The sequence below is a fragment of the Zingiber officinale genome, chromosome 2A (assembly GCF_018446385.1).
Source record: "Zingiber officinale cultivar Zhangliang chromosome 2A, Zo_v1.1, whole genome shotgun sequence".
In the NCBI taxonomy this organism is placed as follows: Eukaryota; Viridiplantae; Streptophyta; class Magnoliopsida; order Zingiberales; family Zingiberaceae; genus Zingiber; species Zingiber officinale.
The window spans coordinates 104325911-104397001 of NC_055988.1; the positions used below are offsets into that span (position 1 = coordinate 104325911).

The 71091-nt window shown below is 38.3% G+C and overlaps 4 protein-coding genes across 9 annotated transcripts in view; 1 reads left to right on the plus strand and 3 right to left on the minus strand.

Annotated features, from left to right (window-relative positions):
- Positions 1–9903: 9903 nt before the first annotated feature.
- Positions 9904–18158, minus strand: LOC122041814 (probable LRR receptor-like serine/threonine-protein kinase At1g56140). 3 transcript variants are annotated; one of them, XR_006129085.1, is made up of 26 exons: positions 18011–18158; positions 17525–17708; positions 17284–17358; positions 16838–16909; positions 16695–16766; positions 16514–16585; positions 16339–16410; positions 16176–16247; positions 15919–15990; positions 15716–15787; positions 15563–15634; positions 15403–15474; positions 15239–15304; positions 15051–15116; positions 14786–14830; positions 14629–14693; positions 14166–14545; positions 13637–13835; positions 13396–13566; positions 13197–13315; positions 12849–13059; positions 12381–12612; positions 12124–12274; positions 11621–12060; positions 10344–10431; positions 9904–10135 (listed from the first exon to the last, which is right to left on the minus strand). XR_006129085.1 is itself a non-coding variant. In XM_042601635.1 (24 exons), exons 1-24 carry the CDS (start codon positions 18120–18122, stop codon positions 11680–11682), a joined length of 3105 nt encoding a protein of 1034 aa, XP_042457569.1. In that variant the 5' UTR covers positions 18123–18158; the 3' UTR covers positions 11480–11679. The 3 variants fall into 3 exon arrangements, 1 of the variants encoding a protein (XP_042457569.1); XR_006129084.1 differs by lacking the exon at positions 10344–10431; XM_042601635.1 differs by lacking the exons at positions 9904–10135; positions 10344–10431 and having other exon boundaries at positions 11480–12060.
- Positions 18159–19739: 1581 nt separating this feature from the next.
- Positions 19740–34294, minus strand: LOC122041815 (probable LRR receptor-like serine/threonine-protein kinase At1g56140). 2 transcript variants are annotated; one of them, XM_042601638.1, is made up of 24 exons: positions 34096–34294; positions 33039–33222; positions 31183–31254; positions 30888–30959; positions 30739–30810; positions 30533–30604; positions 30384–30455; positions 30225–30296; positions 27036–27107; positions 26753–26824; positions 26596–26667; positions 26413–26484; positions 26242–26307; positions 26084–26149; positions 25482–25526; positions 25306–25370; positions 24830–25209; positions 24235–24436; positions 23988–24155; positions 23780–23898; positions 23490–23700; positions 20783–21014; positions 20564–20714; positions 19740–20397 (listed from the first exon to the last, which is right to left on the minus strand). In XM_042601638.1, the coding sequence occupies exons 1-24, from the start codon at positions 34136–34138 to the stop codon at positions 20002–20004; spliced, it is 3048 nt and encodes a 1015-aa protein (XP_042457572.1). In that variant the 5' UTR covers positions 34139–34294; the 3' UTR covers positions 19740–20001. The 2 variants fall into 2 exon arrangements, with proteins under 2 accessions (XP_042457572.1, XP_042457570.1); XM_042601636.1 differs by having other exon boundaries at positions 33982–34294.
- Positions 34295–60376: 26082 nt separating this feature from the next.
- LOC122041816 (tubulin beta chain-like) lies at positions 60377–63548 on the plus strand. Its single transcript, XM_042601639.1, has 3 exons — positions 60377–60859; positions 62337–62606; positions 62693–63548. The coding sequence occupies exons 1-3, from the start codon at positions 60466–60468 to the stop codon at positions 63364–63366; spliced, it is 1338 nt and encodes a 445-aa protein (XP_042457573.1). The 5' UTR covers positions 60377–60465; the 3' UTR covers positions 63367–63548.
- Positions 63549–63676: 128 nt separating this feature from the next.
- Positions 63677–71091, minus strand: part of LOC122041817 (thiosulfate/3-mercaptopyruvate sulfurtransferase 1, mitochondrial-like) — a 16859-nt gene continuing 9444 nt past the window's right edge. For 2 of the 3 annotated variants that reach the window (XM_042601640.1, XM_042601641.1), the window contains 7 exons: positions 69599–69761; positions 68531–68590; positions 65808–65866; positions 65147–65228; positions 64605–64668; positions 64016–64083; positions 63677–63957 (listed from right to left, as the gene is read on the minus strand). In XM_042601640.1, the coding sequence (XP_042457574.1) occupies positions 63853–63957; positions 64016–64083; positions 64605–64668; positions 65147–65228; positions 65808–65866; positions 68531–68590; positions 69599–69761 (601 nt within the window). In that variant the 3' untranslated portion in view covers positions 63677–63852. The remainder of the gene's footprint in view (positions 63958–64015; positions 64084–64604; positions 64669–65146; positions 65229–65807; positions 65867–68530; positions 68591–69598; positions 69762–71091) is intronic. The other variant, XM_042601642.1, reaches the window with a different exon arrangement.

Consider the following 71091-nt stretch of genomic DNA (forward strand, 5'->3'; position numbering starts at 1 on the left):
TGATTTGAAAATTGATTATGATTTGAAAATTAATTATTCTTTAAAAATAATTAAGATTTTGAAAATCTAAAAATTAATTATAATTTAAAAATAATTAAGATTTTAAAAATTAAATAATATTTTGAAATTAATTATACTTGTGAAATTAATTAGATTTTAAATGAGTTAGCTTTAATTTAATTAATTTAGGTTTGGTTAACTACTTTAAACCTAGGTCCATCTTACCTTTTTCTAGATTTTTAATTAGGAAACCTTAATAGTTTTGTGAGATGGTTAATTTAATTTTCAATTTAAATTTCAATCTAAGGATTGATCAACATTTGAGTTAGACTATGGTTTAACAGTTAGCTAATTAAATATTCATTTCAATAATTGACTTTCAGGCTGTGGCGAGGCACTAGCCCTTCTTGCGTATGAGATCATCCAACACTTCTAGACAAAGCCTTTTAAAGAAATTAAATATTTAATTTCCTTTCTGAAATCTTAAGTCTAACTAGTCAAGTGTTAATCAAGCCTAAGTCCTTATCTACCCTAATCTTGATTAAGTAATTATTAGTTAATTTTAAGTTATAAGTTATAGTTTTCAAGTTGTGTTTTAAGTTGAAAGTTATTAATTTATGGTTTATTGATTAGTTTTATAATTAAAAGGTACTTGATTATAACTTGGTTTGTAGGGTTTAATTTTTACGTTAGACTTGTAATCCAAGTCTAGGTTTTGTAATTTGGTTAAATTATTAACAATCTTTTCTAATTTATTAATTTTATCTTTTAAAATATTATTCTGTTTTTCTAATTTTATAAGAGTTAATTTCTTATTTTTATTAAATAATTTTGAGTTATTCTTATTTAGATTTGAATCAACTTTATTCATTACATTATTAGCATGCATATCTAATTTTTGAGAAAAATCTATATTAGAGCAAGCAGGATTAGTTAGGGCACATACATGTCTTGCAAAAATTGGATTTTCATGTAATATAAATTTACTTACCTTAATTTTTTCCTAGATTCTTGGGTCTTTTTTCTCGATATTGACTTTTACAGTGACTCATTCGTTTGCACTTGGAGCATTCAATGTGCTTCCTCCCTTTCCGAATCGATTTCTCCTTCTCCTCTGGTTGTGCCAGCCGAATCTTACGAGTAGGGCACTGGTTTTTATAATGCCCTCTCTCCCCACACTTAAAACAAATTATGTGAAATTTATAATTTGAATTTACACTTTTACCTTTTAGATCCATGATAGGATTCTCCCCCTTGCCTGAATTCGGACTCAGATTCAGTTATCTCTTTTTCAACCATCAGTGTTATGATATCGGTCTGATCCGATTCTTCTGAGTTTGGATTAGAGGTTGACTCTGGAGATTCATACTCAGATTCAACTTTGTCTTCTTGCTCTGAAGGAATCTCATGAAACTTGATCAATTTCTCCCAAAGCTCCTTAGCATTGTTGAACTTTCCAACTTGATCATCTCTAAATTTGTTAGTCTGCATAGGAGAGTACATGTTGCTTTTGCATTTGTCTCGATTTTTCTTCTTGTTTGTGCATCCCACTTGTCACAGGCGATGGGCACACCTTCTTCGATGGAGAGTATAAATCTGATCTGGACTATGATTTATATCTCCACTTGGGTCTTTAGTTAGTGCTCCATCTTGTCTTTCCAGTATCCGAAATTCTCGCTGGACAAAAGTGGTAGGCGTGCGGTGTTGTTCCCATCTTGGTGGGTCATTAAAAAAGAATCTCGCACATAAAAAAGCAATAACAAATGTTCCAAGACTTGGTCTTGGATTAGTAGTGCGGGAGAAAAAAAAACTAGTAATTCACTAATTTTGAGAAAAAAATAATAAAATATTAATAAAAAATACTATTACAAATTTTGATAACTGCGATATTTTGCTAATATTGACCAATAGTGAAAAGATGAAAATGAATTTTTTAAAAATAATTTTGGAGAGAAAAAATGGTATATAATTTTATTTTTCTAAGAAGAACCCCCTGCTCGATTGGTGGTTTCACCAAATCAGAGCGGCCAACTCAAAGTAATGCAACGGAATAAAGAACAAGACAAAAGCAATGCTAACACAATTTCTTTTACTTGGTTTGGAGCCTGTGACGACTCTTACTCCAAAGCCCGCGATCGTTAATCGCTTTCGGTGGGCAATCACTAATAGTTCGAATAAAAATTACAAAACTTGAAGTACAATATAACAAAGTTACCAACAACAATAGAATTAGAAGTCTTTCGTCGGTTGTCGTAGCAACGTTGAAGAGAGCGGCAGTTGTTTGTTCTTGATTGTAACGACCCAATTTTCCTCATTAGGAGTTCTAAAAGTTCTTAAAAATATCTAGAAATATTTTAGAAATATTCTAGAGATTTTTAGAAATTTTTAGAGTATTTTTATGTAATTTTTGGAGATCGTTTGGTATTTTTACTAAACGAAGGAAGTTTCGACAAAAAAATGTCCAAGCCGAGAATTAAACCCACGACCTTTGACTCGGTCAAAACCCGGCTGACCAAGTGGGCAAACGGATTTTTCTGTTTAGAAAAGGTAGCGAATTTATTTAAGATAGTTAACAGAATATTGGATTATAAAAGGGATAAGTTGATCTTGGATTTGTCTGTTTAGAAAAGGTAGCGAATTTATTTAAGATAGTTAACAGAATATTATAAAAGGGATAAGTTGATGTTAGATTTATCTGTTTAGAAAAGGTAGCGAATTTATTTAAGATAAGTTAGTAGAATATTGGATTATAAAAGGGATAAGTTGATGTTGGATTTGTCTGTTTAGAAAAGGTAGCGAATTTATTTAAGGAGTTAACAGAAATATTAAGTTATAAAAAGGGATAAGTTGATGCTCTGTTTTCCCGTGACTTAAACCATTCTCTCCTTCTCTTCTGCGTACGATGGCGGAGCTCGGGCAGAAAACGAAAGGGAGTTAGGGCATCATCTCCGGCGGTCGGCCAAGGTCCTAGAAGCCCTTTTTGTTCGATTGTGAGTCCAAGAATCAAGGTAAGTGCTTCTCACCTACAGTAGGAGTAGTTTCGGACCTTTGTTCTTCTTGAATTCGAAGCATAAGAAGCGCTTATAGTGCAGATTTTTAATTAAGCCTATAGTACAGATTTTAATTAAGCTTATAATGCAGATTTTTTATGTAGAGCTTATATTGCAGATTTTAATTAAGCACTTATAGTGCAGATTTTTAATTAAGCCTATAGTGCAGATTTTAATTAAGATTATAATGCAGATTTTTATGTAGAGCTTATATTGCAGATTTTAATTAAGCTTATCGTGCAGATTTTTAATTAAGCCTATAGTGTAGATTTTAATTAAACTTATAATGCAAATTTTTATGTAAGCTTATAGTGCATATTTTAATTAAGCCTATAGTGCAGATTTTAATTAAACTTATAGTGCAGATTTTTAATTAAGCTTATAGTGCAGATTTTAATTAAGTTTATAGGTGCAGATTTTAATTAAGCCTATAGTGCAGATTTCAATCAAGCTTATAGTGCAGATTTTTATTTAAGCTTATAGTGCAGATTTTAATTAAGCTTGTAGTGCAGATTTCTTAGAGCTTAAAATGCAGATTTCTTTAGAGCTTGTAGTGCAGATTTCTTAAGAGCTTATGGTGAAGATTTCTTTAAAGTTTATAGTGCAGATTTTTGGTGGAACTTATAATGTAGTTTTTAAAGAAAAAGATTATAGTACAGTTTGGTTAAGTATTATAGTGCAGAATTTATGTTTACATAGTATGCAGAAATAGTGTAGCATAGAATGCAGAATCTTGATTAGAATAGTATGCAGAATTTTGATTAGCATAGTATGCAAATTTTTGTTTATGCATTTCAAAGTTAGAATTTGTTTAAACATTTCAGTTTTTAAAGAAGCATTCTTTTATTAGAAGTATTAACAAGTATAAGAAAGATAAAGAAAAGAAAGAAAAAGGCAAGGCCTTAAGTAGATCCCAAAGTCAAGACTTTAGGGATTTTGGCACACAAGGTGCTCGTTAAAATGCCGAGGCATTATATATTAGAAGTATTAAAAGATAACAAGTATTTTACTTTTATCAGTGGCACTGTACTGGACTCTCAGTTGTCCTTGGGTTGAGCTCTCATAGTCGTCCTAGGTTTAGATAACCTAGTATGCAGGACTCTCAGTTGTCCTTGGGTTGGGCTCCCATAGTCGTCCCTAGGTTTAGATAACCTAGTAAACCCTCGGTTGTCCTTAGATTTGGGACCAGCTATCTCGGGTCTAGTTAGGGATGCGCGCATATCAAGTACAGTTGTCGGGCCCAAGAAGAAAGTTGATTATTATTTTGAAGTATTAAAGTATAAGTTTTCAAATAAAAGAAATAAGCTTCACATAAGTTTAAAATTCAGCAAGTTTAGCTTTCTTATATACTGACATGTTGTTTAGATTTGCTTACATGTTTAGTATTTCAGTATGCTATGTTTCGTTTGCTATTAGATGAGCATTTAGTTTCTAGATTTCTTTTAGCTTACATGCATACTCGAGTTTTGTGAGTTAGATAGCGCTTACTAAGCAATTTTGCTTATAGATGCATTTCCTCTTACTGCAGATAAAGGAAAGGAAAAGCTATAGTAAAGGAAGGCGACAAGGAGGTGCGGATGGATGTGTGATGCCTGGACTATAGAAGCCTTGAGATTTAGCATAAGAATTTATTAACAAAGAGTTGAGTAAAATGTATTAGATGAGTCATTTAGTCTTCCGCTGCTAGTTAATTGTATGTTTTGAGTTTTTTTAGAGTTTATGTATTGATCTTTACATGTGAACAACTCTAATTAAGTAAAGTTAGTAGTCCAGTAGCGCTCCGCCCTCACAGTCCAGTAGTGAGGAGGGTGGGGCGTTACAAGTTGGTATCAGAGCAGTTCTTATTCTCCAACATCACACATCAGCACCAACCTTGCCGTCTTCAAGTAAGAAAGTACTTAATTTTTAGTATGCTTTTCTTTATTCTTTACAGTAAAGAGAAATCCATAGAAGTATTAGATTATATGTACAGAATAGGGAGATGTTTAGAAGTGCTTATAAAGTTAAGAATTCTGCTTAGTTTCTTTTACATAACAAGATGTGTTCTGGGATGGTGGTATGATCCGAGAACCTAAGCCCGGTGAGCGTGCCAGAATCAAACAAGATGTGTTCTGGGATGGTGGTATGATCCAGGGACCTAAGCCCGGTGAGCGCGCCAGAATCAAACAAGATATGTTCTGGGATGATGGTATGATCTGGGGACCTAAGCCCAGTGAGCGCGCTAGAATCAAACAAGATATGTTCTGGGATGGTGGTATGATCCGAGGACCTAAGCCCGGTGAGCGCGCCAGAATAAAGGGGAACTCCGGTCCTAAGTTCGGACCCCTACCAACCTAACGCTAGGGTAGTTGTCTGATCAACAACTTATGTTACGATACTACTAAGTGCAACTAGGCCACCACAATAGTATGTTTATAAGTATGCATGCAAATATGTTCAAGTCATGTTATATTTATATTCACGTTTATGTTTAGGTCCACATTATGTTCATGTTATGTTCTTGCCTATGCATATGGACATACTTGTGATCGAGTCTATCATTATGTTTAGTTCATCTACCATGCTTACGTTTATGTTGTCATGCTTATGTCACTGCTTATGCTTATGTTCATTGAAAGTAGGTTAGGAGGTCCTAAGATACCTTTGATGTGGTTTTCCTTAGTACATTAGATTATGGACGCTAACTAATGCATGTACAAGGTAGAGAACATGCTATAGAATTATTCTAAATTCGAGGACGAACTTTTTATAAGATATGGGGGATTGTAACGACCCAATTTTCCTCATTAGGAGTTCTAAAAGTTCTTAAAAATATTTAGAAATATTTTAGAAATATTCTAGAGATTTTTAGAAATTTTTAGAGTATTTTTATGTAATTTTTGGAGGTCGTTTGGTATTTTTACTAAACGAAGGAAGTTTCAACAAAAAAATGTCCAAGCCGAGAATTGAACCCACGACCTTTGACTCGGTCAAAACCCGACTGACCAGGTGGGCAAATGGATTTTTCTGTTTAGAAAAGGTAGCAAATTTATTTAAGATAGTTAACAGAATATTGGATTATAAAAGGGATAAGTTGATCTTGGATTTGTCTGTTTAGAAAAGGTAGCGAATTTATTTAAGATAGTTAACAGAATATTATAAAAGGGATAAGTTGATGTTGGATTTGTCTGTTTAGAAAAGGTAGCGAATTTATTTAAGATAAGTTAGCAGAATATTAGATTATAAAAGGGATAAGTTGATGTTGGATTTGTCTGTTTAGAAAAGGTAGCGAATTTATTTAAGGAGTTAACAGAAATATTAAGTTATAAAAAGGGATAAGTTGATGCTCTGTTTTCCCGTGACTTAAACCATTCTCTCCTTCTCTTCTGCGTACGATGGCGGAGCTTGGGCAGAAAACGAAAGGGAGTTAGGGCATCATCTCCGGCGGTCGGCCAAGGTCCTAGAAGCCCTTTTTGTTCGGTTGTGAGTCCAAGAATCAAGGTAAGTGCTTCTCACCTGCAGTAGGAGTAGTTTCGGACATTTGTTCTTCTTGAATTCGAAGCATAAGAAGCGCTTATAGTGCAGATTTTTAATTAAGCCTATAGAACAGATTTTAATTAAGCTTATAATGCAGATTTTTATGTAGAGCTTATATTGCAGATTTTAATTAAGCTTATAATGCAGATTTTTATGTAGAGCTTATATTGCAGATTTTAATTAAGCGCTTATAGTGCAGATTTTTAATTAAGCCTATAGTGCAGATTTTAATTAAGCTTATAATGCAGATTTTTATGTAGAGCTTATATTGCAGATTTTAATTAAACTTATAGTGCAGATTTTTAATTAAGCCTATAGTGTAGATTTTAATTAAACTTATAATGCAGATTTTTATGTAAGTTTATAGTGCATATTTTAATTAAGCCTATAGTGCAGATTTAATTAAACTTATAGTGCAGATTTTTAATTAAGCTTATAGTGCAGATTTTAATTAAGTTTATAGGTGCAGATTTTAATTAAGCCTATAGTGCAGATTTCAATCAAGCTTATAGTGCAAATTTTTATTTAAGCTTATAGTGCAGATTTTAATTAAGCTTGTAGTGCAGATTTCTTAGAGCTTAAAATGCAGATTTCTTTAGAGCTTGTAGTGCAAATTTCTTAAGAGCTTATGGTGCAGATTTCTTTAAAGTTTATAGTGCAGATTTTTGGTGGAACTTATAATGTAGTTTTTAAAGAAAAAGATTATAGTGCAGTTTGGTTAAGTATTATAGTGCAGAATTTATGTTTGCATAGTATGCAGAAATAGTGTTGCATAGAATGCAAATCTTGATTAGAATAGTATGCAGAATTTTGATTAGCATAGTATACAGATTTTTGTTTATGCATTTCAAAGTTAGAATTTGTTTAAACATTTCAGTTTTTAAAGAAGCATTCTTTTATTAGAAGTATTAACAAGTATAAGAAAGATAAAGAAAAGAAAGAAAAAGGCCAAGGCCTTAAGTAGATCCCAAAGTCAAGACTTTAGGGATTTTGGCACACAAGGTGCTCGTTAAAATGCCGAGGCATTATATATTAGAAGTATTAAAAGATAACAAGTATTTTACTTTTATCAGTGGCACTGTACTGGACTCTCAGTTGTCCTTGGGTTGAGCTCCCATAGTCGTCCTAGGTTTAGATAACTTAGTATGCAGGACTCTCAGTTGTCCTTGGGCTGGGCTCCCATAGTCGTCCCTAGGTTTAGATAACCTAGTAAACCCTACTAGATTTGGGACCAGCTATCTCGGGTCTAGTTAGGGATGCGCGCATAGCAAGTACAGTTGTCGGGCCCAAGAAGAAAGTTGATTATTATTTTGAAGTATTAAAGTATAAATTTTCAAACAAAAGAAATAAGCTTCACATAAGTTTAAAATTCAGCAAGTTTAGCATTCTTATATACTGACATGTTGTTTAGATTTGCTTACATGTTTAGTATTTCAGTATGCTATGTTTCGTTTGCTATTAGATGAGCATTTAGTTTCTAGATTTCTTTTAGCTTACATGCATACTCGAGTTTTGTGAGTTAGATAGCGCTTACTAAGCAATTTTGCTTATAGATGCATTTCCTCTTACTGCAAATAAAGGAAAGGAAAAACTATAGTAAAGGAAGGCGACAAGGAGGTGCGGATGGATGTGTGATGCCTGGACTATAGAAGCCTTGGGATTTAGCATAAGAATTTATTAACAAAGAGTTGAGTAGAATATATTAGATGAGTCATTTAGTCTTCCGCTGCTAGTTAATTGTATGTTTTGAGTTTTTTTAGAGTTTATGTATTGATCTTTACATGTGAACAACTCTAATTAAGTAAAGTTAGTAGTCCAGTAGCGCTCCGCCCTCACAGTCCAGTAGTGAGGAGGGTGGGCCGTTACATTGATCTCGGAAATTGTGTTGTTCAAGCAACTGGTCGAGCCCTCCTTAAATAGCCAAGCTAAGCCTGATCCAGATCCACTAATCTCAGGATCAGGTTTGACTCGTCGCTGATCGGTCGACTGATCCCTTGGTTCAGTCGACTTATCCTGCCTGAATCGGTCCGTCTTCGCATCTAGATTCAGCTTCGGATGAGTCCTCGTTCGGTCGACCGATCCCGCCATTCGATCGACCGATCCTGCTATCCTCGCTAGCTTATCTGGTCTGATCCAATCAATCCGGTCTGATTTCAGTCACTGTATATTCACTGTTCGGTCGACCGATCCTTCAGTCGAACCCGCTCATCTGGCTGGGAATCTATATGTTTGCTTTGGAGGTTCGGTCGATCGATCCCCGGTTCGGTCCACAGATCAAGGCTAAGTCCGACCCTGCAAAACTGTTAGTTTCCTACAAAACAGAGTTAGACAATATAGAAAATAATATATAAATCAATAACTTGACAGCCTTCGAACTGTCCAGTTCTGACTTCGAATTTTCTCCGGAAACCCTAGGTCAAACCGACGTCTACTGTTCCCTCAACGGGGAACACGTCCTCACCTACTCCTCTCAGAAGAGATTACCTGTTGTTAAACCGGTCTTCCAGACCGACTGAATTTTCTGCTGGATGTCTGCTCCAAGACCTGTCCAAACTTTCCGCCTAGGGTTACCACCCCCTAGGACCTAGGTTTACCTCCCCCTAGGGTTTTTCATAACTTAAGGTTACCACCCCCTAGGGTTTTCCACCTGCCTAACCGCAGTTAGGACTTTCCATCACCTAGGGTTATCGCCCCCTATGGTTTTCCACCTGCCTAGAATCTACTAGGACTTTTGCCTAAGACAACTTAGGACTTTCCTGAAAATTCAATCAACCTTGTTAGATCACAAGATAACTAACTTTGGACTTTTTGACATAATCAAAATTTAGGTTCAATTGTCTGGTACTCCTTACATTATAAATCTCATAGATTAGGCAACTAATTAGGTTTATAATATTTGATTAATTATTTATTATGATTGGCAAATCGATTCATCTTATCTTGTACTTGTATATATATCTTATCGTTACAAAGAAAAGAGTAAGTCATTGTCCTAAATCTTTAGGCACAATAGGACATATAGGTGGGGCGCTAAGATGAGTAAATATACTATGGAGGCTTCAACTCCTCAAGATTATTTTTTAAAACAAATTTTATCTCAATCTGTTACTCAATTTAATTTTTTCAACAGTTGGCGCCAACATGATGCGATAAAAATCTACCGTCTCACTATAAATTACTAACGAAGCTTCCTCCCATGATGTGGTGATGTATGTGGTTGGACTTGCATGGATCAACACGTGTGAAGAGGAGCTAGGAGTCATCATAAGCACAATTCAGTTCTATTGTAAGACAATTTGATTCATCATTTATTTTCCCAAGTAATTCCTTCTTCTATACAAAAATTCTTAAACATAATAAGCAACACCCAGTCTCTCTAGTGCAAAAACACAAAGCAATACTCTACTTCTGCATTACATCATTTTATTGCATAGTACAGGTTGCAGTAATGGTATGGTGCATTTGGAATGGAATTATGCATTACAACTTTGAAACTCAATATGATTGCTTAATTTGATGAACTTGCACTGTTGTTTCTCAAGGGGAAACATGCTTATGATTTCAGTTGCCTGCATAATGTAGGAAATGAGGTGTTAGATCATTAAGTGTCCTGATAAAAACAATGCCCAACTTATCAAAGTACTTTTATGGTATAGTCTTCAATGACTAAAGTACACATATGCTTATATCTTTCTAATTCTGTGAGGTTCATAGGGTGAAAAATGATAGAGCTACCAAGATAGTGTATATAAAATATGTCTGTGGCATTGTGTTTACCTGGGTTATTATAGCAATTGCTCTAGAAGCTCATTTTCTTTAGATACTTGCCCAATTGGTTTCCTAAAGATCTTAGATTCTCTGCTTTCTAAAGAAGAGCAAGAAAAAAAAGTCAGATGGAAAAAGACAATTAAGATTTATTTGCCTTGATATGTAGTCTTGAATACAAATTTGAATTTTGATTCCCTCACAATAATTTATTTTATCGAAAATTCAATTTGTCATTTGGCTCTATTTTCTTGTATTAATCATACATTTAATGTTCTCTATCAGAATCGAATAGAATTTGCTGAATTTCTCACCCTTTTTTGTCAACTTGAACCAAAATAGTTATTAACAATCATGTTTTAGTTTAAAAAAAAATCTTGTCTTAAAAGATGGTAGCATTTTATGCATATGCACCATGAGAGCAAATCTCCTGATCCATAAAAAAGTGAATCAAACGATGGTCCACTCCTAATTACGACCGGATCATAATTGCGATCCAACCACAATTGGTTGTGATCCCTTCCAGGGTTCACCGTTCCTACCAGATTATAGTTTGGATGGGAGTGAGCGGCCGGAGGCCGCTCCCTGCTCAGCGCCCGGTAACCTGGACACTTATCTACTTTCGGCAGCCTCCGGCCGCTCGCTCTGATCCAAACTATAATCTGATGGGGTCAGTGAACCCAGGGAAGGATCGCAACCAATTGTGGTCGGATTATAGTTACGATCGGACCGTAATTAAGAGTGGACCAGGAGATCTGCTCTCATGCGCCACTAACGAACTCCAATACTCTTTGCTTGGCTTGCATAATAAAAGCAGAGGCCAAGTAAACTATAATGGTCTATTATTGTTCCCATGGGGTGCCTAATTGGTTAAAGGATGACGGATTTATTATAATGAGACTGGGATCAATTCCCAATCAGAACATGCCCTCGGAAAAAAACTCTTTCCACCCCTAATCACTTGGCGGTAGGATATAAGCTGACTCGGTGATTTACCTCCCTTCACCTAATCTGGGGATAGGTCAGGATGAACGTAATCACCTTTTACTATAATATAATGGTCTATTAATAAGCATAGTTAGCTAATAAACCAATTAAGAAATATATTTCTAGATTTACTTTTGGAAGCAGCAACATACACCAAATTGTGTGGAACCTAACACTGAAAACATCTATTTAGCAAACATGATATCACAAACTATCTCTACAAAATTCAGATGTTTCTTAGCAAATATTCAGACACAAACTAACTACTGATGGAAATGGCTAAAAAATCTCATGGCACTCACCTTACCAAACTCTTAGACAGTACATATACTTCCCCGGAAACGAAGAATCATCTTCCCTCCTAAATGCCAGTGTTTGTAGACAATTGTGGGGTTAAAGGCTGGCTTTCGGTGTCAACCGGTGTATTTGCATTAGATGTGAAACTAACTTCACTGTTTTCGGATCTTTGGGTTGAAGGACCAAAGTAGTTGGCAGTGAAGCTGCTGGTTCCATCCATGAATTGCCAATCAGTCAAGTAACTGGGCCTCGAGGTGACATCTACTACTTCAGTATCCCCTACTAGCATGGCCACAACCCTTGACATTGGTGGCCGATGCAAAGGCGACGCTAGGGTGCAAAGAAGAGCTATTCCGATGACCCGATGGAGCTCTATCTCATTGAATGTTGGTAGCTCTGGATCAGCAATGTCTAGTTCCCGCTTATCATCATGTAGATTCCAAGCCTGAGATATTTAAATGAATTAATAGTTTGTAATGATACACTCTAAGAGGGTCTGTCAGCATACCCATCCTAGAAGATAAACCTTGTCCTTCTCAAGGGTTGGGTCAGAGTTAGGCCTTCCGCTGAGTATCTCCAAAGCCAGCACTCCGTACGCAAAGACATCAGCTTTCTCAGTTAGATGCCCTCTCATAGCATACTCTGGTGCTAGATATCCACTGAAATAATAACACAACAACACACAAGTTAGCAAAAAGATGTCTCTAATGAGAACATTTGCTAGAGAAAAACACTCAAAGGAGAAAGGAAAGTGGTAATTCTTACATTGTACCAGCAACCCTTGTGTTAATGTGAGTCATCTTGTCATCATAGAGCTTGGCCAAACCAAAGTCTGAGATTTTCGGGTTGAGATCAGCATCAAGTAGGATATTACTAGCCTTCACATCTCTATGCACGATACGCACTCTTGACTCCTCGTGAAGGTAGGCTAGACCTCTTGCTATACCAAGCAATATATCAAAGCGTTTTGGCCAATCAAGATGCAAACTGCTTTTCCCTGCAAGCCATGAATGGTTAAAGAGATTAAAATTGCGGGTTGTATTAAAATCTGATGCTTTAACATTGAGCTGCAAATTCCATGAGCATTTTCTAATCTTGATTCCCAGGAGTTTAAGAATTGTAAGACTTGTGAATGTTCAATAGTGTTCTAATTCTTAACTAGTTGCTTCATGCAAAGTTTGATAACTGGAGCAATGCACAGTATATTATATGAATGCCTTTTGCTTAATATACCGAAAATTGCTTGGTCTAGACTCTTGTTCTCTGAGTACTCATAAACCAGAATCCTCTTGTCTTCCTCAACACAGCAGCCATACAACTTTATAAGATTTCGATGCTGCACTGCAGATATAGTTGCAATCTCGGTCAAGAACTGCGCCTTTCCTTGATGAGATGTCGCTGCGAGTTGCTTGACAGCAATTGTTCTTCCATCTTGAAGTTCTCCCTACATGATAGAGTATTTGTTCCAATCAAGATAACTTAGCAGAAAGGCCACTGATGAAAAACTAATGTCCCTTACAAATAAAGTAGATATTTTGAATACAGAGGTCAGGTTCCGATAGTAAATCCAAGACAAATAACCTTAAACACCGGGCCGAACCCTCCTTCCCCCAATATGTTAGAGGAACTGAAGTCTTCAGTTGCATTCCTTAGTTCAACATAACTAAAGGTGAAAGGTTTCACATCCAGTCCTGTTAATACTGAAGGCACAAAAGAGTTGGATCAATCAATTAACTAAAACAAGGTGATCCATGGCAGTAGACTTGCGAGCAGCTATTACCTTCTTCTTCTTCTTCTTCTTCACTTAACCTTCTTCCTCTTTGTCTCAACAAAATAATTCCACATATAGCCAACAATACTAAAACCGCAACTCCAACTGAAACACCCACAATCAAACCTGCACGATTTTTCTTTGAACTTGGCAATCTATTTGATACGCTAGGATTGAAGTCTGCATAGTAACACTAACATGTCAGGAGTTTTAAAGAAAAGAAAACTAGCCAAATTGTGCAAGTTACTACCGGGAGATACACTTATAGCTGAAATCAATGGTCCATAATATCCTTGTGTTGGTTGACAGCAGGTGCCCTTGCCAGCCCAAAAGAAATGGATTTCGAGGAAATTATCTGATACTGAAACTGTGAACTCCTTAGATACAGCTACTAAGGATCTTCCACCAGCCAACTTTCTTATATCGAAGTCTCTCTCTTTTAGATCATTCTATAACAGAATATGTAAACAGGAGAAGATTAACTTAGTTCTGCCTCATGCAAATTACAGTGCTTAAATGTTTCTCAGAGTTAATGCACGATAGACAGGAAAGTACAGAATAAACAACTCATTTAAGTAAACTGAAATTTTTATTAAACTGGCAATCTTTCATTTTAGTTAGGAAGTAAGATATGATTAATGTTGCATCAAAAAGGTATGATTTGCACATCACATATCGAGGAGATGTTATTATTGTCTGATGCAGGCATGATATTATTTCTTGTCAATGTTCAGTCCTCCTTTTCTTTCTTTTAGGAGTTGGAATTGTGGTTTGAATACCTGAATATAAATATCAAACACTCTTCTACCCACGCTTTCAAAAGTAGGTGTGTCAGGGAAAGCAGTCTCCGCGAACTGGAGCCTAACAGTGTAGTTTCCATTCTCAAGACCAAGACCATAGTATCTCAGTGAGGATGGAGACAACCTCGCAGTTTGAAACAATTCCGAGTCTAGAGTATTCTCAAATTGAGATTGGCTATTTGTCATATAAGCAGGAGCAGGTGAGTCCATAAAGCGGCCAACGCTGCTAAGCCCCCATCTGGTTGTATCAGTCACAAAGTATGATGCAGTTGTGAGATTTGCATCATCAACCTCATACAAAGTGTTATCAGAAGCACTTATTGCTCTACTGCCACCGCAGTTAATCGCAAAGGATGAATCTGAAGTGAAAGATTATGATTAGGTGAGATATAGAAATATTTAATCAGTTTCTTTGGAACATTAAGATTGAATAACTTCGCACAGATTGGAAAACCACGATAGCATGGAAAAGTGCGCTGGAGACAGTTTAGCCCTGAAGGCAAGTTGCTGCACAACAAGTAATGGCAGAATGCTCAGTGCTAAGAGAAAAAGAATCTTTCAGAGAGAGCTAGAGACATGAAACAAAGTGTCTTTATCACCTGCTGTTGGAGTCATCGAACACAAAATTGTTTGCTACCAAATTCCTGGACAAAAATCAGCATTGAGCTTTAAGGAAACAGGAAGGAAATGGTGCTTTCTAGTTAGTCAATTATCGATTAGGACAGAAATTGTTTAGGTGATAAAGTCCACACCTAGATATTAGACTTAGACTATATAAGTTATGCACAAGATTAATTAGATAATATTTGCTAAAATTAGTGTTGCTATTTTTACTGAACATAACAAATCAATCTTTCAACATACAAGTGCAAGTTTCCTTGGCTAACCCAAGATGGAAATCTTCCTGATAATTGATTGTATGACAAATCTCTGCAAAGAAACAAAGCGGCATACTTTGTCAGTACCATGTAAAAGAATGGAACTCGAATGAATAGTTAAAAGAAATGGAAGAATTAAGCCAATTTGCATAAAAACACATAAAGGCACGATACATGTTCATTAGTTCATTGCTCTTTTGCAGAGGTAAGGAACCAGAGAAGCTATTGTTGCCAAGAAATCTGATAAAAGAAAAATTAAAGTGAGTTAAAACACTTCAAATTTAACCAAATTGGTATCTTGATCTAAATTTTGGAGTTAAAATGAAATTTTTTCTCACAGGAAAGCAAGTGAACTCAAATTGAAGAGGGACTGAGGAACTTGGCCTGTTATGTTGTTAAAGCTCAGATCTCTGTACAAACAAATAATGGAAGAAATATTAAAACATTGCACAGGAATAGATGAACAAAAACGCTGAATGGGTTGACTCAAAATCTTACAATAGTGTCAATGTATTATATTTCTCAAAGTTCAAGGGAATTGAATCAGAAATCTTGCAGTTCCTTAGTACCCTATCAAAGAGAAAAATATTAAACCATAAGATGTTATTTCATAAGACAGAAGAGTAAAGTCAATTGTGTCCAGGATCTTACAAGGTGCTCAGAGATGTCATATTAGCAATGAAATCCAATGAAGAGCTCCCATTTATGATATCTCCTATTCTCCTGCACCAGCAAATTTACTAGTTTGCTAATGAGACAATATATATATAGCTAATAAATCTTCACGAACTTTATCCCTTATTGGTGTAGGGCAAATCCTTTAGTTCTAAATGAACCAGAAAATGAACACTCACAAATCAGTCAATTGAGTTTGGCTAGCAAAGCTTGAAGGAATTGGACCCTGAAACGAGTTCCCTTGGAGCCTCCTGTCATATGAGTAGAAAATTAACATGTAGATGGCTCTAAATAGTTACAATTAACATGGCTTATCATATCTTTAAGACTACCTTGAAGGTTATGCTTGTAGGTATCTTTCCTAAGATACAAATGTCAATGAAAGCAAATGTTTAAGCAGATGAAGAGAATTCTAGAATTATTTACTAAATCTTACAAGCTTGTTAGGTTTGTCCATGTTCCAATGTAATCAGGTATTCTTCCAATGAAATTATTGTCTGTAGCCCACCTGAAATAATAATTGTGTTGCAATTACATTTCTATTTGCAACAGCTATGAATATGTGCAAATATATAAACTGGTCCTTTCAAGAAACTTACATTGTCCTCAAGCTTCTGAGATTGGATAGACTTTGTGGTAGCTCGCCGCTAAGTCCAGAACTACGCAAGTACCTGCCTCTCAGCATTCAGAAGAAAGAACACGTGAGATTGCTGCAGTCTCTTGGCAATGGTGGGTAAAAGAAATAATCAGGTTGAAGGTTTAATCAAATCTAACAGTTGTTGTAAGTTTGTGAGATTCCCCAACTCAGGCGGTACTGAACCACTGAAGTTATTTGTTGCAATACTCCTGCAAGAGACATTTTCCTGTGTTGTCAGATATTCTGAAATAGACCAATCAAGAAATTCCAATTTCTTAAGAACCATCATATTAGGCAAGACTTAAAAGAAATGCTTACAATGAGATGAGTCTCCGAAGGTTGCCAAGTTCTGGTGGTACTTGCCCCGATAAGGCATTGGTGCCGACACTTCTATTGGTTATGGGAGCATATTAAATACAGAGATGATGGAAAACAATGCTTGAGGTGCAAAAGAGTCTTACAAGTATTGCATGTCAGTGAAGTTTCCTATGAATGCAGGCAGAGTTCCTGTCAGGTAGTTTTGTGCTAAATTCCTGCAAAAGTAGAGCTCATCTTGTTACTATCACTCCTTGTGGTGCTCAGTTTCTTCTCATTACTGTAATGTCAGATTCTTGCCCATGATTTCACAAACTATACATGTTATTTTAAAATGTGTCCAAGAAAATAGGAGCATCAAGAGATTTTGTAAATGTATCAGAAACATGGCTTGGCTTCAGTAGCCAAAGCTGAATCCATCTACTCTCTATGCATCTGGCACTATGATAATGAAACTTAAAGGCTCTACGAAGAAATGGCTTAGAATTCATTCAAATTCAGAAACCATTGAATTATTTTTTTTTTTTTTTGAGAGTCTGGAGTGTCTGACGATTAAACTATACAATTTCGAAACAAGAAAATAGTTTCTTACAGATCAAAGAGATAGGGCAGGTTCTGTAGTTCTTGGGGGAAAGGCCCAACCACAGTATGGGTCGCATAAACCTTCCTGCAAAAGCACAAATTTGCAGAGTTTATTTGACTGATTATCCACTTCAACACAAACTTCTCAATCACTTCTATCGGATTGTAAAGGAAGACTGAAACTATGGACAGATGCAGGAAACTAAAAGAACCAAACGAAGACAGTGCCAAGAAAGATTGCAGTGTCGCACAGCTGAGTGATATGGCAGGTGCGGCTGTTGTTGTAAGTGCAGACGCATTTGATTCCTGGGTTGAAATCGCGACTGAGGATGTTGGTCTCATCGATGGCGGCGCCGGTGCATGGGTCGCCACTGAAGTTCCAGGCTGATGATGCTGTTAAACCCCATCTCGCCAGGATCGTGTTCAGTGCCAAAACTACAATCCATTTGCATAAAGTTAATCATCCTCATTAAAAAACAAAAACAAAAACAAAAACAAAATAGTAAAAAACAACAAAGACTGCTATATGATCCACATCACTCGTACGGCGCTGAGCACAATCAAATGAGCCCAATCCCAGATCGATTTCTTCATATTGCAGGTTTCCGAGAAAATATTTTATAAGAAATAAAAAGCACTATTTGGATACGTTATTAAATTTTATTAAACCCAACCGAAACTCGACCGGATGGAAACTGCAACTTGTGCAAAATAAGAACTTTTGCATCTGCACATACCCTCGGCTGGGTCTGTCGTAGTATTTGCCTGTGCTGCAACTCTCCCTTGCAAGAGGAGCAAAGGCAAAGCAAGGATGAAGAAGAACACCAACAAAGATCTCGGCCAAGCCATCAATTACTGGTACAAAGTGTCAGCTCGATAGCAGACATATCTATAAAGTACTAGATTTTAAAAAAAAAAATCCAGTTTTTCTTAAAGACCTTAGAAACTAGCAAAGAAAACATTATCTTTCATATCTATGTGTGTGTGTGTGTGAAGTGAGATTGCGACTTGGAGATGTAACGCAACTGAGGCAGCTTCGTGAAAGATTCGTTGCAATTGTTAATTGAGTTTTCAGCTACGTGCGCATGCATGGTCAAAGCGAGCTGGTGTAGGAAAAAAGAAAATTTCTTCTTCTTATTTTTTAATTGAATGGGATTAATGAATAAAAACCTGCAAGTTCCCATTATAATGCATAAAATGTAGATACCAGATATTTTAAAATTTTGCTTAGTAAAATCAACTTTTTTTCTTTTTTTTTTTTTGTATTATTATATTATTGAAAGTGGTAAGTGTAGGGGCTCCACTGTTAGGTGAACTGTCAAACTATTTCTTTTTAGACATTTCGTTGTCTCTGTGTTGGTGAGGCAAACTTTGGAGCCACCCAAAAGGCATGGGAAAAATATCAAGTATGAAAGGAGTATTTCATGTATTTTGAGTTCAGGCCCCAGCGGGCCTGCAATCAAGTAAGAAAAACACACTTTGCCTAAATTTCAACTCTTAATTTTTTGAATCGTGTGTTATTTATATCTTCCACCTCCTAATTATTTCACGATCGGTTGTAAATTGATCTGTATTTCTCTTCGTATAATTTAGAGACGAATTATGAGAGACACGTAATCACCTGCTATCATAGAAAAAGTCAAATTTGTATATAGTTTCAAGATGTGATGTGACATCACTAAAATTGACTTTGGATTACTCAACGGGCCTGCAATTGAAAAAAAACACGTACGGAAGAAAATAAATGCTGGGCATTAGTTCGCCGTAACATAGCTATCAAGATGAACACAAAGTTTGAATAAATAAAAAATGAGCATTAGTTCTGCTTCTCGTTTGTCTTTGTGGGATCACAATGTGAATGAGGCGAATATGAAAATATCTGAGTTCAAAAAATGGAAAAGAAAATCAATCAAAATTTAAAATTTTATATTTTGGAGGCAACAGTTCTTGTTGAATTTTATGGTTTCATTTTATAATTTTGGATAAGTTTAAATCCATGGAAAGTCGTTTTAGAATCTATTGAGTCATTTTAAGTAAAGAATTATTATTTTTTATTTTAGGCACTTTTAGATTCATGTAAACTAAAATTATTAAAAATGACATTTTTATTATGTTCTTAAAGCTTTTAAAGTCATCATCTGTTTATAATTATGCTATTATAGAACCATCAAGTTCATTTAAATTACCTCAATTGTAAAAAAAAAAAAAAATTAAAAAATAACACATGTATTATCCTCCTTAAATCACCTAGACTAGTATTACACTTTTATTTTTTAATTTTGACTAACTTATATTCATATAATAATTTTAATCAAAACTGTTATAAAGACTCTTACAAGGAGTGCAGCGCATACGGGGATCAATCTATTGAATGTCCTTTATTTTGTAGGTAACTAAGATGGACAATGATCTAACAATCTACAACCAATCTACAAAAGAAACAACCAAACATTTGGAACCTTGCTCTGTACCAAAAGGAATGATGTTGCTCAACATTTATGACTTATCTTATCAGAACTTGAAAATGGAGAAATTTTAGTTACACGGGCAATCCAATAGTGGATATGCATTATCTATAGACAAATACAAGTTTCTGTAAATTTGTTATGAAATCTCCGATAAGGTTATTCAACTTTCATTTGAATAAATGTATGAATCGAAGACTTAGCTGAGTGGTGATGCTGCTGGCCAAATCCTTGTAATGATTTTAAACACTGGTAAGCAAAATTCATCTTCCCTCGGCAGTGATATCGCTTTCAATTGACTGCGAAGAAAATGGTCCAGTTTCCACACTCTCCCCTTTGCTCCAATCACGTGGAGGACTCGGTTGGTTATTTGCTCGCCTTACGATTGAAGCATCAGTAGTGTCATCGAACGCAAAGCTGCTGGTGACATCCCTATATTGCCATAGAAGCAGATAAGTTGGCCTTTCAGGGACATATGGAATTTCCACATCTCCTGCCAACATGCCCACCACCCTTGACATTGTTGGCCGGCAAGATGGTGATGCCTGGGTGCAAAGCAGAGCTACTCCAATAACCCGGTTGACCTCTTCCTCATCAAATGACTCCAGCTTCTCATCCAACATCGCCAATTTGTTATTGTTCTCGAGCAAGTTCCAGACCTAAACAATAAAGGAATTAGTATTAATTTTTCTCTGATAATAATCTTGATTCAACTATATATGGATCAAAAATTTAGAATTTGTTTCAGACTAGCTAGAAATCTGGTTCATCTTTTATTAAAAAAAAAAAAATCTATGATTTTATGAGTAACATAACAAGACATACCCAGTCAAGAAGATAAACTGTCTCGTGACCAAGACTATCATCAGAGTTAGGCCTTCCACTAAGAACCTCCAAAGCCACCACTCCAAATGCAAACACATCAGCTTTCTCTGTTAGATGTCCTCTCAGTGCATACTCCGGTGCCAGGTAGCCACTTGAATGATAAATATTGATCATCAGCAAAAAAAAAAATTGAAATGCTACAGATAAAATAGTTCTTACATTGTACCAGCGACCCTTGTATTCATGTGAGTCATCTTGTCATCATAGAGCTTAGCCAGACCGAAATCTGAGATTTTGGGGTCAAGATCAGCATCAAGTAGAATATTACTAGCTTTGACGTCTCTATGCACAATTCTTAATCTTGACTCCTCGTGTAGATAGGTGAGGCCTTTTGCTACACCTAATAATATGTCAAAACGCTTTGGCCAACCAAGGAGTAAATTCTTCTTCCCTGCACATCAAAGTAGCGACATGAATATACTGTTGGAAAATTGATTCCTCCTTTGTAGTTAGTGTCTCAACAATTTGGACTGACGGTTTACTATTGAACTTATATGCATGTTTATTTAATCAATTTCATGCCCACATGCTTTATGAGAAAGCTTGATTGATGTGCAGAACTGAAAGAGCTTAAAGCTATGTGAAGATTCTATCTCAGTGAAAGATGCCAAACTTGAATATTACAAAAGATTCAAGTTTATAATCATTTTCAACTAGATGAGGCCTTTTTTTCAACTAGATATTTGTAACATAAGTTTAGTACTTGGTAGGGGTTACTATCTAGGGAGCTTAATCTCTATTACTAATTGACTAAATAGTGTCTTTGGATCAAGTTCCATTCATTTGGGCTTGAACAAAAGAAATATCAAGATGAAAGCCAACTTAGAAAGTGTTAGGTAGCTTTATTCCAAGAGCTTAACCCTTGGGATAAAAGTAAGACCTAGGTTTATTAGGTCGACCTATATGTTAGTTTCCAGCAGCCAAACCTCAAATATGGAGATAGGTCAACCTATGCAGTTTGACACCCTAGGTAAGCATATTCTGAAAGTTCCTTCCGAAGGTAGGTTGACTCAAGATTTATAGTAGGCCCTCCTAGAAAACCTTAGGTCAATCTAGACTTTTTATGAGTTGACCTAAGGTGATCAAATATGGGAGAACCAATTTATAAAATGTAAATTATGTCAATCTATCCTTTTGGTAATCAACTTAAAGACTTTTATAAGTCAACTTAGATTTGAATGTTGGCATTCAACGATCAAAATTGTTTAAGTTAAATTAACCTAAGTTTTTGTTAGGTTAACCTATACGACCTACATTTACCTCCCTCTATATCCATGAGACCGACACTAGGGAGTCGTTAAGGTAACAGATCTACCTTTTTTTTAATTGGTTTCAACACCACATCTCTCATGAAATCTGCTCTAAAGTCTCATACAATTGATACGATCCCCAAATAGACATATTCAAATAACCCCTTTAAAATATTATCCTTTAGAATAAGCTATAGATTTGTTATTAATTTCTTCTTTCTAAATATTATAATTTAGATTAGGTCATTAGATTTATTATTATTTACCCTTTCAAAAATATTAGAATCGATTATTAGATTTGTTAATAATTTTTATATTGATTTGACATTTTTGTATGGCTATATAGTCATTATGTAATCATTTAGAGACAAATAATAAAGAAATTAAATTAAATAATCAAATTACTTTGTTATTGGAGGTTAATCTCCTCGAAGTGATCATCTGATCCCCCCTTTCTTTCATCCTTTTCCTTATTTTCCTAGGAGATAGGACACGGGTTCCTATCAATAATCATATTAACTATTAAGTGCCAAGGCCAAACAAAAAACTTAAAGGTGCAAATCTAAATATTAACCTCTCATCAAAAGCTCTTTTTGGTACGTTGTTCTCGCCAATAGTTAGATCTTTATCTATAGGGTGAGACAGAAGAAGTTAGATATTCTTTTGTACTTTATTATATATCATTTGAGAGCCATTTGAGAGGGAGATTGTTTCTAGAGGGTATCTAGAATGGTAGTTCCTTGTATCATTCCTTAGAAGTCTTTAGCGACAATGTTTGCCTAGATCAACCTAGGAAATACCTAGGGTCGAGAACAATTTCAGCTTGACACCCAGTGCTCGGGTTGGTTATGAGGTGCCTAATACCAAAGGTGTTCCCAGATTGACATAGGAGGTGCCTAGGGTTGAGGGCAGATTCGTAGATCAACCTAGAAGGTGCCTAGGATCGAGTGAGGATTGATTGAGCAGCTCAGTGACTAGATTTGCTGCAGCAGAATTCCAGAGAATGTTCTCAGTTTGCCCCATTGCCTCATTTCAAGGAGTCATATTTAAGAGTGTCACACCAAACATGACGTATCATGAGCAATGGCGTAGCCAGGTTGAACAATTATCCTGGGCTAAAAACGCTGAGCCCAGTAAAACTCAGCCCAGTGTAGCCAGATTGAAGCCTAAAATTGTTGGGCTGCTTGCCTAGTTGTACTACCCTGGGCTAAAAACGCTGAGCCTAGCAAAGTCCAGCCCATCATAATCAAGTTTGAGGACTAAAATTACTGGATTATTTGCTGAGTTGCACTGGGCTGGAGCCCAGCAAAGCCCAGCCCTGTCTACGCCCTTGATCATGAGTAGAAATGAGTAATATCGATCCACGTTATATCATGTGTGTTGTTTTTGGTTTACTTCAGTTGGATGAACCCTCCCCTACCCCCACCCCACCATACACACACACACACAAATAAAAATAAAAATCGGGTTATCCAATCCTCTACATATGCTTCAACCATGTACCATTTTCTTGATAGCAAAGAATCCTACAACAGTTTAGCATTGTTATGGAATTTCACTATCGGCAAACGCAATGCTAAACATATAGCTCCAAACCAACGATATAGCCAACATACCAAATATTGCATGGTCGAGACTCCCGTTTTCTAGGTATTCATACACCAGAATTCGCTTGTCTTCATCAACACAGCAGCCATGCAATCTCACAAGGTTCCGGTGTTGCACAGCAGATATAGTTGCAATCTCTGTCAAGAACTGGCCCTTTCCTTGGTTGGATGTAGTAGAGAGTTGCTTAACAGCCACTGTTCTCCCATCATTCAGTATGCCCTACATGTTAGTAAATTAGTTTCAAACTATTTGCTGTAATTGGTAAAATAATAACTTAGCATTAAAACAGTAACATTACCTTAAACACTTGGCCATATCCTCCTTCTCCCAGTACATTGGCAGGATTGAAATCTTCAGTTGCAGCCCTCAGTTCAGCATAACTAAATGTGTAAGGTTTCACATCTAGTCCTGTCAATACTGCATAGGAGGTCCAGATATAAGTCTTAAAAATATGAACTAAACATCACATGGTTATCTGAGGTAACAACTTTACAGAAAACAGATACCTGAATTTTGTTTGTTTAACCTTTTCTTTCTTTGTATCAAGATAAAAGTCACATATATAACAAACAATCCTAAAACAGTGGCAGCAGTGGAAACACCGGCAATCAAACCTTTAGGATCTTTTTTTGAATTTATGCCAAGTGGTTGGTTTGATACAGTAGGATTGAAATCTGTAGAGTAATTTTTAATGTTAAGAGTTGACATATCAATTAAGAGAGTAAAAATTTGTATGTCTGCCAAAATAACTACCATTAGGTGATACACTGATAGCTGAGATAGATGGGCCGTAATATCCATTAAATGGTGTACAGCAAGTACCCTTTCCAGCCCAAAAGAAATGGATTTCAAGAAAATTGTTGGTGACTGGAGCAACATATTCCCTGACAACAGCTCGTGTTGATCTCCCACCAGCTTCCCTTTTTATATCAAAATCTCTCTCTTTTTGAATACCCTATGACAGCAAAGATAAACAGGAAGGAATAGCTAGAATCAATATCTCAATGTAAATTACAATGGTTATGTGATTCTATATCGTGACAACTAATTGCTTACAGCATGAAAGAGAAAGAACGAACAGAAAAAGTATTCTCATTTCTGCAAGTTGTTTGATTTCCTGAATTTACTGAAATTTCAGTGCTAAGAGAAATGTGGGTTTTGGAAACGAAGTAAACTTAAAATTGGAAAATATATTTTCTACTTCATGTCAGCCCACAAAATGTATGTCATAACTATCAAACTTATTTTATTATGCACTTTCATGTTTTGGTTATTTTCTTAATTTTCATGAATATCAAGAACTATTCGCTAGAATAGATAAATACAAGTTTAGTTACAGAATTAGTACCTGAATATAAATATCAAACATCCTATTACCAGCACTTCTCCAAGAAGGTGTATCAAGGATAGCAAACTCAGAAAATTGGAGTTTTATGGTGTAATTTCCGTTCTCAAGACCAAAACCGTAATATCTCAGTGAAGATGGAGATAGTCTAGCAGTGTAAAACAATTCTGGATCTAGAGTACCCTGGAAGTTAGAATTAATAGTAATTATATAATTACTATTAGAAGCATCTGTAAAGCTTCCAACATTGCTGACAGCCCATCTAATTGGATCTGTCACGAAGTATGATGCACTTGAGAGACTTGCATTATCCTTCTCGTATAGTGTACCATCAGAAGCTGTAACAGGATTACTGCCTCCACATTTTATTGCAAAGGAATAATCTGAAATAGAATTAATAATCAGGCTGAATCAATAAACAATGTTTCAATACGCTTGTTTTCACACATAATCTCAGTAAATAGGGAATAGTTTCTCACAGTTTGGAGAACCACGATAGCATGGGAAATCTCGTTGAAGACATCTTAACCCTGAAGGTAATATGCTGCATAGCATATTGTCCGAATGTTAGTAAACGAACAAAAACAGAGTCAACTACAGAAAGTAAACAAAAATCAGAACAAAATTTTGTGATGTAGTAGTGAAGGGAACAAACCTGCTGTTGGAATCATCAATTACAAAGTTGTTTGACACCAAGTTTCTAAGGAGAATCATTGCCAAGAGAAAAGGGAACAGAGAAAAAAAAAAGTTAGAAAGACTTGCAATTATTGGGAAAAGAATATGGTTAAACTAAAAGTTCTACAGATGCTAAATTTGATAAGCTTGGGCTAGCTACTAAATAATATCATGTACTTTCAAGGATTTAACAAATCTAACCCATGCTTAAAAATTAAAATAATATTTTGGCCTACCTGATCTTAGAGAAAATCATCTTTAAAAAACAAAAGGGAAAAAAAAAGGAAAAAAGAGAAATATTAGGGAAGTAAAATTCAGGGTTTAGTTATCTTGTTTGAGATTATGATGACATGGAAAATGATTTAGTCAGCTTTACGATATTTGAGACACAGTGTCAACAATTTTTAAAGTCCATGAAAAGTAAATCAAATACGATACAGTTGGTTCTTAAAATTGAAAGATCGAGGACACATTTGTGAAAGCCTTGAAAGTGGATATCTTTAGTAACTAACCCAGCAGTAATACTGAAATGGATGTATGAGAAAATTTTCATATAAAGGAGATTCCTATGTTTCAACATACAGCTGCAGATTTCGTTGGCTAACCCAAGAGGGAAAGGTTCCTGATAATTGATTGTATGAAAGATCTCTACAAAAAAAAAAAAACAAAGCCCATTGATAAGAATCATGTAAAAAGGCTAATCAATTTCAATAATTTATACAAAATGAGAAGGATCATACATATTCATCAGTGCATTGCTCTTTTGAGCTGGTAGGTTACCAGATAGGCTGTTATTGCCAAGAAAACTGATGGAAGAGAAGTAAAAAAATAGAATCACAAGTTAAAGTAAATCAATTCTAACCAAGTCAGTATGTTTAATCAACTTAATGGTTGAATCAAGATTTTCTCACACGTAGGCAAGTGAACTCAAACTGAAGAGGGACTGAGGAACTTCCCCTGTTATATTGTTAAAACTCAAATCCCTGCAGACACAAATAATGGATAAAAATGTCATTACCAAAATGGGAATAAATTGTAATGCTAAAGCAGAACTAAATGAAACACGGCCCTGAACATCACACAGATGGGCTTACAGTTGCTGTAAACTTGTATAGTGTGAAAAGTTTGACGGAATAGCATCAGAAATCTTGCAGTTTCTTAACACTCTGTGAGCAAAATAATAACTTACCATTTAATGTGCTGGAGAAAATATTTTGTTAAACAAAAAACAAGCTGAGTAGAGTATCTTACAAAGTGCTGAGAGATGTCATGTCACGTATAAATTCTAAAGAGGAGCTCCCATTTATGATATCCCCTATTCTTCTGTACCAGAAAAATCAATATCTTGTCAATCAATTGAGAATATATAGTTAACAATCCTAACTATATTGATGCTTTTGTGTGCATCTGAAACTTCACTGGAAAATGAGAAAGAGAGCTAGAAGACTGCACAGAGAAATTGTCATGTTCTAAAAAATTATACACATTCAAGGTACAATTGAATCTCATTTTCAATTTGCATAAAATAACTTACAGTTCAGTAAGTTGGTTGAGGCTAGAAAAACTTGCAGGAATTGGGCCTTCAAAGGAGTTGCCTTGAAGCCGCCTATAAGAAAAATAAAAGTTAGTACTCAAACTATCAATGAAAAAGTGATCACGTATAGTGCTGTGTTTTAACCTTCAAGACACAGTGGAACATACAGTGTATGGCATGTACATAGTTGCTTAGAACAAATGATTCAAGTTATGTACGTATTGTTGATTTTCTTCCCTAGGCTAAATGTCCATGATTTCAGCATGTTCTCTGCCCACACGCACACACTCAAACATGACCATGAACACGCGCACACACACAAAGGCACCCACATATCTTGAAATGTGTGGTTGCTTTCTCACCAATGATATGTTATTGAGATCCTATGAATTTCCTCTAGAATATGATGAGGTTGTTGCACTTTTTCTACTTGCACTGCTGAGGAGAGCCTACCAACAGGTGGACCAGTACACACCCCTTAGCTAGGTTGTGCTTGTTGGACTGCACCCATCGAGGATTGATTACCACCCTTGAGGCCTTGAATCATTAGAAATATTCAATTTGCACCAATTTAACACATTGGTTTACTAGACCTATTCGGTCTCAAGATTGCACCAATCTGGAAATTAGACGATTGGCGCATGGGTAATCCATTGGAGGACCAGCCATCCCATGTTGTGACCTAGGTGGGATAAGCATCATGTGGCAAAGTGCACTAACAAAGTGCTGCAATGCACTGTGTAAGCTCTGTTTGTTGCGTGTGCTTGTGTCAGCCCACAACAATTCCAGTATTTGCGAGAGTACTTATATTGCTCATAGGCATTACACATAATCACCAACACTGTTGTGTTTTGCACATGGTGCCTCGACCAAAACCCATTTATCTAAGGGAATACTTTATGGGTATACCTTATTTTAAGTACTCATTTCCCTCCAAAGTCAAATGTGAGACTAAAGTTCCATATGAACTTCCATGATATCACTTCTTCTTTCTTCATGGTTTTGGAAACTCTTTCAAAGAACATTTTTTAAAAAACTCTAACAATTCCCCATCATTATCAAAAAAAAAAAAATAGGGCAGCCCGTGCACGAAGCTCCCGCCAATGTAGGTCTTAGAGAAGGGTTTATTGTACGCAACCTTACCCTACTTTTCAAAAGGTTATTTCCGTGACTTGAACCCATGACCTCCAAGTCACACGGCAGCATTGCGTCAAGGCTCCGATCATTATCCAAAGAAAATTAATTTTTAAATTCAAGTTTTGGGGCATTGGACAAGCTTGTATGTGATTCACATAAATAGACGTCTTATTACTTGAATTAATGCTTAATTAAATCTTCTTAAAGTTAAATGAAATTGCAAGTAGAACACAACTTACACAAAAGATAATCCTCAATATCATATATATAAAATACAATTCCATATTACAATAACCATGTGTCATGAATGTTTAAGATTTAACCTTAATTATTTGCAACTACAGTCCTATATTTATATAGGTGAACCACATATATCCCCAAAAATTTGATACTTGACATTTGCATCATGATTCCTTAAGAGCAATTAGCTCATTCTTCTTTTATCATATAGGTAACCAAACACCTTTTACCTTGAAATGATAATAACTTAGGTGCTTGCCTTCACTCTTTGGATGTGTTATTAGCTTTCAAACATGAGCTAGAGCCTAATTAATCCAAAGTTTAGTCAACCTACACTTCTGATTAGATGATGCATATTCTTCCCATTTGCAAGTCACACCTTAAGTGTCAAAAAGAATGCATTTGAGTAATTCCTCGTAGGTGTCCCGAATCTTATATCTTAGTTGTCGCTACTTGATTCAAATTAGCATGGTTGTGCTATCACTACTTGATTCATCAGTTGGGTTTTGGACTTACTCCCTCACACAGATAGTATATTCTTTATGCAAACTTTTAATTAGCAAATCTATAAGATTCTCTTCAAGTTTACATAATCGATGGAAATTATTCACTAAGATCCCTACTTAATGGTATTATATCTCCTATGAATGTGCTAAGACTTACTAGTTGTGTAGTTCCCTAGTTGTTTAGCTATCACAGTCTATTATAAGTACTAGCAAGTTTCATCCAACGATCCTTCAAGAGGTTATAGAGTCATTTTGTTTCTTCTTCAATTTTCTTTGAAGCTATAAATTTAAACACCACAATAGACTGAGTTGTACAAGTTTATTTCAAGGGCTTCCTGATGTTGGGGGATCCGTAATGCAAAATAGCAGAGCCTGGAGTTTTGGACAATTTTGATTGTAAGCTTTGAGATGTCATAATTTTTAACTCGGATTAAATCACGAGACCTTCTCAATTTTTAGGGTTAACAATGTTGTATAAGACAATGCATGCACCCAACTAAAGGAGTGCACTTGTGAGAAAGCCAATAAACTAAGGAGGTTTGACTGTTCTTTAGCGAAGTAACAAATCCTCAATCTTGAAATAAGACTAGTTTTTTATTCAATTTGCAGGTCAAGAGAATATACATTAAAACAAACTTTTTCTATATTTCATACAAAAGAGCCCTACAAAGAAGCATGAATTTTTAAGAAAATGCTTAGCATATGTGTATAAGAATATAATCTTCTATATTGTCTCTTTTACATTATATGGTGTATCAACATATACATCATAATTTTCATGTGGTAAAATTTCTCATGCAACATTGACATGTACCTCACAAATCCACTTAACATAACTCAGGACAAACTTAGAATAAATCAAATCAGACAAGCTGATATCCATAAATAACTTGAAATGAAAATTTATTAATAGATCAGCTTGTAGAATTGTTGTAAGCAAAGTTGGCAATTATTGTAACCAACCTAGCTCCAATACCCCCTTGAGCAAAGTGAGCGAAGTCCATGTGACAATTGATGGTCTCACGAGATTGTATCTCAATTGATGGTGTGCAAGACAGAAAAATATATTTTAGATAACTATTGTATATTTTCTTGAGTGCTCATAACAAATGGATGGATTTATATTACAGCCTGAATGCTAAGAACAATGGGACAGAGACCTGTTTTACACATCTTTCAATAGCATGATCTTGTTATACTAAGGAAAATTAACATGTTCATTCTGAAAAACAATAATTCATGGTAAAAAGTTAAACAACAAAAGTATGAGTGATTACTGAATAAAAACTCTAGTATTGAATATTACAAGACGGTTAGGTTTCTCCATTCCCCGATGAAATCAGGAACTTTGCCCGTGAAATTACAGTTTGAAGCCCAACTGCAACCAAAATGGCATTCCATATTATTTTTAAATTAATATATTATATATACTTACATAATGAAAGGTAATCTTAATAGAACTTACAACGTTGACAAGGTTTTCAGATTGGACAGTGTTGGTGGTAGCTCACCTCTAAGTCCAGAACTATCCACATATCTGTACATCATTGCATTACAAAGAATTAGTCCAGTATGTATTAACCATCCAGAATAATAAGAGGCAAAAAAACTTACAGTCTTTGTATGCTGGTCAAATTCCCAAACTCTGGAGGGATGGAACCACTGAAGTTATTATTTGATAAACCCCTGCAAGAGTTCATTCCCTTTTTGTTTAGGAAACATGAAAGAAGGTGATTTTATGGCTAGTATAGCACTAATCAATCATGTCTTTCATATTGCTTGCGAATTATTTCAAAATTGTTTGATGTAGAACATCTTACAGAGAGATAAGTCGCTGAAGGTTGCCAAGTTCCTTTGGTATTGGCCCTGACAATGCATTATTCCCTACGCTTCTGATGACGATCATATGAACTAATTAGATGACAACAATAATGAAAATAGACCCATTGTTCTATTGAAATGGTCTCACAGGTATTGCATCCTGGTGAAGTTCCCAAAAAATGCAGGCACAGAACCAGTCAGGTAATTTTTCCAAAAATTTCTGCAGGAAAAAAGAAGCCTTTAGTTCTACAGATTTGAAATGTGAGAGCATGAGTGGCCAAACTGTAGTTGCAAATAATACGATATAAGTGAGACACTTAACCATACAAGGATACTTTAAAAACCTAGTTCAAATGTTGCTTAGTCAAGTTTAATTTAATATTCATTTAAATTGAAGAAGTGACTTTAAACTACAGTCTTGTACATGAGAAAGAGTAAGTTACAGATTCCAGAGATAGGGTAGATCTTGCAGCTCTTCAGGGATGGTTCCAACCACATCCAAGTTAAATATCCTCCTGAAAGAAACATGATGCAGAAAATATAAATAAATCATACATTTACAAGGGAACGAAAAAAAAAAAAAAACTAGTATTCCTTTACTAATATGAACAATAAAAGTGTATGTGTATGAGGTCCCTTTGTTAAATGAGAGAATCTTCATTTTACCAACGTGACTGATGAAAAAACATATCATTTCAGAAGGGTTTAATGATAAAGGCAGAGGTTGCTCAATAAGCCCCTATAAGAAGAGAGGAAATAACTTACCTAAGAACACACAATAACTACCTTCACCCTAGTAAAAGATCACTGCAGATGGCTAAACAAGTGGCACATGATAGAGGGATCTAAGGGGCGCAAATCCTCTATAACATTTGGTATAACATTTCCTATAACATTGACAATTGTTTGCCCGCTATATCAAATTTAATAATTGCAACTTCTCGGCAGCCAGTAGCCCAGTTGCCCGGCCGCTCGCCCACTGCCGGCGGCCTCCAGCCACCTGCCCCGACCCAAACTACAACCTGGATAGGCATGTGAACCCAGGGAGGGATTTTAGTCAATTGTGGCCGGATTCTAACCAGAATCCGATGCAATTACGGAGCGTTTTTATCGGTGTAGACCGTGTGGAAAATTCATAAACATGGGGTTGGGTCTCGAGAAGTTGCAATTATTAAATTTGATACAACTAGCAAGCAATTGTCAATATTATAGGAAATGTTATACCACATGTTATAGAGGATTTGCTACCAAATCTAAGAGGATCAAATATAATAACAAATTGACATGTCTCAAAATCACTATACAAGCAAATTTAGTGAAGAGGTTTGGTGATTGACACTCGCTAACACTCAAGTTGGCAAAAAGCGACTGCGCTCACCCCCAGTGCCCCCGCCAACCCGTCCCGGGGCCAACACGGGATACTTGCTAGCACTCATTGCATAGGATGAGGAGATAGAAAAGGGTAGTAACAGGCAGCATTTGCTATGTGATCGCACCAAATATAAGCCATAATTGTGATCCCTTGTCCTGTTACAGAAGTGGATCACGTTATTGAAATTTGTAACCCATTTCTAAATAGGTTCACTTTAGTTGGTATTTTATCAAGGTACAATAGCCAATAAAAGATACATAACTTGAGCAATGCAATTTGCCCTTCAAAATTAATCCTGACCATCAAATCTTCATAGACAAATTTAGTATTGCAAAAAGTGTTTTTTTTTAATGATTCAAACACTAGCCATGCACGTCTCATAGAAGCGATTATTGGAGTGACAGCAAAAGTTGCTCCCTACAAGCTAAATTAGGTCTCAAACTACATTAATGCATTAGACATACACTGTGTTAAACAGAAGAGAATGATCCCAATGAATCCGCCAACTTTCAGTGATTAGATTGTCAGCACACAGAGCACAGTTCTAATCATGATAATTGATAGGTATTTTTTATATTGATTTTATGTTTCTTTATTTCAAAGGAATGTACCTAGATTGGATTAAGAAAAAATTGTTGAATGGGTACTTGAATATGCATAATGTCATCAGTGAGTATCAATCATATTCAAAACAAAAAATAATTTGATAATAAGAGCCATGTTTTACCCACTCAATTCTAGTCATTATCTGATCTAATATTGGTTGTTATGTGGAAATATGAAACAAGTATATCTGTAAGGATATATCATATGTGTGAAATAAGGCCATTACAAGCTACCTAAAACAGTCACAAAGATGATGTTTTGCAACTAAGAAGAAAACTCAAATAGGAAACAGAAGGAGATTTATATTTCCATAATCCATACAACTGATCGATATGGCAGATGGTGCCATTGTTGTAACTGCAGTCACATTTGATTCCAGGATTGAAGATATCGCCATCCAATATGGTTGAATCAATAGCCACACCATTGCATAGTTCACCACTAATATTCCATGTTGACTGTGCCTTCAAACCCCATCTTCCAAAGATTGTGTTCAACGCCAGAGCTATATGCAATTCCAATAATTCAAGTTAGTTATGGTCAAGTCAACTTATTTATTTTAACTGATGTCACAAATTAGATGTGCAAATTCATCTTGACAACACAGAAGGATACTAGAGCAAATAAGATTCAGAATCAATCAATAATTGTTGAAATTGTGGACAAGATCACATCAATCGTACCCCAAGTAATTAACATTAACTCTTTTTAGCATACTCAAGTAAAACTAACAGAACTGTAATAATCAACTATGTCTGATTAACCATAATACACCAACGAGAAATCTGATTGACGAACTTGCTCCAAAGAAAGTTGTAAACTGAATGATGAGGATCCAAGCTTAACGATTAATCAACTTGAATTCAGCATGTGTTCAGTCAAACCACCGTGTTTCATCCTCTCCCATTCTTTAATTTGACTATGGAAAGCGGATGATCTCTGCCGATAGCAGCCTAACTCCTCGCATCGCCCGATTCTATTGACCAAGAGCGACGTGTTGTCATCTCGAAGCAGCGGAATGCTAGATCGCAGTTAGGGCAAATGATGCGTTCGACTCGTCTTTAAGCCTAACGTTGCGATTCACTGAAGCAAAGAGACAAGATTCGCAGAGAGAGACTTATTCTAGCTACTTGTTGGGTTCTGCATTACCGAATGGAACCTCCTAAACTAAGACAAAGCAACCAGATTCCATCTGATCCAAAGCAACTCCTAATGTTAAGATCCGTCAAGCAGACAACCAACCAAAAAACAAAAAGAGCTTCACCTTCAACTGGATCAGCCCTAGCTTGAGATTGAGGTTGAGGAGCCGGAGCTTGAGCTTTAGCTCTCTCCGGTGACAGAAAGAGCAGCAAACTGAGGATGCAGGAGAATACCGAACCTGCATTCCTGAGCCAGGAAGCATGGGATTTGTGCACCGCCATGATTAGAATCAATGAGAGCTGCGATGAAGAAGATTGATTCCCTCCGGTGAACGATTCCACTCGCTTGAAATTATTGATGAAGAGCGGACTTTGCGATTCGAAGATAAGAACGGAAAAGAAGCAACTAGGCGGTGGCACTGACGTAAACGACCTGTAGTGCCAAAAAAATAAAGTTAAGACAATATGACGCTTCGTTTACTCTGGCTCCGACTTTTTTATTTGGCACAATCTCAAATACCACCGTATAGTTTATTATTTACTAAAAATACTCTTAAAATATGAGGAATCGCCCAAATAATCCAAGTTCATTTCCACAGCCGGTTTTTTTATTATTTTTTTTTATACTTTAATATCTAATTCTTACATATCCGATTGATCATAGTGATAATTTAATAATCAGGATGGATATCTTTTTAATATTTCCATAAATAAAAGGGGGTTGTTGTGATTTGTATACTCATAATTTTAGTGGAATTTATCCTTGTTATAAAACTCTTTAAAATTTAATATTAATTGAATACCTCTAAAATGGTGGCTGTTGAAAATATTAAATTATGTTTTGGATTGTCAAATTTTGGGGACCTTGAAAATGCCATGCGATGTGGAAAGAAAGTACCAAGTTGTACAAATTTATTCAATTCAAAGAATTTATTAATTTATTTTTAAAATTGTCTCCTCTCATTTATGAGCTAACCTTTTTTGACTTCTAATATGTATTTATAAAATATAAAACTAAAAAAGATTATTTGTTTATTATCCTTTTGAATAAAGAAGGAAATAAATTACAAATATCAAAATGATACATGTCTCTTTATTAAAAATATATATTCAACAAAAGTATTGTTAAAAAAAGTCATCAAAAGACTAATGATGAATGCGTAATCGACAAACAAGTGTGGGAGTTGTTTATTATCTTTTCCATCATGTTCAATGAATCACGATGAGTCAATGAGGTTGAAATTACCATGGTAATTTGTATGATTGATAAGATCACGTGGAATAATAAAATTAAATGGGTTTGATTGTTTTTATTCCACAAGCAAAATAAGATTTCTCTTGCTTTTTAGATTTCAAAGTAGATAGGCTTTCGTTAGACTTTAGTTAGGTAAGCTTTTAGACTCTCATTTGCTCAAGCAACATCATCACTATGGATAGTTCATTTTTGTTTAAATTATATTATTCCTAATTAAATAATAGGAAAGGATTACAAGTTTATGATCTGTCCTTGGCATATTCACTTGTGTTTTTCCCTTTAAAAATAAATAATTAAAAAAATATATCACATTTGGTGAGGAAGGGTGGATAATTGAGGGGGAAAAACATGAGGCCTCAGAAATGTCAAATGGATGCTTTGAAAAATAAAAAAAATAAATAAATGGTCACTTTTTGAATGATTTTATCTTAAAAATATCTCTGTGATCTAATGTTGTTGTAGCCCGTAATTGGTATAATGTATAGAAACTAGCTGTTACGACATATAACAGCAATGAATAGTTGTTCAACATATTTAAGATGAGTTTAAGATTTAAAATTTATACTATATAGAGGATAATGAATAACTATTACAACGTGTAGAGATTTCTCAGTAGTTACTACAACATGTTTAGGATATGAGTTTAGGGTTTAGAGTAAGTTCACATAATTTAATTAAGTTGATAAATAATATTTTAATATAATAGTATTTAGATACCTTAAATTCTAAATCTTAAACTCACCGTAAATATGTTATAGTAGCTACTCAGTAATTTCTATACTTTGCAGTAGCTATTGGATAGTTTCTATACGATAAAAATCATAAATTTTAAACTCTAAACTTATCCTAAATATATTGTAGAAGTTATCAGGTAGATTTTATAGTAGTGCTAGGCCAAGAGTTATTTTGATTTTATTGTAGTGCTAGGCCAAGGGGTATTTTTGAGATAAAAAATATTGAAGGAGGGCCTTTTTTATTTTGATTTTTTTTCAAAAGAAAAAAACAGAGCGCTATATTTAAAGTCAATCAATACAAATAAATTAAATAACTTAATTGTACTACTAAATAAAATTGTCAATTTGGTTTGGTTCCAAATATAAATTAGTGATTTTTATTATTAATCTTAGTTTGTTATATGAAAATTAATTTTAAATGTAATTATATTTATTTTTAAGTATTCATTTGTAAAATTATCAGCCCAAGATTCATATTGGGCCAAGTTGCCAAATTTTAAAAGTGCTTGGAGATGGATTTAGAGTGTGCATAATGTATATTTTACATTGATCTTATAAACATAAACGAATGAAATAAGAAGATCAATTATTTTTATGATTAATCGATTTTAAAGTGTGCATATATTTCTACAACTTTTACTTATTGCACTCAACTTCACCAGTATAAATTTTTCCTAATTAATATTCCTCTCTACGATGATGATAATAAAATGTTACAATTTAACCTTGGCATTCTGACAGTTGCAATATTGACGACCGATCTAAATTACTCGACATCGCACGGGATGCGAAGAACTCCTGGTTGTGCGAACCCAAACTCTCGCTCAGCCATCTCTAGCAGCCCCGTGAAAATTGGGTGCTTGAAGAGCTTGGTGTGCACCAGAAACCTCTCCTCCACACCTTTGCCAACCATCATTGGCACATAGCCTCTTGGCGCTCCATCCTTGCTCCTCCTTCCCATTGTATTCCTCAACCAGCTGGCCTCTTGAGTTCATTAATTATTAGATTTATATAGTAGAATCTAGTGTCGTTGACCATTGACTTCGATCTTATCAGCACCACGTCAAAATCAATGGCGGTAGGTGCGCAAGTGCCACTTGGAGTGGGAAACCTACGAGTTGTAGTAGGCGGCGTTGACCGACCAAGTCATCCTTTGATGCAAAGATTCTTTATGAATTATTGAGTTGACTCTCTTTTATTTTAGCTCGATCGATTGTTGGCCTGCAGCAAGGGTCGTCATCAGTCGTCAGTTGTTGTGGAATTGCGATTGAACATGCTTAGAACTTGGAAAGAATTTAGATCAACACGAATGGGGAAGAACATGAGAGTTATAGGAGTCTAGATTGGGTTTCATGCCAACCAAATTGGCAGTTAATTTTTTTAGTTAGAAAAAATAACTCTAAACAAATCTGGATGTTAAAAGAAACATCAGTAATTGGGCCAGGATCGATCCCCGGCACAGGCACTCTAAAACATCAGTCGGCGGCAGGTGTCTCGAGGATGATGTTATCTCATGTCTCCTTTGTCCTCTTACGCTCCTTGTCTGTTCCAGGGCCGAGCAGATCGGCCGCTGGGCAAGCATATTACTCCTGCATCGGTCATATGCTCGGCTGAGACTGCTCCTGCCTGTGTTGCCTTGTGCACCGGCCGAACGGTGCGCCCGCTCGACCATTGAAACCTCTTTACCTTGAGCATCGGAAACCCGACCCCTAATCATGTTGTCTTCCATTCGGTTCGGAGAATTCCCGGCCGGTCGGCCTGCAGGGCCCTGTCGGTAAGCCTGCTCCGTCCGGTCGACCGATCTCCGGCCTGACTATCTTGACCATTGACCTCCACGTGTCGTTGGCCCCCCGCTGACGAGGATCCCCCGTCCTTATCACCGGATCACATGCCTCCCCTTCAAGTCTAGTCGAAGGAGGCGCCAAGTCCGACTGACTGGACCATGAATTTGGTCGAGCGACATTCACTTCGCCACTCCCAAAAGTGTATTTCCGATCGGCTCTAGGAGGCCCCCTAGGCCAAACGGCGAGTTGATGGCTATGCCTTGTAGTTTTAATCTCCCTCCGCTGCTTGTTGCGCTACTGTTCCGGGGGCGGTCGGCGTCGTCGGCTCTCCTCGGAATTCGTGCCAATCCCCATTAAGCTGCCCACGCGCGGGTAATGGCGCTCATTAAATTTTGTCCAATCGTTGATCGCCACGTGGCATGTCTGCCGTCATCGTACGGCGGGGGCGTAAGCTTCGATGGGACATACGTCGGTTCAAATCCGACGGTCCGATGTCCTCGCTTCTTTCGATGACCTGAATCGGACGGCTGTGGTGAACCGAGACCGGGGTTTAAGAAGCGCCGGCACTGAGCCTCCTTCTATCGCTCTTGCCTTTGCATTTTTGGCGATTCCTTCCGCGACCATCCTCCCCGTGTCCGATTGCCTTGGTGCTCCGACAAACTCTCGACCTTCTCCCTTGCACTTTGCTCCCAGTAAGCCCTCTCCTATGTTTTCTTCCGTTTTCTCTTTTTTTCTCCTTTTTTGGTGGTCTTTGCATTCGTTCACTGTAGTTTCAGTTTCCCCCTTCAACCCTTTCATTTTCTTTTCCTCGGCTCTTCCTTCCCCGCTACTGTTCCGGCGATGGCTAGCACTTCGCAGCCTTCTGGTTCTTCTCCTGGCCTATAGTATATGACCATGGTCAGCCGCTTCGACGAAACTGACACCGGACGCTTCCTTAATGAATTTGAACTGCCTTCTGACCATAGACTAGTTTTAGCCACCTCTTCCGATCGGCCCTCTAACCCGCCGAACGACAATGTTTGCTTCTTCCGCGACCAATTTGTGGCCGGTCTGCGCTTCCCTCTACACTCTTTTATCCGGGAAGTTTGTAATTATTTCCGCATCCCGCTCGGCCAACTTGTCCCTAACTCTTTTAGGTTGCTGTGCGGCGTAGTAATCCTCTTCAAGCTGCACGGCATTTCCTTAGTCCCCAGGATTTTCCATTACTTTTACTACCCAAAACAGTCTGAGTGGGGTACTTTTCTTTTCCAGTCGCGGATCGGCCTCGTCTTCTTCGATAAAATACCGACCTCGAACAAGCACTGGAAGGAAAATTATTTTTACCTTCGTTTTCCCGAGCTGCCCTCCTTTCGCACCAAGTGGCAGACCACCGTGCCGAGCCAGCCTAACCTTGGTAAATACAAGAGCCAGCTGGATTATCTTCACGCGGCTAATCTATTAGTCGGTCAGAGGTTCAACATCAACAAGCTACTCCACGAAGGGGTGTTGTATATATTTGGCTTGAGCCCGATCCAAACGAAGCTTCCGAGCAGCATGGGTAAGCACTTCCCTTGTTAATTTTCCTTTTGGTCTAACTGATTTATTCTTCTGTTATGCAGCTGACATCATGTGGCGCGCCAAAGTTGCCGAACGGCTGAAGTTGAAAGTCGCCAAAATGGAAGCGGTGGTAGCCAAGGAGATGGCCGATCTGGGCATCGCACCGGTCAGCTCGCATGAAGGTGAGAGCGAAGGCACTCCAACTGAGGCCCGTGAATCTGCCGCTCAGGGCACCGCAACTGGAGTGACCGGGGATGGTATCTCTTCGGTCAATCAACAGCCTACATCTGAGGACGCGGAGCGGTCGGCAGGTGATTCCCCACTAATAGTACGCAAGCGCCGTCGAACCACCATTGCGCATGCTGAGCCTGTGATTGGGCCAGTCGACGCCCCCTTAGAGGCGTCCGACCGCTACCCGCAACGCATGAGGCCATTTCTTCTGATCGGACTCCTTCCCAGCTCGATCAGCCAGCGGCTTCGACTGGAGCGCCACCCGTTAGTTCTGTGCCCCGGGTCCGACTTCGGCTCAAACGCTCGGACATTACTTCTACACCGATCGGCGAGTCTTCCAGCCGAGCCGTTTCTACCCAATTAGATCCGAGCGGCCGCCGAATGATCAAGTTCGTCCTCCGTCTCCCCACCGAGGAGTTCCTTTTGGCGGTGGATCAGCCTGCCGCTCCCGAGCACCAAGTTACTATCCGGGGGCCGCTCGCCCAGACGTGGGAAGATGCGAGGGCTCGAGTGTCCCTGATGACTCCCGGTCAGCTGGCGGACAGAGGTTCAACTAGCTCTGCTGGCCGGATACTTCTGGCTCGGAACCTCTAACTAGGTCGCTCGGCCATCTCCTTCACTCTCATCGGTTCACTCTCAGGGAGATACTCCGAATTCTTCGGGCTCGGCTCGACCACATAGGAGGGAGCTAGGTGGACGAGCTGCCGGGAGTCTTATGGGTCATCCGCACGACCCCTAAGGAGGGAACGGGAGTCACCTCATTCCACCTGGTATACGGAGGCGAGGCAGTCATCCCAGTCGAAGTCGGCGTAGAGTCCGCCCGGATCCAGAACTACGATGAAGATAATGCCGAGCGGAGGCAGCTGGAATTGGACTTGATCGACGAGGAGCGAGCCAAAGCGTCCGTCCGGCTGATGGCCTACAGGCAGAGAATGAAGCAGAACTACAACCGTCGCGTGGTTCCTCGAACATTCCAGGTGGGCGACTTGGTCTGGAAGAAAGTCAAGCCGGTCGGGGACGTGGGCAACTTGGAGGCTCCCTGGGCAGGACCGTTCAAAGTCATCGAGAAGCTCCGATCGGGAGTTTATTACTTGGAAGATGAGGATGGACGAAGGCTAGAGAGGCCGTGGAGCGCAAACCACCTCCAGCCCTATCGGGCTGGATGAAAGGTGCGCTGATGTAATATACTTTGAAATATTCTGTTCGGATGTATTATTTGGTTGCAGGAATGAAAGCTATAAGAACAAAGGCATGATTTTGGCGCACCAAGCGAGTAGCAGCATGATGCCGTGGCGAAGACCCCGAGCCGTTCGACCGGGAGTATATTAGCCAAGTCCAATGCTCGATGAAGAAGACCCCGTGCCGTTCGGCCGGGAGTATATTATCCGAGTCCAACGCTCGATGGAGAAGACCCCGTGCCGTTCGGCCGGGAATATATTATTCGAGCTATAAGCTCACCATGGAAGACCGTCGAGCGGCGACGTTAAACTCTAGAGTCGAACCGGCGACTATAAACCCCCCGGCTTGAAGACCGTCGAGCGGCGACGTTAAACTCTAGAGTCGAACCGGCGACTATAAACCCCCCGGCTTGAAGACCGTCGAGCGGCGACGTTAAACTCTAGAGTCGAACCGGCGACTATAAACCCCCTGCTTGAAGATCGTCGAGCGGCGATATTAAACTCTAGAGTAGAACCGGCGACTATAAACCCCCCGGTTTGAAGACCGTCGAGCTCCGACGTTAAACCCTAGAGTCGAACCAGCGACTATAAATCCCCCAGCCGGAAGACTGTCTAGTGTAGACGCGACAAGTCATGCGGGCCCCGGCTCAGCGAGCAGCATTAGCAATCGACAAGCCTTGTCCCTTAAAAAAAAAAAAAAAAAAAAAAAAAAAGGGTCGACATATGAACATCAGCGAGAAGATACTAAAGGGGTCGGCATGTGAACCGAGCGGCCAAGTTACCAAAGGTACTTCGCGACCATTTAACGAGAATTCCAGTATAAGAAGTGGGGGTGTCCATCCGAGCGACCTAGTTATAAATAATACTTCGTTGAAAATTCCTTGGGAAGGCCGGGCAACACGAGAAACGATTAACGAAAAGAAAGAGAGGAGACGTGAATGATTGTAGTTCGCGGTCTGATCGGAGGACACAAGTATTGACAAAGCTAATAACAAGATAGGATATATCCATTAAAAGCCTGGCCCTTAGAGCTGGTCGGAAGAGTTACAAAAAACACAACGAGAAAATCATAAACGCTCCTCACTCCAGGGGCTCGAAGATGGGCTCCGGAACGAATTCCAGCAAGCCGGCCATGTCTCGAGGGGAGATGGAGGCATCCTCTGGGAGATGGCCCTTGGCCTTCAAGTAAGCAGTGGTCGCCCGGATAGCCTCTTCGAAGGACAGGACTAGCCGATCGCTGAACTTGTTACCAAACGCGTCCGATCGGAGGTAGTTCCGTCTCATCACCTTAAAGCGGTCGGACTCTCCGTCCTGGTATTCTTTCAACGCCGCTAGGGAGGTGTCAAGAGCTTCCTGAAGATCTTTCAGATCTTCTTGCAGTTTAGCTTCAGTGGTAGATCGGCTATCTTTCTCAGCAGATAGCAGGTCGGTCAATTCCGTGGTGCGTTGCTCCAGCGCCCGAACCTGCACCTTCATTGCGTCGAGATCAGCAACGGCCCTATTTTTTCTGTTAGTGGCCACAGTGATCTGGTGGTCGTGGGACTTGACTTGGTTTTCAAGTCCAGCCACCCTGGTTTCCAGGCCGGAAGATTTGTGCAGCTCGGCCGCTAGCAGTTTTTCTATTTTGGCCAGCTCGGACTTGAGCGTGGCGTACGAGGGCCCCTCAGCCGGCGCCCCTCCAGAAATTTGGAGCTTCTTCAACTCCTCCTCCAGTTCGGCCAGACGATTGCTGACCGCTATGTTCTCCACCCATTGCTGCGTTCGAATGGGATAGCGTCAGTAACCTGGTGAAGTCATCAAAATAGCGTGGTAAGAAACATACCCCGGTGGCTTGCTGCATGTGGCTGTCCGCCAGCTGACCGGGAGTCATCAAGGCCACTCGAGCCCTCGCATCTTCCCACGTATGGGCGAGCGGCCCCCGGATAGTAACTTGGTGCTCGGGAGCGGCAGGCTGATTCGCCGCCAAAAGGAACTCCTCGGTGGGGAGACGGAGGACGAACTTGATCATTCGGCGGCCGCTCGGATCTGATTGGGTAGAAACGGCTCGGCTGGAAGACTCGCCGATCGATGCAGAAGTAATGTCCGAGCGCTTGAGCCGAAGTCGGACCCGGGGCACAGAACTAACGGGTGGCGCTCCAGTCGAAGCCGCTGGCTGATCGAGCTGGGAAGGAGTCCGATCAGAAGAAATGGCCTCATGCGCTGCGGGTAGCGGGTTGGACGCCTCTAAGGGGGCGTCGACTGGCCCAATCACAGGCTCAGCATGCGCAATGGTGGTTCGGCGGCGCTTGCGTATTATTAGTGGGGAATCGCCTGCCGACCGCTCCGCGTCCTCAGATGTAGGCTGCTGATCGGCCGAAGAGATACTATCCCCGGTCACTCCGGTTGCGGTGCCCTGAGCGGCAGATTCACGGGCCTCAGTTGGAGTGCCTTCGCTCTCACCTTCATGCGAGCCGACCGGTGCGATGCCCAGATCGGCCATCTCCTTGGCTACCACCGCTTCCATTTCGGCGGCTTTCAACTTCAGCCGTTCGGTAACTTTGGCGCGCCACATGATGTCAGCTGCATAACAGAAGAATAAATCAGTTAGACCAAAAGGAAAATTGACAAGGGAAGTGCTTACCCATGCTGCTCGGAAGCTTCGTTCGGATCAGACTCAAGCCAAATATATACAACACCCCTTCGTGGAGTAGCTTGTTGATGTTGACTCCCGGTTCAAAGATCGGCGTCCTCATGTAGCGTTGGCTAGAAGTATCCGGCCAGCAGGATCTTCCTAGCCAAAGATCGGCCGCCCGGATGACCTCCACAAGATCCTTGGTGTACCTCCTGGAGAATGTACTCTGCATCTTCTGAGCTGACGCATTTCAGCAGTGGTCGGGAGAAAGCCTTCTTGTAAAGCTGATCTCCAATGAGAGTGAACCGGCCGGCTCTTCTCCTTAGTAGCTGGGCTTCATCCCGATTGGACGGTGAGGCCCTTGAGCGCAGAAATTCCATGATGACTGTTCTCCAATCGCTCGGGAATGTGAGGCCGTCCATCCGGTCCACGTGTGCTACCAAACATATTTGCTCGATGGGTGGCTGGATGACGACCGGCGATATTGAGCTCGCGAGTTTGGCTAACTCATCTGCCGCATGGTTTTCCACTCGGGGTATCTTCTGGACTACTACCTCGGTGAAGCTGGCCTTAAGTTTTTCAAAGGCCTCCGCGTATAATCTGAGTCTGGCATTGTTTATTTCAAAAGCACCCCTGAGTTGCTGAGCGGCAAGCTGTGAATCCGAGTGGATCACTACCCGACTGGCTCCAACATGTCGTGTGGCTTGCAATCTGGTTATGAGGGCTTCGTATTCTGCCTCATTATTTGTTGCCCGATAGTCCAGCCGGATGGATAGATGCATCCGTTCTCCTTGAGGCGAAAGTAGCACTATCCCCTTTCCGCTCCCAAGCCGAGTGGACGACCCGTCCACATATATTTTCCATGTAGCTTCGGGCTCGGGCTTTTGTACCTCGGTTACGAAATCTGCCAAGGATTGTGCTTTATCACCGAGCGGGATTGGTATTGGATATCAAATTCGCTTAACTCCGTCGTCCACCTGATACGCCGTCCGGATGCTTCGGGGTTCAGGAGTACCCTCGCTAGCGGGTTGTTCGTCATCACTGCAGGACATGCCGCCTGATCGCACTCCTCATCCCATTGAAACTTGGTGGCTTTACGGAGTATCTTGAAAAACGGCAAGCTCCGGTCGGCGGTCTTAGAGATGAACCTTGACAGCGCCGTTATCCGACCGGTGAGACGCTGCACTTCTCGGAGATTTCTGGGAGGCGGCATGTCCTGCAGCGCCTTTATCTTGCTGGGGTTCGCCTCTATGCCCCCCTTGGTCACAATGTAACCCAAGAAGCGCCTGCCTCTTGCTCCGAATAGGCACTTCTGAGGGTTAAGTTTGACGTCATACCTCCTTAATGTTTGGAAGGTCTCCTCCATGTCCGCGTAGAGATCGGCCGCCCGGAAGGACTTGATAAGTATGTCGTCCACGTACACTTCCAAATTGCGTCCGATCTGCTCTCTGAAGACCTTGTTCATCAGACGCTGGTAGGTGGCTCCCGCGTTCTTCAATCCGAACGACATTACATTGTAGCAGTAAGTACCGTCCGCCGTGACGAAGCTGACCTTCTCTTGGTCTTCTCGAGTGAGCGGCACTTGATGGTAACCTTGGTATGCATCCAACATGCATATCAGCTCGCACCCGCCCGTGGAGTCCATCAGTTGATCGATCCGGGGAAGAGGGTAGAAGTCCTTTGGGTATGCCTTGTTCAAGTCCCGGAAGTCGATGCATACTCTCCACTTGTTGCCCGGCTTGGAGACCAGGACCACGTTTGCAAGCCAACTCGGGAATTGTACTTCCCTTATATGGCCGACCTCCGGAAGCTTTTCTATCTCCGCACGGATTATTACATTCTGCTCCGCGCTGAAGTCCCTCTTCCTTTGCTTCACCGTACGAGCGTCCGACCGGACATGAAGTTCATGTTGCGCTACACTTGGCGAAACCCCCGACAACTCATGGGTCGACCAGGCGAAGACGTCGCAGTTCCGCTGGAGGCATTTGATCACCTTTTCCTTCTGCCTCTCCTCCAGATCGGATGCTATGAAGGTGGTGGCCTCCGGTCGGGATAGGTCAATCTGCACCTCCTCTTTTTCTTCATAAACTAAAGAAGGTGGCTTTTCAGTAATAGCATGTACCTCGACCCGTGGCACTTTCCGAGCGGACTTGGATTCGGCTCGGACCATCTCCACATAGCATCTCCGAGCGGCCAGTTGGTCTCCCCGCACCTCCCCTACTTGATCCTCCACCGGGAATTTGATCTTCTGACAAAAGGTAGAGACGACCGCTCGGAACTCGTTGAGAGCCGGTCGCCCCAGGATGACGTTGTATGTAGAAGGAGCATCCACCACGATGAAGGTGGTGGTCCTTGTCCTTCTGAGCGGCTCCTCGCCCAACGAGATAGCCAGTCGGACTTGGTCGACCGGCAAGACTTCGTTCCCCATGAATCTATAGAGGAGGGGTCATCATTGGCAGTAGTTCGGCTCGGTCAATTTGTAGTCAGTCGAAGACCTTCTTGAAGATTATGTTGACCGAGCTGCCTGTGTCAATGAAAATGCGGTGAATAGTATAATTGGCTATTATCGCTCGGATGATCAGGGCGTCATCGTGAGGGACTTCAACTCCTTAAAGGTCCCTGGGCCCAAAGCTGATCTCGGGTCCGCTCGCCCTTTCTTGGCTGCAGGCGACCGCGCGGAGCCTCAGCTGCCTTGCATGCGCATTTCTGGCTCTATTCGAATCTCCGCCGGTTGGACCACCGACGATGATGTTGATCTCTCCCCGAGATGCGTTGCCCCTGTTCTCCTCCTCCTAAGTGGAAGGTCGAGGTCGTTCATTTGACGCTCGGTGGTGGGCTCCGTGTTGCTGACGGTGATGCCGCTCAGGGGATCGTCTTTCTGTCCTTTGCATGGGGCTCCGTTGTCGATGTTGCCGATCTGGTGAAGGCGATCGGCGGCGGTAACTCCTTGGTGCGGGATGAGCGATAGGGGGGAGGCTCCGACAGTCGCGGGTATTGTGAGTGGCCGACTGATGGAGTGAACAAAACATTGGGGTTCATACCTTTCCCTTGTGCTTGGGCCGATCAGCTGCGACTTGTTGGACGGCGTGCGACCGAGTATGCTGATGAGGACGGGCGGCATCGGCCCGCGGTCCTCTGGGTGGCTGGTGACTGATGGGTTGCTTCCGCTCGGCGGGAGCTGGTTGGTCGCTCTGGGCTTCTTCCCTTCTTGCCGCCTGGGCCCCCTCCACATTGATGTATTCGTTGGCTTTATGCAACATGTGGTCGTAGTCCCGAGGCGGCTTCCGGATGAGCGATCGGAAGAAGTCACCGTCCACGAGCCCTTGCGTGAACGCGTTTACCATTGTTTCCGAGGTGACCGTTGGAATGTCCATGGCCACCTAGTTGAAGCGTTGAATGTACGCTCGAAGCGGCTCCCTCGCGCCTTGCTTGACGGCAAACAAGCTGACGCTTGTCTTCTGGTGACGCCTACTGCTAGCAAAATGATGGAGGAACACCGTTTGGAATTCCTTAAAACTGGTGATTGAGCCGTCCGACAGTCTTCGAAACCACCGATGCGCCGATCCCGAAAGCGTTGTGAGGAACACCCGGCATTTCACACCATCTGTGTACTGATGCAGGGTGGCGGTACTGTCGAATTTACCCAGGTGGTCATCTGGGTCGGTTGTCCCGTTGTACTCCCCGATCGTAGGGGGCACATAATATCTCGGCAGTGGATCGCGAAGAATGACATCTGAGAACTGCTGGTTGGTCCGCTCGGGCGACGTGTCCGATCGGGGCGCCTTTCCTTTTCTGACGTCTCGGATGGGTGCCTCGTCTGATGAGGACCCATTGTCTTGATTGGCTTGCGCCACCTCCGAGGGCGTCTTGAACAGAGCCCGATGAAAAAGTATTGGGGCAGGCGGCGCACCCGTCTATGTGCCGGTCGGCCCCTTGTTTTGCCCCCATATTGAGAGCTGCTCCTGCCGGTGCTCGGGTGGCGCTTGGCCCCCCCGAAGCTGATGTTGCTTGCTGTACTGGCCATTCGGCTTGAGCTTTCTGCTATTGCTCCACTATTTTCGTTGCTCGCGCTTGGACGAGTGCTTCGAGCTCTTCAGGAGAGAGCGTTACCAAAAGTTGACGTCCAGCTTCTTCCATCTTCTTGGCTTGGATTCAGGTGCGTTCTCACAGACGACGTCAATTTGATCCTGTCCGAGCGCTGAGTCAGCGACGGCCCTCCGACGCTCAACTCAGGCAACGAACGAGGTAGAATAATGTGGCTACAGTAAATAGTTGTGCATACTTTTGTCGACGTCTGGGGTCTTTATATAGGACCCCGGGAAAGCGCAGGCACGTTTCCCGATGCGTGCACGCTTTCCCAAACATACCTTAACAAGCCTGTGTCAGAAAAGTACCTCTGGCGCAATTTCGCAATCGTCCGAGCATATCTCGGATGTGACGGTGGAAGCTTCCATCGTACGATTCTATGTACGACTCCGTCACCAACTCTGCTGCTTGTCGGCGGCAGGTGTCTCAAGAATGATGTTATCCCGTCTCCTTTGTCCTCTTGCGCTCCTTGTCTGTTCCAGGGCCGAGCGGATCGGCCGCTCGGCAAGCATCTCCTGTATCGGTCATATGCTCGGCTGAGACTACTCCTGCCTGTGTTGCCTTGTGCACCGGTCGAACGGTGCGCCCGCTCGACCATTGAAACCTCTTTACCTTGAGCATCGGAAACCCGACCCCTAGTCAGGTTGTCTTCCATTCGATTCGGAGAATTCCCGGACGGTCGGCCTGTAGGGCCCTGTCGGTAGGCCTGCTCCGTCCGGTCGGCCGATCTCCGGGCTGACTATCTTGATCATTGACCTGCACGTGCTGTTGGCCTCCCACTGACGAGGATCTCCTGTCCTTATCACCGGATCAGTATTAGTCCTGAATATTAATCCCTCTTTAATTTTAACAACTATATCAACTGATTTTCTAGACTTTGACCTACATGGTCTAGAGCCATCGTATTCACACTATCACTTATATTGAAACCAAAAACCCAAGATAAGGTTAGAAAAGTGAAAAATTTTATATGGGAACTTTTACAACATAAAGACTTTTTTATATTGAATCATAGTTTCTAATATTATAAACTTAGATGTATAAATGAGAGACTATCTTTCATAGTGCAGAAGATTCGATTACACTAAAATCAGTCGATTAATATTGTCCAATATCGAACCGGTTGGAATAAAATTATCCATGCAAACTAACCCACATTAATGATCAACCTGAAACGATCAAATGTTAATGGCAGACCTAAAATCGCTCTAATCATAACTGTCAACTTGATGACCAACTGCTAGTGTTTTAAGCCAATCGACGGAGAAAAATAATGGCCACTAATCGATATAGTTAATGACAATTAAGGTTCTGAACTCATAAAAAGAGATTTAGAAGAGATGAAATATTCGATTTATCCATTAACAAATGATTCTTTCACGTTCCTTTCTTCCCTTTCAAATGATAACATTCGGGACACATTTAATTCGCCAAGTACGATATAAAACTAGTTTAGTTGTGAATGTGATTAAGCCATTGTATCTTGTAAAATAAATGTTCGACCAAACTTGTAAAAGGGACAAATCAATTTTAAAAAACTTAGGGGGCGTTTGATTAAATGATGGAAATGACTATGGGTATGGGTTTAAAAGTAGGGTGAAATGGGAATAAGAATGGAAATGAAACCCATCAAGTTATATGAGTTTGGTTGATTCCCATAAATTTAGTAATCATTCCCAAAATATCATTCTCAAACCCACAATCCAAACACTATCTTTTACTATCATTCTATTCCCTCATTTCCAAACCCATCAACCAAACACCCTCTTATATTTAGCGGCGCAAGCACTCTTCCATAGAAATTATTTTAAAGTTAGTGAGAAGCTAAAGTATAAAGTATTTGAAAATGGAAGCCAAGAATTAATATAAGATAAAGTTAAAGTGTTTGATGAATAATTATTTCCCAGCTTAATATTTAGTTAAATAGCAATAATATTCTTAAATTATATAAATTATTTTTTAATTATCTAAATATAATTTTGATACACTATTTATTTATATAATTATTATTATATTTTAAATATGATATCAAAATTATTTTTTTTATAATGAAAAATATATAAAATAGAAATGATAAAATTTATATAAATACATAAAAATTATGTATAAAAAATTCTAAAAATATAAATTATATAAACATATAAAATATTATTTAAAAAATAAAATATCATAAAAGTGGGGTGATAATTATATAAAATGATAAATTTATTAAGATAAAAAAAATATAATGACAATTATGTAAAATAATAAATTTATTAAGGACATAAATATCAACTTTTAATTTTAGATCATAAATAAAAAAATGAAATAAGAAAAAATATCAAATACTTATTTTTAGCTTTTGAATAAAATTTACAGAAGCTGAAGTAAAAATTAATATTCATAAATATTCAAAAAATACTTTTATATAATGAGATTATAAAAAACAATGAGTAGAAACTCTATCAAACACTCCCTCAATAGTATAGATGTTCAACAAATCAGCCCACTCACTTTCCGATCAGCTCAAATACTCGGCAGCTTGAGCACTTGGATACTCGGTCAGCTCGAGTATTTGACAACTCAGCCCATTTAGATACTTGATAATGCAGCCGGCCCACTGACTAACTCTAACTCTTATCTGAATTTTAAATTTGATCATTTTAAATTCTACTATTTTATTATGTCCGGCAACCCATGTTAATTGGGCTGAAACGTCGTGTGTCTGTACAGACAGGTTGCTGCGTTGCAGTGGGTCAGTGGCAGGCAACAGCATGTTCCACCACTGTGTGACCGCAGAGTCAGCCATCTGGAGATTTTTTATTTTATTTGTATGTTTTTTATAATTAAGATATCCAACCCTTCGAATTCATCAAAAATTTGTCATTAGGATAAATAAAAAGGACTAACGGAGGTCGATCCAAACACTAACATTCTTATATTTGTCATTTTTTATAGGAAAATTTTATATTAGAATCTTAAATACATATTTCGCTTTTATTTACTTTGGGAAACATAATAGGGTATTTATTTAAACAATAACCCACATTAACTTTCATGTCCGATCAGAGTCAAACCTTATATTATTAAATTTATTTAATATAAATTAAGTTAAATTTAAATAAACTGAACGGTTAAAATAGTTATTCAAATTTAACTTGATTTTTTTTTTTTTATGAACTTACGTATTTGTTTATTTTAAGAGCTTTTTTTTTTAAATCTATTTATTAATAAATATAATTTATAAAATTTAAATATTAACAAGTTTGAACAAAACACATCTTAAAACTTATCCATTTAATTTAATGGGTTCTTTAAATTCATTTAATTAATTAATTAATTTTATATGTAAATAAATTTTTATTAAATCAAATAATGATGTCATTTTCACTTGTTCGGAACTATATTTGAAGAGAGAGAGAGAGTGAGAAAGTTTAGAGGGCTAGAAATAGAGTTTAGTGGCGAAGAGTTGTCTCCGTGCGTGAGGAAAAATCATCCCTTAACTTACCTTCGTCTCAGAGGTGCTAAGACTCATGAGTGGACTGGTTCTATTTGTTAGTTGCCTGAATGTGTCCCGACTTGTGGCATGAAGGGTCTTCCTTCGTTGGTTGTTATATAGTCGGCCATAGGGAATTATCTTCAAATAGGTGGCCACGTGAGGAGCGATTAGGGCACCAAGGGGCGAGAGTCATTAAGTGAATTTCCATATAAGTTGCCACGTACTCATCAACTAGTTGCTTGAGGGACAATTAGGGCACCGAGGGCGACAACAATTGAGGGAATCTCCATGTAGGTTGCCTAGACAAAATTTGGATTTTGGTATCTGAAACTTGACCTAACCTTATCGAGTAATACCTGATCAAGTTGAGTACTTATTTTAAAAAGTTGGGTTATGGTATTATCCAAATCTGAATTTGTTGTTATAGGGTCGGACTCGGATAAGATTTTTCCTATTCAAAATCAGATCGAATACCAACTCATTATTATATATGAATTAAACCTAATTTATTCATCAATTCGATAATAGAATATAATTACTTGAAGTTGAGGTTATTTTCTGTATTTATTCTTAGTGAAATATGTATTCATGAATGATATATTTTGATAATTAATTTGTAAAAGTTAGAGGATTATGTTTCTAACAAATGACTATCACTATTTTAGTATTGGGATGGGAACTTTGAGATCAATATAATAATAATTTAATTGAGTATTTTTATTATAACATACATTTTGTATTTATTAGGATGATATTGTTAGGTTTGTGATCAATAATAAATTAAAAGATGTATCTACAATAAAATCTAATTATCATAAATTTTTAAAGTAATATTGAAATTGAAAACAATAGCTAGTGAATAGTTGATCTGATTCCATCACAAGACTATTACTTCTTACTTGTCGTCAGAGATCCTGCAAACACAGTAGAAGTCTTCCACAAAATTGAGCCGACAACCCTAGGACCTTCTCAATGGAGGAGAAAAATCAAGAGTAAGATAGCACAATTCAGCATGCCTTAAATGAACTATATCTCTTCTTTATATACTCAGCCCAACCTATGGGGATTATACACCATAAAATTCATCCCTCATTACACAGCCCCATCAATATTAATAAACATGGTTATTAAATTTACACATTGAATCCACATCTATTCAATCCAAACTTCTTTTATATGCAATCAAGTATTATATTACTTAATTGGGATTTAGTTTCCTTAATGACAATTAGTTTTATGTGTGTTAAACAAGTGTAAGCTCACCTTATGAAGATTAAATTCATCCATGTGGACTTAATTGGGTTTAGTTCACCCATGTAAACTTAATCCTACAATCTCCCACTTGGGTTCACCCTTAGTTGAGCTCAACATGCCAAATTTTATAGGTTAAATATCCTCTTAAATAACCTGGTCCATTAAATCAATTAGTACATGACTAAAAAAAAGTCAAGTTACTCTAACTGTATTAAAATTCAATAATTATCATAGTACTATTATCATTAATGACATAGATCAAATGTAGATTTGTAGTACAAGAATGACACTAAATGTGATCCATAAGTGCTCATTCGCAATAAGTTCTTCTTGTGATCCAAATCAAGTCTAAATCATATTTACCAAAATCTTATGCTAAACCGCAATGGTAAATCATGATTCAACCTTATGACTCCAAATGAAGTTCACATCACTTGTACAACAACCAAATACAAAATCGTAATAGTAAATATGATATACATATGTTAGAGAAAGTCAAAACCATGCACACATATAGAAAATTTGTAGTATAAACAATAAACAAAAATATGTGTTCATGAATATAGAGCATAATACAAAATATAGATATATTCTTACATAATGGGTACTTCATCAAAAGGAAGAGCTCTCATATATAGCACATGCTATTGAAACATCTTGGGTGATAAGCCCTTAGTGAGTGGATCTGTTAATATAGAATCTATCATTATATGCTCAATAATTATTTAACCATTTTGAATTTTTTCTTTAAGCATAAAAAATTTTATGTTGATGTGTTTAGACTTCGACGAACTGCGATTGTTCTTGAATACAATTTTATATCTTTATTATCACAATTGATCCTCAATGGTTTGTCAATGCCCCAAATGATCTGTAAACTTGTGATAAGGTTTCACATCCATATCTAGTAGTTGGAAGCTTCATAGCAGGTTATAAACTCTGCCTCCATTATAGAAATGACTATTAGAGTCTATTTAATACTTTTCCATGATACAACCCCTCTTGTCATCATGAAGACATAACCTGAGGTGAATCTCATGCTCTCCAAGCATTTAGCAAAATCAAGATCTAAATATCCAATGATCTCCAGATGACCTGATTTCTTATATGTGAGTGTGTAATCCTTCGTTCTTTGCAAATATCACATAACCCTCTTTAAAACTTTCTAATGCTCTGGTCCAGAGTTACTCAAATATATGCCCAACATCTTCATAATGTACGCAAGATCCGGATACATACATACTTGAGCATACATTAAACTACCTACTGTCGATGCATAGAGAAATTGCTATATTTCCTTAATCTTAAATTCATAGTGTGGGCATTATTGCAAGTTAAGTCTATCACCCTTTGTCACCAGAATGCCATCGGAAGCATAATTCTGCATGTTATATTGAATGAGTACCTTTTTTATATAGGTCTTTTATGATAATCCAAGTGTATACCTTGAATGATCACATACAATTTGTATGCCTGAGCAAAGGATGCATCACCAAAATTCTTCATTTCAAATTCACTGAATAGAAATGACTTGGTTTCTAGCAACATACTCTTATCATTGCATGCAAGCAATATATCATCCATATACAAAACAAGTATAATAAATTTATTCCCATTAAACTTGATATACAAACATTGATCAACTGAATTTTTCTTAAAATCTTGTGAATAAACCACTTGATCAAACTTCTAGTACCATTGATAAGATGTCTGCTTTAAATTATAAATGGACTTCCTTAGTTTATATACTAGGTGCTTTGAATCTCTCTACTCAAAGTTCTTCAATTGCACCATGTATATAGTTTCCTCAATATTTCCAATGAGAAACACAATCTTAACGTTTATTTGGTGTAACTCTATATCATAATAAGTTGCAAATGTCATGATTACCCTAAGGGAGTTTTACATCGAAATAGACAAAAAAAGTCTTCTTCTAATCAATGTCCTCCTTTTGAGTGAATTTCTTGAAGACTAGGCATGTCTTATACATTTTGACATTGTCATGTGAATTCTGTTTGATTTTAAATATCCATTTATAATCAATGGGTTTCACACCTATAAGTAATTTGACAAGTTCTCAAATGTCATTGTCCACCATAGACTTCATCTCTTCCTTCATGGCTTTGATCTATTTTTTTTTATGAGGGCATTATTTGATATCTTGGAAAGATGTTGTTGGTGCGGTTAGCACTAACGATTTAACTCAGGTTTTGATGAATGACAAAGTAGGTTAAGTTAGTTTCATTATGATCAAACACTTTGACTCAGTGTACAGGAGAAGTCCAAATAGGTCAATGGGCTGACCGGATATTTGACACGAAGTCTAGCTAGGTCGACGGATTAACCTGATAGCTGGCACGAAGTCCAGAAAAGTCGACGGGCTGACCGGATGTCTGGCACGAAGTCCAGCTAGGTCGGCGGGCTAACCTAATAGCTGACACGAAATCCAGACAGGTCGACGGGCTGACCTAATGTTTGGTAGGTAAGTTAAGGTAAGTCACGGAGGGGAGTGACTTGGTGAGGACACATTCCCAGTCAGGAAACTTAGACGTCGATCCAACTTAAAACCATTTCGGGAATCTAAGTTGAGATCGTGACTAGATTCCCGTCTCCATGAGACAGAATCTAATTACTACTCTATAATTGTGCTAACACTTTGTTTTGCATGGTAGTCTAATTTGCATTTACCTTGGATTAACATTTTCTTGCAGGAAATTGAGTTGCTGAAAAATGATGGTCCGGGCGCCCGAAAGGGATTCGGGCGCCTAGAATGCAAATTCTATCTCGACGCAACGTGGAGCGCGCTAATGTGGATGCTCTAAGTCCTCTAAAATATAAATTTGATGAAACATTCAAATTTGAGCGTGTATAATTCTTTTTCAACAATTCTATTTGTTCTTTCAGTTTTGATTTTTCCATTTGAACTTTATCAAAGTGTTCTATTGAGCATGCATTAGCTAAGTTAATTTTTAATTCAATGTTATCCTTTTTTAAATTCATGTACTTAGTTCGTAGTTTGCATAAAGATCTAGATAACATTTTTACTACATCATAAAGTTGATTAGGAGGGAGATTACGTACCTCACTTATCGTGTGAAATTCATAATTTAACGCTCCCCCTTCATCGATGCTCTCTATATTCATCTTGGACGAGCTTTCATCATCTTCTTCTTGGTGACTTACCATTGGTGCAAGTCCAGCATATGCCTTGATATTAGACTCTAATGATGATTCACCCCACGTGACTTTTAGGTTCTTATGGTTTGATCATCTTGGCCCTTTATCTTTTTCCTTACTTTTCAGTTTAGGATAGTTGTCCTTGATGTGGCATCTGACTTTCCTCTTTCCTCGGAGAATCTTGTTGGCCTATTTCTTATCAAAATTATTAGACTTAAAGAATTTTTTTAAACTTCCTTACCATGTATGCTTCTTTATTTTCGTCAAGAAATGATTCTGACCTAGCTTAATCTTCTTAGCTTTAAATGCTAGGTTTTGGATTGTTTTTTCCTTTTTACTTAGACTTGCACATCTTGATTCATGTAATTCAAAAGTAGAAAATAAATTTTCTAAGCTACTTGTCTCGAGGTCCTTGAAGATGTAGGAGTCCACATATACGTCCACTCAGGTGTTCTCAAAAAGCATTTAAAGCATACCTTAGTGAACCCCAATTCATTACTGTTTCTCCGATCTTTGTGAGTCTGGTGATTAGCTCCTTGATCTTTGCGTGTAGTTAGGCTACTATTTTTCTCTTTTCCATTCGGAGGTTCGTCAGTTGGTTTCAGAGTAGATGTCGTCTTGCTAACTTAGCCTCTGAGGTTCCTTCATGGAGCTCCAGGAACTTCTCTAAAAATTCTTTGATGGATTTTTAGGCACTAATTCAGTTGACTTCTTATGGCAGTAGAGCGTTCATTAGATGAAATTCTACTTTGTCGTTGACCACGAAATCAGTCTGCTCCTTTTTGCTCCATAAGTGCTCTTCCTTTTCAAATCCGTGTTGATGTATGCATGCTATAAAATCATATTTTATAGATAGAAAAATATCAAAATCAATTTTAAAAAATATCTTCATTTTCTTTTTTTATATGACGAAATCCCCCTTGAACTTCGGTGGGTGATGTGTTGATCCGACCACCGCCTTATTGCTTTAGTCGGTAGTTAGTTCTTCTAAAGTAGTTAGACTCTAATACCAATTGTAGATCCAAGTAGGCCGGCTAGAGGAGATGAATAACCTGTAATTTAAAATTAAAATTCTGTTGCTATTGAACTTGGAAAGGATACACAGTTAATTATAATAAATGCATAAAAGTAAAGTAAGAGAAGACTCTGAATTTACTTGGTTTACAACCAAGGAGGTTGCTAATCCAAGGTGATCAAAGCTCCACTAAGATCTCCTTTGAGGAAGAGGGAGTAGCCTCTTACAAGCGTTGAAAACTTAGAACAATGTACAGAAAATAAATACAGAGCATGTGTTCATGGACTTCGAGTACCAAGGATCTATTTTTAGCTTATTGGTCACAACTAGCCATTTGTTGACGTGCACTTCCTGGGTGTCTGGACTTGGTCGACTTGATCCACTCTGTAATGACTTCTTTCTAACGGATCAAAGCTTCCTAGGAGCCTGGACCCGAGTCGAGCGCCTGAAGTTGGATCACATGGACTCTGTGTTGATCCTCTTTGACACAATGACTCGCTATTGTGGTGGTACATTCCAGGCTCCTGGACCTGGTCTGGGCACTTAGAGTCCGGGTGCCTAGACCTAGTCCAGGCGCCTTAACACAGTCAACTTAGAGTTGGCCTTGAGTGATTCTCCGGTCGTCCAAAGTTGAATTCACCAGAATTCAACTCCAGCCTTCTCATCGAGTAATTTTTCTCCTCGGTTTCTTGTCCATCGGAAGCACTGCACGTGTCCTTCTAGTCCGTCGATGTACTCTTTCGTAACTTCTTATCTCTTGGATGTACCGAGCTAATCGACTCACTTCCCATGCCATCCTTCTCGCTTGCTGTATCTTTTACTCAACTTCTTATGTTCCTAAGTCCCTATACACTTAGACATAAGAGATCAAAATGACACATAACCTAATTTAACTCGGTTGATCACATCAAAACCAACTTGGGGTACTTACAAATGTAAGTGTGTTATTCAAACTTAGAGGACAAGGGATCTATTTATAACTCTTTGGCCAAGATAGCCGTTTATTGACTTGGCACTTCTCGGGCTCTTAGAAGCAATCCAGGCACCTGGACTTTGGTCGAGTCAATCCACTTGGCAATAATTTACTCAACGGTTCTCGACATTTAGGGTGCCTGGAGGACATCCGAGTGCTTGAATTCTGCTATTGTGAACTCCATGGTTATCCTCTCTACAATGACTCGCTAACATGGAGCGTTTGGAATAGTCAACTCAAAAGTTGACCATTCTATAGTCCGGTCAATTAGGTGATGCTCCGGCCATCCAAAATTGAGCTCATCCGAACTCAACTCCAGCCTTTTCCTTAAGCAGACTTCCTCCCCGGCTTCTCATCCCTCAGACGCTCCACACATGTCATTCTCGCTCTATCAGTATACTCTTTCGTAGCTCCTCCCCCGTCATATGCACCAAGCTTGTCGGCTCACTTCCCGTGCTATCCTTCTCGCTCATTGTATTTTTCCGCTCGACTTTTTATGTTCTTAAATTCTTGCACACTCAGACACAAGACATCAAATACACGAGGCCTAACTTAACTCGATTTGTCACATCAAAACTATTTCGGGGTACTTACATTTTCTATGCCTAAATTCACGATTACAAATTGATTGGTGACCTTCTCCAATCGATTAATATCAGAAAATTTGATTTCTTGAACGTAATTTTTCAACTCAAAAAAGCCTAAAATTGCGCCATCAATCGTGTTCTTCGAGAATAATGTGAAAAACTCAATTCATAGGTTAAATCTTAACCTATGCATATTACATTCAACGAATATACTTCAATTTAGCTCATACATATGGAATCTATTGTAAAAATGATATATATATATATATATACTAAATCATTGAAAATAATTCTTACGCCTTAAAAACTGACAATAAGCTAACCCTTAGATCTATACCAATTGTTAGGATTGTGATACTTCAATAATAAACTAAACGATGTATCTACAACAGGATCTAGCTATCATCAATTTCTAAATTAATATTAAAACCAAAAACAATAGTTAACGAAGAACTGATTTGAATCCATCACAAGGCTATTACTTTTTACTTGTCGTCGGAGATCCTGCAAATGCAATGGAAGTCTTCCAGTGGATTGAGTCGGCAACCCTAGGACCTTCTCAATGGGAGAGAAGAATCGAGAGGAAGAGAACATAATTCAGCATGTCTTAAATGAACCATATCTCTTCCTTTATATACCTAGCTTAACGTATGGGGACTATCCATCATAAAACTCATACTTCATTAACAATCCATCAATGTTAATGAACCAGATTATTGAATCTATACATTGAATGCACATCCATTTAATCCAAACATCCTTCATATGCAATTAAGTGTTAGATCACTTAATTAGGGTTTAGTTTCCTTAATAACAATTAGTTGTGTGTTAAATAAGTTTAAACCCACTTTATAGAGATTAAGTCCATCCATGTGAACTTAATTGGATTTATTCCATCCATATAGACTTAGTTATATTTAGTATTACCCACATAGACTTAATCTTATATATATTACTACAAGTGAAAGTTTTGATTTTATGATTTTATCTCTTTCTATTAATTGTTTTGTCATTCAAAATTGTTATTTTTTTTTAACTTTTGTTAAGGGTATAAAGTTCTTCTGATTTATTTCATTAATAGTTTATTTTTAAAAAATAAAAAATGTCAGGTACTCAATATGAGGTAACTTAATATTACTCGGGATTTATGGGTACCCAACTATAGAGGGTAGTGATCAAATATTTTTTTCTACCCAATATGTTAGATATCCGATTATAATTACCTGAACCCGACAAAATCAGACTTGCACCCACCCCTAGAGTTCGCTTCAGAGACAAGAGACCAAAAGGTGATAGTCGATGGGCAACACTTTTGTAAATCTCCACGTAAGGTGATATGTATTTGTCAATTGTTTGCTTGAGGGATGATTATGCAACCAAGGGGTGACAACTGACACTGCTCTTATGAGAATCTCTAAGTAAGATTCTAGATGGTCTCAGATAGGTTGAGGGTGAGTGCCAAATTGACTAATCCCGAGCAGGTCGCTTGAGCCTGAATGAATTGTCATTGGACGAAAGTGATTGGATGCTCGGTACTCGAGGATGTTGAGTACTCAGGAATATTAAGTGTTTGGAAACACTAAGTGCTCAAGGACGTTGAGTACTCGGGAACGTTAAATGTTAAGGGGTGTTGAGTCCTCGGGAACATTGGGTGCTCAGGGATTGGGTTTAGCCAGTCGAAAGTGAAACCGACCGATTAGGAAATGACCGGTACTATCATTGAACATCAAATTCATTTATCATCCTAAGTAGAGATCAGCACAATTTATTAAAACTAACAATAATATGGAAGATAGCTGTAAAGAAGCCAAAGAGATCATGCATGCCCTCATTTAGATAGCGATACAGTGAGCATGTTGTCCAGAACTCCGTGTTAGAATACTTAATTAAAATGATAAATCTAAGACATTATCAGTGAATTATATTTAGTTTGATGTTGTTAATAACGTTGCAAAATAATTTATTTAGTTAATTAAAATTTATATATAAAAAACATTGGTATATTAAAAATACTATTAATTAAAATCATCTCAAAATGTTACTTTTTTTGTTTTTAATATTCTATATATAATAATTTTAATTAGATTGGAGTAATAAAATGAAAAATTGATAAAAGGACGATGGAGATGGTAATTTTTACCCAATAATATTCGCACGTCGCATTTATGGAAATATTTAAAGTATAAAAAACACAATTAAATTTGCAGGTGGAATGCAACGTTCCACCGGACACGCGACAGCTCATCAGTTTTGACACAGGATTAGGTTTCCCGAACCGGACAACGCCGTTCGGCTCTTAAATGCGATAAACTTTTATTAAAAGCGCCGGCGGAGGACGACAACCGCCCGTCGCTTTCTTGGCCCCACCGCACCTCGTCCACGTGACAACAGCTCACCTCTCCCCACCCCCAATCGATACTAGCTCCCATACAACTTCTCCAACGACCGTCCCGTCCACCGTACGATCCTTATCCAGTTCGCGTCTCCGCCGTAGATTGCCCGCGGGGGCTGTGGGCATTCCTCTATGGACCCCTCGGCCTGATATTCAAAAGTTGGGAGTGGTAAGGTTACTTCGGTGAGGAGATCGGAATAACCCTACTATAAAAGGGCGTCCCAGATCTGAGACCCTCACTCGCTCCTCTCTCTCTTCCGCCTCCCTGTCTTGCCGGCGATTCGGAACACTCGTGTTTTTGAAAGCGGAGGAGCGAGGATGAGAGAGATCCTTCACATCCAGGGCGGGCAGTGCGGGAACCAGATCGGGGCCAAGTTCTGGGAGGTGATCTGCGACGAGCACGGGATCGACGGGACTGGGAAGTACAATGGCGATTCGGACCTCCAGCTCGAGAGGATCAACGTATATTACAATGAGGCCAGCGGCGGGCGGTACGTTCCGCGAGCGGTGCTCATGGATCTGGAGCCGGGAACTATGGATTCCGTCCGATCTGGGCCTTTTGGCCAGGTTTTTAGGCCGGATAACTTCGTCTTCGGCCAGTCTGGGGCTGGTAACAACTGGGCCAAGGGGCACTACACGGAGGGTGCTGAGCTCATCGACTCGGTGCTTGATGTGGTCAGGAAGGAGGCAGAGAACTGTGACTGCTTGCAGGGTAAGACCTTTCTCGTTCAAAATAGGCTTTAATTCTTACTGGATCTGTGCAATTTCATGGGTTTTCTGATGGTGGTGAAAGTTGAGCTAAATTTGATAGATCTAGGGTTATCCTTTATTCTTTAAACATCATTGACGTAGATCTGTCCTCTCTTCTTACAACACTGCAAATTTCATGCAAATATATTAAAAACACCTTGCAAGCATATGGGTTCTATTTTTTATTTTTATTTTGGCATCATAAGGATCTGATTCTTCAATTTCTATCAAAAGAGCGTCGTGTTTTTTGTTTTGTTAGGATTTGTCTGTCGAGTAGTGTTTCGGTTCAGAGACAATTGTATCCCTCGTATGATATTTTCCCAAATTTTAGTTGTTTATTATGTCTATCCATGTTGGTTATCCCATGGTAGGTTTGCAGAATGGTACACATGATTAATGAATGTGGTGAGTTATATCTATTCTTAATTGTGGCTCTCATGGCGGGGCACATAAAGCTTTAGAGGCTTCATCTTAACAGATCGCATGATCTTTTTTGATTTTGATAACGATCTTTGACTTCTTTAAGAGAGGGTTTAGGTGAAGTTCTCAATCCTTACATGTTAATTTCTATTGACAGCCATGATGTGAGCTCAATCCTATTTCATCTGTAGTTTAAATTTCCAAATTAAACTTGATTTTAGTTTGTAAGTTCCTATGCTATGATTTACAAAATAATACAGTTCTATTTGGCTATGAAACCAGTCCTAAATTTCATTGAAATCTTTGGTTTCGAACTGTAACCTTGAGAGATAAAGTATAGTTTGTAGTGCATCAGGCTTCCATATCTGACAAATTTACCTTTTTCTATGAACTGTAATTTGTAAGTTCCTGTGCTATGATTTACAAAATAACACAGTTTTATTGAGTTATGAAATCAGTCCTAAATTCATTGAAATATTTGGTTCTAAACAAATTATAATGTTGTGAGATAAAGTATATGTTGTAGCACATCAGGCGTCCATATCTGACAAATCTACCTTTTTCTGTAGATCACATTAGCATACATAGCACCTACCTGCGTTTGTTTTATCCAAGATTCCTATGTCCTGTCCAACAAAGGGGTGTGAATATAAATAGACTTTTGTTCCTTCAATTTTTTTATTAATATATTTTTTGTTTTGAGTTCAATAAGAGCTGGTTATTCAAAGGTAATGGGGAAATAACAGCCAAAGTGGAGATATGTTGCACAAACAAATTTAATATAAATGCTTTTGCTTGGATGCTCATTAAAGTTTGACATCATCTTGCTTTATCATGATATCATTTGTTTGATTTTCCAATCTCAGATGCAGAAAAGGTATACAGTGGCCTCTTTCAAGATCCATTAGTTGTTGTGAATATCTGATGTTTATTTTTTCCCTTTTCTAGTTAATTTCATTGATCTTTACACTGTTGATTTTTTTTTTTGGCTTTAACCTGTTTCTTTCCTTACGGTGTAGGGTTCCAGGTGTGCCACTCTTTGGGAGGAGGCACTGGATCAGGCATGGGAACCCTTCTCATCTCAAAGATCAGAGAGGAATATCCAGATAGAATGATGCTCACCTTCTCAGTTTTCCCCTCTCCCAAGGTCTCTGATACAGTTGTGGAGCCATACAATGCTACCCTGTCGGTTCATCAACTTGTTGAGAATGCTGATGAATGTATGGTACTTGACAATGAAGCGCTGTATGATATCTGTTTCCGCACCTTGAAACTTTCAAATCCCACATGTGAGTCTATTGCTTCCCTCCTTGCCTCTGCGCTGCACTTGTTTGATGTTACATGACTAGTTATGTTTTTTTATCCTACATGCCAGTTGGTGATCTCAATCACTTGATCTCTGCTACAATGAGTGGTGTCACTTGCTGTCTTCGCTTCCCTGGACAGCTCAATTCTGACCTGCGGAAGCTTGCAGTCAACCTCATCCCTTTTCCCCGCCTGCACTTCTTCATGGTTGGGTTTGCACCTCTTACCTCAAGGGGTTCGCAACAATACCGGGCTCTCACTGTACCTGAACTAACCCAGCAAATGTGGGATGCCAAGAATATGATGTGTGCTGCTGATCCCCGCCATGGTCGATACTTAACTGCTTCAGCCATGTTCCGTGGTAAGATGAGCACGAAGGAAGTTGATGAGCAGATGCTCAATGTGCAGAACAAGAACTCGTCCTACTTTGTGGAGTGGATACCAAACAACGTGAAGTCCAGTGTGTGTGACATTCCACCCAAGGGGCTCAAGATGGCTTCAACTTTCATTGGCAATTCGACCTCCATCCAAGAGATGTTCAGGAGGGTGAGCGAGCAATTCACTGCCATGTTCAGGAGGAAAGCTTTCTTGCATTGGTACACTGGAGAGGGTATGGATGAGATGGAATTCACAGAGGCTGAGAGCAACATGAATGACCTGGTGGCTGAGTACCAGCAGTACCAGGATGCAACAGCAGAGGAAGAAGAGTACGAGGACGAGGGAGCAGAGGAGGAAGAAGTCTGAGTAATTCCTCCTTGTATTTTGAAATATGGGTTTGCTTTTTTTATTTCTGCTTGGCTTGTCGTGGATTTGGTTTCTATTGTTAGACATATGCTCTATATGTTTGTCGTGGCCATGAATTGAATGTGATATGTTGAGACTTTGGAGCCTTTTGACTCTAATTATGGGTCCTCGTTGAGATTAAATCTTTTTGTTCCGTCTTTCATAATAGTAGAATTTTGATATCAAATAATTCTGGTTCTCCACTCACTTTTTAAGGTTTGCCTTTGCTATAGTTAGCAATTCGAAGATCACAGATGCCCCCTAGTAGACATTTATATGCAACTTCCTGCATCATGATTCAAAGCACAAGAGCAATGCATTTGGCTTGAGTGGCAGCCATCGTGACACGATACAGAAACCAATTCACAGGACGAACTCAAGACATAAGTTTGTCTCTGATACATTCATGGATGATCCATGTAATTTGTTGGCAGAACCACTGGCAAGTTAATCAGTAGCAAGAGTATGAATCGGATTTCCCGGTTGAGTTGCCCATTCAGTCCATGATCCATCATAAACTGGAACATCCAGCTTTCCAAGGCGATGAAGACCCTGAAGAGGCATTCATCAGTTAACCAATTTCCGATAGGGGCACATGAAGAAATCTTACCACGCATAGTATGCAGGCAGTCATCCCACTTCCGCAGGAGGCAACAATTGGGTTGTCCAAAGATACGCCTACAAGTAGGAACAGAAAAAGTCAAGTAATATTCAAGTTAATTAAATTATTTACAAATGTTTTCTTTAACTTTTCCTATATTCTTATCATATCTTCCACTTTGATCGATCATCTCTTGTAACTATAAAATCTAATGGTCATCTTTAAATATGTCACCTCAACTATTAGAATTACACCTAATAAATGTATATATCCATCAAAGCATTTTTCATATATATTATGCTATTTTTTTTTATCATCTAAACATTCTAATACATAACTTTGTGATAAATTATATCCTTAATATCCCTTGTCGAACGATAAATTCCAGATACCTAAAACTTAGATTACATTTTCATACTAAAATTACATCACATTTACTTATACAGATTCATAGCATTATCATGTGAAGCCTTATCAAGTTTCCGGCCTTTTTCAGATAAGCAAAGTTTAACAATCGACACAAATTTATATTGGTAGCATGATTGGTCACACTAGAGCATTTGGATAAAGAGGCTTTTCATGTAAAAGAGGCTGTCACCTGCTTGTGAAAACTTTTTATGAAGCTCATCTTCAGGCAAAAGCAGGCTTGAACTATCAACCATCTGCTCATAAACAGAATAATTACATTAGAACACCACAAACTCTTTATCAACAAGCATACGTGTGTAGGATTCAGTGCTATAGCTTTATATTAAAGCATCTCGATTCTGCAACACCACTTTTGACATTTTAGGATTTGAGGAAGTAAACAAAAAAATGTAATTAATTTGAATTACTGTAGAGTGTGTGTATGTGCATGAAGCCTAATCTTGCTTGTCTTCTTCTCCATAATTCTCAAACTCATTGCAATTTATAAGTATGAAAAATACTAACCTTAATTGTCTTAGTCTCCAGTCTCAATCATATTGCATTTCCCATATATTTCATTTGAGTTCTTACATGAACTAAAGTCGAAGTCGATGATGTGTGCCATGGATCAAGTAACAAGCATTGGGTACATGTTATATTAAACATACATTGGAGACTCTGAAAGGTGTAAATAGCGAGCCACCTCATTCAATTGTTTTTAGTACACATTACCTCTGTGAATGGAACACATTTACTTTCTGGAATATGACCACTTTTGATTCCCTCCCGAGGCTCAGGAGCTACACCATCAAACCTGCATATGGACACAAATCTTTAATAATGAAGTGTTCTCATCACAAGTTCTTTGGATTATGGGAACCTCAATTATGACAAAAGAGATAGACTGAGAAATATTTTGAAACTAAAGTACAAAAAATAGGTAATAAAATATAAGAAGAAATTTATTGAAAGTTGTTGAGGACCTGAAAACCTAAGCAAGTGCATCATATCTCAGACAATAATGAATTTTTAAGGAGATTATTCATTTGTTAACTCAAATGAACTTTTAGCAAGTGCATCATCTAAGCAAAGTCTACTTACCACAAGTATGACCCTCCTAATTATGTTTTTTTTTTGGTTTTTAAGATGCACAGATTTCTTTGGTTTGCAGAACTTGTAGCTTTATCAAACACAATTTGACTTGAAATTTTCCAGTAGCAAATGCAGTTTTCCGGTGTACTAAACGATACATATAAAATATGGCTTTGATTCTAGTGTGCAAAGAAAGGATTTAAAAATTCAACATGTCAACATGAAGGTAGCAAAAAACCATTTTTGAACCAGTAAACATGGTATTTTCTACAAGATATTGAAGCCAACTCTTGGATATTACCTGCCCTTTGATCGAGCGTCTAGAAGTTGATGGGTTTTGTCAGTCATATTTTGTTTGACCTGAAACATAGATAATCTCTGTTCTAAATGGTTATCAGCCACAAATGAACAAGGGAAATCTATCATTAGCAAAACTATTATGACAAGAATTGTAGCAACTTGCCCACAATAAATATTCTTGTATCATGGCAATTTATTCATTGTGTCCTTTGTATGAGACACAAATAAAATTGGAAACATATCCATAAAGTAGGTGAAAATTTCAGAATCCACTATTTGATGCAAGGTTCTAAGGACCTAACACTAAATAGATCAGGATCTATATGTGAATACACCAAACTCAAGGATTTTTAAATTTACAATGACAGTAAGATAATACATATAAATGTGAAGGGGGCTACCTCAAGGATAACCCTAATATTTTTCCCATGTTAACATGGTATTCAAGTGAGGGCGATCTCCTCAACCATCGATACAACCAAATCTTGACCATGTTGCATGTTGCATGTGAACCAATCCACTTGCCCATTTATACCCTTCTCCTTTTAGAAGGCCATCATCATCCTTGGGATCTTGTCCCACATCTACCTATTCTTCACAAGGGCATCCATATCAAGGTTCAAAATCTCAAGCCGTACTAAAGTTTCAGTTATTGATTGGAACGAAACTGTTTCGGTCTTATACCGATGTTTCGATGCATAGTGCCAGTAATGAATTGGAGTTGAAGAAGGAAATGAATCATAGGAGGAGACATTGTGTGTGCCGAGTATGGTTTTAAATCTTATACCATATGGAACGAAACCGTCGAAACATATCATTCTGCTAAATTATCAAAACTCAACATCACTTAACACATATAGTGTCTCCTTCCTTTGCTTTATTTCCTTCCTCCTTCAACCTTCATTCTATCACCGACACCATGCATTAGAGCATTGACACAATACTGGAGTGGTATCTTTCAGGTTAAAGATCGAAACTACGACACGACTCGAGATTTTGAACTTGGTGCTGAGTGGCATCGAGTTACATTGATTTATTAGAATGATATATTTCGACCGTTTCACTCAATCCAGTACGAAATTTCAAACCATGATCTATATAATCAAGCATGACCTATTCTTTCCTAGGCATCTAAGGATCGAGTCTTAGCTTCGACGAATTAACGAATGAATTTCATTTAATGGGCAGTTACACCTAAGAACGCTAGGTTGATGAGTCACTCGCTACGAGTGCTTCCCGATTTACCCTTGGCTGGTAGGAAACTTCCATTGGGTCGGGTCGGTCACCCAGGATTAATCGACGTAAGCTATATACCTGGTGCCAACTTTTTTTTAAGCATGACCTATTCTTGTCCCACCTCTTCTTCAACACATATGACAAGATCTTTACAAGAGTATGCCTATTATTGAATGAGCTATCGACTAAGGCTTTGTTTCCTATAAAGGAAGGATAAAATTAAAGAAAAAATCTCGTTTCCTATAAGTTTTCCATCCAAATGTCAATTGTTTTAGCCAAGAAGCTTTCAGTGAAACATGAAAGTCAAAAAGAAAAAATATGCTTGTGATAATTAACTTACTCTTCATTTGTTCATAATTATTTGTCATCCTCATTTTTAAGAACTTTAGTTCTTAAGTTTTGAATGTATCTTATAATTACTAAATGTTAACCACTTGCAAACACCTAACATCTCAAGAAAAGCAAGAGTTGCCGCCTTAAAAGTGCCAAACATTTGCATAACAGGTTACATAGGACACAAATGTTCACTGTCAGTATTTCAGTTTAGGTGGTAATTGACCTCTAAAAGATTGATTGGAGCAGCTATTGGATAAACAATTTTTGTTTAATTATCTCAATCTTTCTACAAAAACCATTCAAATTTCACAATGCTACCGGTCATTTTGACAGGATTGGAAGCCTGTGTTCTAGCTTCAGATCTAGTATTCTGAGAGTTAACTCTTGGGCCTGACAAAGGAATCTAAAGGTGTGTTTCCTATAAAGAAACAACAATATAAGTTTGTTTTTCACATGCAATGGAATTCACATATCCAACTTTAAAAAATATATTATTTTTTTTCAAATCTATTTTTGATTGATATTTTTAATAAATTAAAGTTTTAAAATTAAGCTTCCTCCCTCTTTTCTTCCTTCTAAGAAACCAGTCCGATGGAAAACTTTACTTCTTTTCTTCCCTCTAAGGAAACTAAACTCATGAAAATATTTCCTAATCATTTGTCCGATGAATTCTTCCCCCCAATTTTCATTTTCCCCTGATCTTAGTGGGAACTAGGGCCTATGGATTATAGAATTTATTTTTTCAGCCAACAAATGGTTAAGCATACCAAAAAATTGCCGAGGTCTAAGAAGTGTAGGTTGGTTGAAATTCAGACCTTTAGCAAAAAGTCTCGTTTCTCTCCTGCTAGCAATTTCAAATAGATTGATCAATAGATAGATAAGAGAGAGGAGACAAAAAATGAGTGTGACCTGGTAAAAACATGATGATCTAATACACCTCCATAACCTGTAAACACACCCTGTAATTGGGAGAAGAGGAGTGAAGTATGATTGAGAGCTCGATTTGGCTACATGGATCTTATCTAAAATCAAAGTTTTCATATCTTAAAAAAGTGAAAGAATGCTTGCAAGTTATGTTGACTTTGACATTTGAATAATGCTAATGTTCATATTGAAAATGATTTTTGTTCCAGAAGTGAGAAGTATCCAAACCTGTTCTATTCCCCAAATCATCTGAGGCCGAAAGTTTGTTTTAAATGTGGCAGGCCCAACCTATGAGTGATAGAAGCAGCATAAAATTATCCACTGCCATAACAAGAGAAAGAGAGAAAAAATTGTACGATAAGTAAAACCCATATGATGGCACCAAGTTCTTCAAGATGACAAACATAGAAGCATCTGAGAGGAATGGTTTAACTTGGAACCCCAATCTCACAAATAAAAAATCTAACTCTTCTAGTGCAAAAGGAAGGCATATTTAAATTAATCATTTTTTTCATTGAATCATTGTTCTATAAGATCAATGTCAAATCCTAAATGAATAACAAGCAACTACAAAATAAGTTTAGAGCATTGTAAATGCTATTTGAATGGCTATAAAATGCTAGTAATTTGCATCTCTGAATCTTGCTTTCAGAAGCGTACCAGGAATAGTTTCAGAGTGCCTGTAAAATACTAATATCTGCACATCCCTCTTGTTTTCAAATACTAGTACTTTACTGCTCTTCACATCCCTCCCACTTTCATATATCCAAACAAAAAAAAAGTTGGATCCGCAACCTCAACGACCCCCTAGAGCCGGCCCCACAGGAATGGAGAGAGGTAAATTCAGGCACACAGGCAGGAGGCACATGGTGGGGTGAATTCCAGGTTATGAGTTCATGTGAGATTCGGCCCCTAGCTATTACACCAAAAATGTCATGTGCCACCATCTGCGCTACACCTTGGGGGCAAAAAACACTTCTCTTTGTAATTGTCTTACTATCTTTTTTTTGTGTGTATTAGGAAACAGAATCCCATCATTCTGTTATTATGTTTTTGATCACTAATTTAGATAAAGACCAACATGACAAAAAATTCGAAGTTTTCATTTCCCTTATCAACATTTAACAATTCATAATCCAAGGGTACAAAAGGTGCATGAGGAAATTGAAGTCAATTACACATCTTCAATAGTCTGTATCTTAAGAATGAATATAGGACAAAATAAATAAAAAACCCCTGGTCTATCAGTTGATCTTAAAATATAAAATTGGCATGTAGATGGAATATGAAACTTACATATTGACCATGATATATGCTTTTAATAGCTTTACGGACTGCAGTAGCTCTCAGAGTAACATTTTCAGGTGTGGTTGCTTCAACTTCATATCCAGCTTTAAGCCAATGTGGCAAACCTCCATTCAACACCCAAACCTTATTGTGCCCAAAAATTCGGAACGTCCTATTTACGTATTATCATTTCAGAAAGGTGAATTATTTGATAATTGAAAGAGAAACCATAATTTAAATAGTAACAATATCAACAAACAGAATATAGAGTCCTTAAATTATATAGTAAAATTTAAATGGATCCTTCCTTACATTCAAATCTCCTATACATGGCAAAGGATAATGTATTCATATATTTCCTGCAACAGTTATGTGATGATTTCAACTCTTAATCAACCATCTCTGTTTTATTCACACTTTTCTACTCATGAAAAATATGGACATGATCCAGATTCAATGATTTTCAATAAGAGAACTTCCTCAAAACAAAATTTCCTAAATGAGAAATTTTAAATCGGCCAAGAGCAATAAAAAAAATCATTTGGGGTTCATACACTAAGGCTTCATTAGTTTGCTATAAAAAAGTTATTTATATAAAATGTATTTTGAAAAAATAATTAAGGAAAATAAATATTTTTCTTTTGCTTAGAGTTGATAGCTGGAAAATATTTTCTATATTTACCACACAATAGTGAAAATATTTTTCTCTTCTCCAAGTTAGGTTAATTGGGTGAGCCAAGGCGAGTCACATGAGTTGATTGAGACAGGTGGGTCACATGCCTAATCAGCCAACACGGACTGTCCAGCAATCCCAATGTTCCTGGTCTACCCAACCAACACAACTTGGCCTACTCAATCTGACCACCCGGCTTGCTTGAACTGCCTATCCTGCTCAAAGAATTCAGCTTGGCTAAATCAACCAACCCTCTTAGATTAACCGGTCTACTCAGCCGTTCAAATTGATAACATTACACTTGCTAAAAATAAAATGAGACCATATTTATCTTTCTAATTAAACTCCCAATAACTCATGTATTTTCATATTTGTCATATAGTAGTTTAGGGTTATTAAGATGGTTTTGTAAAAACATCTTCATGGTGTGCATTATTCAAAATCAGATATGAGACCATATTGTGTTCCTTGGACTCGTAGAAGTAATATCTGCTTTCCTTTTTATCATACAAGCAGTGTAGGGTCACCAATGGCTTTGCAAAATACCTTGATGAGCTTGTGTTGTCCTATGACGAAAGCATATATTAATTCCCGGGAGTTCAAGAAGGTTTGATTTTATGGTTTGGCAAGTGCAGAGCCATCAATGTATTTTCACAATCACACTTTAATGACCCTATAATATTTATGCAACTTAATATGGATATGAATTCACCCTAAGAGTCTAGAAAGCATAAACATACTCTTATCTTAGGTTGCTAAAGTGCAAGGCCATGATATTTTTCTGTAAAAAAAAACTTGATGGCCATGCACTACTCATATGATAAAAATG

What these genes read in the sequence shown, in the direction of transcription:
- LOC122041814 (XM_042601635.1), bottom strand. Translation starts at nt 18,122, where the DNA reads ATGGCTTGGCCGAGATCTTTGTTGGTGTTCTTCTTCATCCTTGCTTTG. An exon ending in CTTCGGAGACTCATCTCATT is followed by an intron (nt 16,586 to 16,694) that starts GTAAGCATTTCT and finishes TGTCTCTTGCAG; the next exon opens with GAGTATTGCAACAAATAACT. An exon ending in AGCCAAGGAAACTTGCACTT is followed by an intron (nt 14,831 to 15,050) that starts GTATGTTGAAAG and finishes ATTTTTGTCCAG; the next exon opens with GAATTTGGTAGCAAACAATT.
- LOC122041816 (XM_042601639.1), top strand. Translation starts at nt 60,466, where the DNA reads ATGAGAGAGATCCTTCACATCCAGGGCGGGCAGTGCGGGAACCAGATC. An exon ending in GAACTGTGACTGCTTGCAGG is followed by an intron (nt 60,860 to 62,336) that starts GTAAGACCTTTC and finishes CTTACGGTGTAG; the next exon opens with GGTTCCAGGTGTGCCACTCT. An exon ending in GAAACTTTCAAATCCCACAT is followed by an intron (nt 62,607 to 62,692) that starts GTGAGTCTATTG and finishes CCTACATGCCAG; the next exon opens with TTGGTGATCTCAATCACTTG.
- LOC122041815 (XM_042601636.1), bottom strand. Translation starts at nt 34,138, where the DNA reads ATGGCGGTGCACAAATCCCATGCTTCCTGGCTCAGGAATGCAGGTTCG. An exon ending in CTGAAAACCTTGTCAACGTT is followed by an intron (nt 30,297 to 30,383) that starts GTAAGTTCTATT and finishes TTTTGGTTGCAG; the next exon opens with TTGGGCTTCAAACTGTAATT. An exon ending in CTATCGTGGTTCTCCAAACT is followed by an intron (nt 25,210 to 25,305) that starts GTGAGAAACTAT and finishes ATTCTATTTCAG; the next exon opens with ATTATTCCTTTGCAATAAAA.